General features: G+C 37.5%; 2 protein-coding genes and 1 pseudogene across 3 annotated transcripts in view; all 3 read right to left on the reverse strand.

Moving 5' to 3' along the window:
• Window positions 1-3,371: 3,371 nt before the first annotated feature.
• Window positions 3,372-5,239, reverse strand: LOC143882085 (putative glutathione S-transferase; annotated as a pseudogene). Its single transcript, XR_013252097.1, has 2 exons — window positions 4,695-5,239; window positions 3,372-3,841 (listed from the first exon to the last, which is right to left on the reverse strand). The product of XR_013252097.1 is annotated as a putative glutathione S-transferase (transcript).
• A 4,031-nt stretch (window positions 5,240-9,270) lies between these two features.
• LOC143882086 (protein ALWAYS EARLY 3-like) lies at window positions 9,271-58,678 on the reverse strand. Its single transcript, XM_077385488.1, has 21 exons — window positions 58,523-58,678; window positions 57,530-57,608; window positions 51,195-51,321; window positions 48,627-48,725; window positions 48,322-48,384; window positions 42,329-42,406; window positions 34,105-34,297; window positions 26,965-27,230; window positions 26,548-26,872; window positions 22,780-22,863; window positions 18,929-19,215; window positions 18,718-18,774; window positions 14,957-15,283; window positions 14,302-14,480; window positions 13,906-14,188; window positions 11,701-11,943; window positions 11,443-11,601; window positions 10,824-10,955; window positions 10,502-10,699; window positions 9,918-10,217; window positions 9,271-9,640 (listed from the first exon to the last, which is right to left on the reverse strand). The coding sequence occupies exons 3-21, from the start codon at window positions 51,297-51,299 to the stop codon at window positions 9,434-9,436; spliced, it is 3,585 nt and encodes a 1,194-aa protein (XP_077241603.1). The 5' UTR covers window positions 51,300-51,321; window positions 57,530-57,608; window positions 58,523-58,678; the 3' UTR covers window positions 9,271-9,433.
• A 7,947-nt stretch (window positions 58,679-66,625) lies between these two features.
• LOC143882087 (uncharacterized) overlaps window positions 66,626-72,089 on the reverse strand; it is a 7,707-nt gene continuing 2,243 nt past the window's right edge. The window contains exons 2-4 of the mRNA XM_077385489.1: window positions 67,671-68,250; window positions 66,988-67,264; window positions 66,626-66,908 (exon numbers count right to left, since the gene is read on the reverse strand). Coding sequence (XP_077241604.1) covers window positions 66,858-66,908; window positions 66,988-67,264; window positions 67,671-68,250 — 908 coding nt within the window. The 3' untranslated portion in view covers window positions 66,626-66,857. The remainder of the gene's footprint in view (window positions 66,909-66,987; window positions 67,265-67,670; window positions 68,251-72,089) is intronic.

Consider the following 72,089-nt stretch of genomic DNA (forward strand, 5'->3'; position numbering starts at 1 on the left):
TGGATAAATTACTCCATTTGTAGTGTTCCTATAGTTAAGGGTGATATATTCAGTCAGTTCCAAGATCCCAAGATCGATTCATTATAGGAGCAGATAAAGAGGTTCCCTAATAGTTCCGCAATTGCGGTCTATTGAATGTTTAAATCTGCACCTATCTGTGTATAACCTATATGGTGGGCAAATTTAGAAAGTACCAATGTTATTTATGTATGGATCATTGAAAATTTGCCAAAAGGTTATATATTATCTGTAAGGGACTAAAGGTTTAATGCTCACAAAAAGTAAATGAGATAACTCTAATGTGATTGGTTAATCTAATTCTGACTGTTGTCGGAACACCTAGAGTTCTGCTCTAGTATATTTTGCAGAAAGTCCTAAATCGTGGAAGAATGTCAAATTGACACTCAGTTGCTTCCACCTTGGGTACAGAGTTTATTGTGTATTTCAAGGCCTTATACTATGCCTTGAAGTCGCGGAATTTTGTCTCAAGGTTTTATCTTGTTGATAGTCGACAAGTTACTGAGAATGTATTGTGATAATTCCACTGCGGTTTTACAATTTCAAGAACGACAAATCAAGTAATGGGGTCAATGTATTGACATATTGTCGTGAGGAAGTTCAGAATCAGTGTGTATCTGAAGATTACATAAGCACCGCACTTATGTTGGCGGATCCTTTGACTGAGGGCTTGTCACCAAAGCTCTTCAGAGAGCATGTAGCGCGCATAAGGTTGGTTGACACTTTTGATAGCCTATGACAGTGAGAGTCTGCATTAGGTATTGAGATACACTGTTGTGATCACATTTTATTTTATGATTCTGATATATATTATTTTCTACCGCTCCATTTTGTGCACATTACGTAAATGGATTGTGAGTAAGAGGTAGAATGTCTGTAGACTGTTTTGGACCATATTTAGATCTTATGCATGTATGCGTTTACATTCATGTTAGTAAGTATTACTAATGATATAATCGTGGGGTAGGCTATTGGGTAGAGTTGGTGACCCAATGGTTACATGGTTTATTGTTAGTAGTTTTTGCTGAACAGAATGTTGTGTTTATTATCTAACTAACTTAAAGATATGATCCTTATGTTTGGCTCAAAGATCTTGCTGGCCAAGTGGGAGAATGTTAGGAAATTATCCTAACGGTGGATGTGGCATGTGCAAGATCAACGGCCTAGATCATTTTGTTAGTTAGTTTTGTGAAAAGGCATTAAGTGAAAAGCCATAAAAGAAGGGGTGTAAATGTAAGAGACTTTTGGGGAGGGAACCAGCGTGATGAGGAGTTGTGTTTCTTCCCATAAATGTCTATTTATTCTCTCATCCGGTCCCTACTCGCACACAACAATTTCTACATCATTCTCTTTGTAATCCACGCCAAAAAGAGAGAAGAAGTCGGTCCCTATCACAGTCTGTTGTGGAGTGAGGAGAAATACCGGAATGGAATCCTTCCAATGATAGCAAAACGATATTCGGTTTTCGGTATGTTCCCTTTACTGTTTCAATTTCAATCCATATGGTTAATTGTGATTTTCTCAAAGTTGGACCGCCATAGATCTGTTGCCCCTGTTCCTTTTATGATGAACACTTACAAGACCTTCAGCCAAGAGTGGGAGTGGAAAGCTAAATTAACGAGGTAAACAACAATTTGGAAGGCATCAAACCTAGAAGGTTTTGGAGACATTAGTATAGCGAAGCATAGCTAACGTTTTCTCATTTGTCTATGTTTATGTTCATCAATGTTGTCAAGGAATTACAAGGAGTCACTACTGCATTTACCACCCTCATTAGTTTGTAAGGATGCAAAGTAGTGATTTTAGCTATACGCTTAAAATGAATAAAACATGCGAGAGGATGATAGAACCAAGAAAAACAAGATTAGTCATTAACCAAAAAGAAATAAAAATGGTGACCAATTTGGGAGGGGATTGGAGAGGGTCCCCATAGATCAGAGTGTACTGATTCCACAGGTGCCGAAGTACATCATTCAAACAAAGTAAAAGGAAGGCGAGACATTTTTCCTTCCATACAATGAGAGCAGATAGATATATTTAAAATATAGCTACTAAGAACACTTCTATTACAAGGTATGAAGAGTCCTCTAATGTTGATGGTCGAGATGGTAGTGCTAAAAATCTCCTTTAGCAGGAATACCAACAAAGACTTCAGGAGACTAACTAGGTTGAACCCTCCTTCACTCAGTCTGGTGTGAAGAACTTTTCTCGATTTGAGATCCTTAATGACAAAATCACGATTCACGAGAGGAAAACATCAATAAGCAGTCCAAATCTCTAGTTAACTAAGCTGCAAAGATTAGATTCCTTTTTTATAGCCAGTACTCGTAAAACATTATAGAGGAAGAGAAGCATGAGAAGTGGGAATTGTAGTAGTACCAATGTGAGTGACGAGTAGTGGAGATCCATTAGCAACTAAGAAGTGATGATTAACCAAATAATCATAACGAGAGGTGAGAGACTAAATATAGACAGTCGTGCGTTTGGTGACCTCAGTATTTGGGAACCACTGTTGGTTAATATTATCAAGAGACACGGAAGCAAAGGTCTGACGATGATCCATGGATGAGATGTTTAATTGATTTTAGTGTTGATAGCACTGAAAAGGTTCATGGCCTCAGCGATTCAGATCTGAATTGGGATTATTAGGGGCTGCACCAAGAATCCCATTTGCTGGTCAAGGGTACTACAACCACAACCAGATTGTTGACGCGACTAGATTCGAATATTCGATTCCCTTATAAGATTCAAATATGATCATTAGAGTCATTCAGAAGGTTCAAATTCAAATAGCAGATTCACCAAAAGGCCTCAAATCTGGTTCGCTCATCGATATTCAGAAAGAGTGATCCAGATTGGCTCATCGACGGTTAGTGATCAATAAAGTTTTGACTCGGGAACACCTTATCCACATATGTTCACGTTGGAAGGTTATGGAAATTGGTTAATGATATGTGTGGACCCGTAGTAAGAACAATAAGGTAAGTGGGCTTATTTGAGGAACAGATGTCTAAAATGGATGGACCCCAGCATTTCCTTTTTTATTATAAATGTAGGATTGGTCCCTTCTCTTACACATAGGATTGTTATTTCTCCTCATTGCAATACACATATGGAAGCATGTAGAGAGTAGAAAACTGCTCCAGATATTAGGAGATGCAGTAAAGGATAATCAGTTCCCGGGATAATCACACCACACTCGGAATCATCTCAGGATCGAAAAATATCTTTGCCAAAAGATCCAAAAACCATGGAACAGGGTATTTATGCCCGATCTCTACTCGCATTTATTTTGGTCAATCGCATGCTTATGATTCCATCACGCAGCACAATCTTAGTTTTACAATATAAAGAGAAGAAATTTAAACACTCATTTATTTGATTTGGACATACTTCTAGTGGCCATAAATAAAAAACAATCATATACTATAATGATAATGTAGGAACAACAATGAACTGGTCATTTGTTCTCTGCTACGGCAAGCTGGCTTTTGCGGTATGCACTGTATCTAAAAACTAGTTGTTCTCGAGGTGGTAACTTCTCTTTAATGGCATCCACCTTAATAAAATCCTCACTCCATGCATAGAGATATGGAAACCTCTCTGCACTGAGTAAGTTCACACCCGAACATTCGCCAAAGACAGGGAGCCAATGAGAAATCCAACTAGCAACCAAATCCAAATATCCGATGCTCTCTCCTCCAAAGAATTTCTTCCCTTTGATCTCTTCATCCAGAATTTTCAGTGTCTCCAATGCCGATTCCACAGCCTTTTCTTGTTCTTCTCCTTGTGAAATGAAAATGGACCGTAGATCAGAGAAACACTACATCAAGAGAGATAATTCAAAGAAAAATGATTAAATATTTTAACTTGGGATCAATGGCTTTATCAATAGTTAGAAAATCTTGGCTCCAGAATAATTGTTCTTCAAGGCAAATTGTAAAAGATTCGAGAAAAGTTCCGAAAAAAATGGCCTAAATTCAGAAAAAACCAAGTGCAGGTGTTTTTCTCTTTAGGCTGTTTGGATTTCAGGATTATTTGGACAAGTTTGGAAAAGAAAATTTGTATCATAATTGCTTGCTTTTCCAATAAATAGCTATATATGTTTTTGGAAATTTTCTTACAACCCACTCGGATATGGGTTCCAATTTGTCTGTTGGCACACAAAAAATTGCACAAAAAGTTTCACTCCAGGCCAATTTTTGGCAACCATGAATTGTTTTTCCAATGGTATATTAGTTTATCTAGGAGAGGGCAAAGGAGGGTAGGAGATGAAGAGACTTGATATCTCATTATTAATGAGGAGAGGGTAAGAAGTGGCTAAAAAGCAGAGAGCTGGGGTTGAGCCTCTAGCTCAATGGTAAGGCTTTACTCTTTGACCTTGAGGTCGGTGGTTCAATCCCAACTTACCAACCAAATAAAAAAGAGCAGAGAGCTGCCAAAGGCCCAAAAGGTTATACAGTTCCCAAAAAGCTCTCACAAGCCAATTAAAAAAGAAAAGACAAGCTTGGTCTGTGCAATTATTAAAACAGGATTGTGCTGATATCATTTCCCACCCTCCCTAGCCTTCTCTAAAGTCTAACCACTTGATAAACTAATATTCCATGGGAAAATAAATTAATGGAGCCAAACATGGCCTAAAAACCCAGAAAACAGAAAAGGTAGAAAACAATTACCTTCTCATCGATAAATTTCGCCCAGAAGCGCGCCTTAGCCTTCTCATAAGGATCTTCAGGAAGTAAAGGATTTACTTTCCATGTTTCCTCAATGTATTCGAGTATGACTAGTGACTCAGCAATTGGTTTTCCATTGTGCAAAAGCACCGGGATCTTTTTGTGCACAGGATTGTACTTCAAAAGCAATGGACTCTTATTAGTGAGATCTTCTTCAATGTATTCGTATTCAATCCCCTTAAACTTCAAAGCCCATTCAACTCAAATGGAGAAAAAGCTTATAGAATGTCCAAATAACTTCAATTCCCCCATTGTAATGAAATTTTTAGGATGCTATGAGCCCCTGCCCTGCTCTATAATTTATAGTGAGGAGCAGTGCATGGTTTCTCTATCTGAGAAATGAACTTTCAAATAAGAGGAGAATCTGAAAGTGGGTCCCCTATAGGATGTGGTGTAATTGGGACCGTTGATCTGGTGGATCTTCGCGGGGTTTTGACCCACATTGTCCTTTGCTAAAGATTATTGATCAAGTTAGCCTACTTTGACACCACTGCATCCGCCAATGGCCAACCACACAATAAGGCCTCCTTTATTAAGCTTTGTTTGTATCTTGTTTGAATTCAAAGATTTTTCTGGAAAAAAAAAATGATAGGAAAAATATTTCTAAAATTTTCTACTTTATTTAGGCACGAAAAAAGATAACTTGAACCAATCCTATTCATTTTTTACTTTCAAGGACATGGAATTTATGATCATATACTGCTAAATTAACCATAATCACCGGTAATGTTTTCTTGCAATTTCATCATGGAAAGGCTTTCTTTTCTTTTCCTTTTCTTTTCAGGATAAACTTCTTTGTTGTTTCGTATAACAAACATGGATGAGAAAGCTTTCTCCTATAAAGATATTCCTCTCATTTGGATGCATGCTGTAGAAGGAAAATAAATAGGAACACATCGGAACCCGTACGGGTGTGGCTCTTTGGCTTAAAGTCATGAGTATGTTTCCCAATGACGTGAGTTCGAATCCCCGGGGCTTACCCGATGTGCTTGGTTTACTAGTGATTGCACGCATCGATAGGGAATAGTCCTGCCATAAAAATTGGGATGGGATACCCTATGTCATGAAAAAATAAAAAGCACATCAGTTAAGTGATGGTTAACAATGGCCAATGAGGTTCACTAATAAGTTATGATTAGTGGTTTCGACAGAGAGAGCTTGATGATAATAAAATTTAAAGACTTTATCTGTGATTGATTTCTTTTCCTTCTACTATCAAGCAAGAGAAAGAGGTGAAAACTTGGAAAATAGTTTCATTTCCATCTCTTTCCACCCTTTTCTTGCAAACCAAATAGGCATTTGAGGTTTTACCAAGAGAAGTTGAAGCATTAAATTTTGCATGCCTTAAACCTTGTTCATTTTGGATTTTGAGTACCATCGGCGCCCTGATTTTGTGTTAATTCACAAAATTCAAAACAAACAAGGCTAAAAATCTCACATATGAGATTTTTTTTCCATCGTGTAAGACAATGTAACCTCATGGTAGACCACTAAATTGAGGCAGTTCAATGGGGAGATAGAAGTCCTTGTGGTTTTTGGGGAAGTAAGTTGTTTTTTGGGGATTGGTTGTCCTGTTTGGAGATGTTCATCAATTTTGTTCTGATAGTCTTTTATAAACAATGGAAACAACCTCTGACTGTCTTTTTCTGCCATATGGTGTCAAAGAGCTCCTTGAGAGTTCTCCTTCTATTGCCATGTACGCCATGAGAGTAGGGGTGTCAATGGATCCCCATGTCTTAGTCATGATATGACATTCAAATCCCTTGTTGGTCGGATCAAATTCAGTTGTACACAATTGAATTTTAAAAATAAGTTAGGATGTGAATAGGAAAGAGTAAAAAATCTTAATTTACTATTTAGGCAAAAGGTCGACCTGGACAAGATTCTGACCAAGGTAAAATGGAATTAACTAGTACAAGTCGCCAATGAATGACAGTATTGAAATAGTTTGAAACATGAACATGGCTTATTTTTACTAAAATACCCCTAAATAATACTAGAAGTTATAAACAATTAGAAGTTATTTTTTGTAAAGGGCGATGATAAATCCGCACCCTGTAGGATAATTCGCACCCTTGTAAAGGAGAGTAAGTGGTAGACTATAAAGCTTTTTTTTAACTTTAAGGGTTGCGAATGATCCTTAGGGTGGTGCGAATTTATCTTTGCCCTAAAAAATTTCTCTCTCTCTCTCTCACTCTCACTCTCACTCTCACTCATAAGTAATGAGTCTAATGACACTACTTTCTCCTGTGTTGTCATTTTCAGGTAAAGGGGTGGAAATATCATTTTAAGGTTACAAATAATTGCTTGACCAAATCTGCAATGTTGCGTATGCAGTGATGTCATAACCAAGCTGCTGTTAAACGTGGAGAAATATTCCATGAAAAAGGAGAAACTTGAGAGGATGGGAGTGAGGGGAGCTCTTAAAAGGTGGAAAAATAAAAAACCAATTTTAAACAGGTATAATTTTTTCACTAGTTTTCCTCTCCACTCCCACCAACTCAAGTCTCTTCCTCCCCATCTGCAGCTCTACTCCTCTCAAACAATGCGGAACACGAATATTCCTTGGAATAATTTTTCATGGTTGCTAAACGCCTAAACATGTACTTATTTTTTACTCAACTGGAAATTTACGATTATTTGCATCCAATTCTGAGTGCCAACAGAGTCCTTTCCAACACTCTTACACCACCCGCTCCGCCACATAAAACTTTATTTGTATGTTGAGGAAAATGATTGTGCGCTCAAGCACATATAGCTTATATGCGCTTGAGGGCACAAAAATCATGTGGGCCCACATTGTTACGATTATCCAAAGCGTTTGAAAGGCCCTAACATAGATAAGGTGCGTACAAAAAATCAGCTCCATAGGATCATCCTATGGAGCTGATTTTTTGTACACACTTGCAAATGAATGGTTTGGATCACCACAAAAAATGTGGACCCATGTGTTTGTGCCCTCAAGCGCATATAAGCTTATATGCCCTCGAGCGCACAATCATTTTCCTCTTTTATGTTTTTTGTAAAGTTTGTGATTTAAAATAATTTTAAATCTGAAACTTTATTTTTATATTGTGATATATATCAGCAACACTCTGATTGATAGTCAGCAGAATACATTTTTAGGACTTGGGCTCTGTTTGGTTGCTGGTAGTTACTGACTATCAATCAGCAGTAGTGGTGCAAGTAGTCAACAGGGAGGCAACAAGTCTTGTAGTTACCTGGAACTTACCTCGTAGAATAGTGGTAAAGTAGTATTTGGTTGTCAGCCTCCTCGTAGAGTAGTGGTAGGGGGTGTCAATATCAATATAAAGAGAATGGAAAGGAAGAGAGAGAGAGAAAAAAAAAACATTGTTTCCAAGAAATCTTGTGGCTTTTTGCATGGATTTTCGTAAGAGGAGGCAAGCACTCAACATCACCAACAAAGCCAGACAAGCAGGAGACATCCAAGGAGTGTTCCAAGATTTCTAAACTAAATAGGCAAAGGAAGCTAATTTTGAGAAACATTTATGAACCTTTTCTAAGACAGACAAGAACAAAGGGTCTGTTCAGTTGCGCGCAGGAAACGGAAAGGAAAATGAAATGACGTGGCAGAAGGAAATGGAAAGGAAAAGAAACTGCTAAGAAAGCAGTAGGAGTGCGCATTCAGTTGCCAGGAAACGGAAAAGAAACAGTAAAGAAACAACATTGTGAAAGGGGGTTTCACACAAGATCTGAAACGGGTTTCAAAAAATAAGCTCAAAAATCAAAACATATGAAAGAGGGTTTCACTTAAACCCTAATCCGAACCATCATATAAACCCCTAATCATATTTAAGAACTTTGCAAAAATCAGAAAGCCAAAGGGAAATCTAATCAAATCAAAAGCAGATTAGGGGTTTTTGCAATGGCGGATAAAGAAATAAAAAAAGATTGAAATGTGCATTTTCTGTAAAAGAGTTTCAGGTAGTGCCAAGATATGAAACTGAAAACCCCTAAAAAATGGTGATAAATCCCCATTAAAATGTGCATGAAACCCATTCTTCTTTCCCATCTGAAACTGATGAGAAAACTCCTAAAGAATGGCGATAAAACACCAATAAAACAGAAAAAATAAAAAATAAAATAAGGAAAGAGGAGAGAGGGACGAGGTAAGAAGCTTGCCTCTCGAGGAAAGTGGAGTGGAGATCGCAAAACCACCGCATTGGAGAAGATGGCAGCAGTTTTGCTCTCCACATACCAAAGATGATGACGAAGATATGTGGGTTCAAGGCTTCGTATTCTCAAAACCAAAAAAAGAGGACGCGACTAGATTTTTTCCGCTTTCCCTAGCGAGAATCCGTGACAAATCCGACTATTTTTTACGGATTGTAAATGGCGGAAAGTGAGTTGCCATGTGGGATTCGGCAGATTCCACTTCAGATTGGCGCTTTCCTTATCCCGTCAACTAAATGACCATTTTAGCGCTTTCCGAGGAAAAAAGAGCCTGTTTTCTGTTTCCTTTCCTCAAAATAAGTGCAACTGAACATACCCAAAGAGATGTCTAACATCAGAATTTGCATGGCAAAGACTGGAAACCCATGTCTTCCATTGTTAATTATTTATAGCATAGAAACATCTACTTCCCCAAATGACAAGGGGAAAAAAGAAAGGGAAAAAAACACAAATAGTAGCTCAAAGGGGTTAAAAATGGGCCTCACTTATCATTTTACAGTGTGGAGAGCTCCGTTGGTAAGAATGTTACTCTGAGTTGGTATGCGTGCTAAGATCTGGTTCTTGACGATTCCCATGCATAGTTGTATCTCTCTGTAAATCTGAAGGTTCTGAGAACAACACGGCTGTAACTTTGTAACAGCAGAATCCAGTATCTGGACCACTTCATCTGGTGGATATTGTCTCTCCGTGCACGTCTGCATGTTGAAGACATATTAAACATCATAATCAAATCTAATCTAAAATCAAAATGCAAAAAAAGAACCCAAAAAAGGTCCTGATTCAGTCATATATAATCAAAATTGACCAAGCAATTGTACAGAGTTTGAATCTTTGAAATGCATGGATTTTGCTGAACTAAGAAATTAAAGCCAACTTAGCCATTTGTTGAGAAAGAATGATGTGCTTTCAATGAAATCCAAATATTCCATTAGAAAGGAAGGGTATTTTGGTGACATAAGCATCCGAAATTACCTGAATCATGAGCAGAGTAGCGACACAGGATGAAATAAGCTCTGAAGGGAGTTGTTCTTCAGTCCCATCAGAAGAATTGCTCATCTTTGGACTGGATGAATGAACTGCTATTGTTGGCTCTGTCGTGCATGATGTCGTTTGATCCTGATAAGCTGAAATGCCATGGCCTGGTTTTGGAGAGGTGTGAGATCTCATTACTGGTACAGCACTGTCAGCTCCAAAATACTGAGTGTTTTTTGAATCTAAAGCCTCTCCAATCCTCACGAAAGCATCTTCACCTTCCTTCAATAAGGACATCGCCTGAAATTTTTGTCATATGAAGTACTATCAGACCACAAGAATAAGCAATATGATTTATGACACAGCGTAAACATATATAATAAAAGGTTTAATTTCACAAAAACTAATCTTCTTCACATATTAACAATTACTGGTCATCTGAAAATAGGAATAGATAAGGAGACAATAATGGTTCACCAGGTTATAAACTCTGTCAAGCAATACCTTGCTATCCTATTTTCAGTGGAAAAGTATTTGCCGGTCAAGATTGAAAGCAAATGCCATTACAAAAGCCCCTGAATTACCTGCATAGCTGCATCTACCATTGTCCTTGCTCTCCGTCTCGATCTGTCAACAATTTCTACTACCTGAGAACCCGAATCAAAAGGGCTCGGTGGCCCAACAGATCCTCCCAAACTCCCCAAGGGTCTGCTGACTGATGGAGGCAGAGAGTTTCCCTGGTAAGTGTTACGTTGTCTCAAACCAAGAAGTGCAGAACCCACCTGCAAGCAATGAGAAATTGACAATCAAACACAGCGTAATGCAATATTTGCCTAATAAAGAAATTTAAATACAAATAAGAAAAGGAAAAAGAAATTCCAAATATGAGCTGCGAAAGCTACTTGCCAGTTCACTAGCTTCCTTCAGCTGTACGACTACTGTTGCACAGTACTTCCTGAAATGCTCAAGATCTCCATCTTTCAGATTTCCCAATACTTCCTCATCATTCAAGTTCTTCATCTCTATCAGAAGTGCTTCCTACAAATGATAATAAAGAACACATCAACTTAATTCGAAACACTTTATGTCAATCACGAGGACAAAGAAGCCTTGAAAGTGCTTCTATATGAGCTTCTGATGTTACTTCACAACCATAAGAAGATTACTTCACATATTGGATAATTATGTATGACTGTGCATGTACATGAATTATGTACAATGTAAACTGAAGACAACAACATAAATACCGTTATATTTAAATAAGCACTAAGTAAAAGGAGCTGATACTATCATTTGTAGGAAGCACTGCTGATAGAGATTAGGAAACACTGCTGATATTTAAATATGTATCAAGTGAACGAAGAACTGAGCATAAGAGTACAGAAAAACAAAAGGAGCTTTAGATATAATCCCTAACAATATGCCAAAACAAAACTTTAATAATTGGGCTATGTTCTTCTAGCATGAGAAAATAATCCAGCAAAACCAACAAGAATTAATGCATGGAGAAGTATTAAATGGTGACCTTTCTATCAAGAGCACGAGTCACCTCAGAAAGAGCTCTTATATCAGCTTCCTTCGCTTGGATTTGTGCTAACGTACAAGGATGACCATTTGCTGCTTGTGAAGAAATAATTTCATTTAGAGCAGCTTTAGCCTGCACAACAGAATCAACTGTGTCTCCCTGCACATTAACAATTCTGTTCAGAAAACTTCACAACTATGAAAGTACCAATTTACAAACCAGTTAATGGTAAATATTGTTTCCAAATGCAGTACAAACCTTTGCCTGCTTCATCGCGGTAATCATGGGATAATTTGATAAAGCAAGATGTGAGGGCCCATCCCCATTTTCCAAATTTTCACTTGAAAAGAACTTCATAGACCCATCAATTTTCCTATCTTTGGGTAGACTATGCAGTTTTGGATCATTCAAGTTCTCATGGAATTTATCCACTGAAACATTCTTCCTTCTAAGAGCTTCTGACATATTTTCCAGTGGATTTACAGGCATACATTCAGTATCCTGCGAAGAAAGAGGGTTTATTCCACAGATTTTATGAAGAAACAGTGTAAAAACAATGAAATAACCAATTATACTACACATAAAAAGCAGTAAAAGTAATTTTGAAGATGTATAACAATTCAGAAACAAATTCAAGAAACGCATAGTAACAGTACTGGCTCAACAACTAAATGATAAGAGCCGCAACTTTGTTATCATGGAAGTTAATGAAGAACATCCAAGCAATTAAGACTAGAAAGCCAAATATGTCCGTTGCATTAGATGGTTAAAACAAAATCAATGGTCTCAGCAATGTATAAAAAATAAGATATAATGCGCTTATCATCAGATATTAACTGCAGTGTCAAGAAAAGAAAAAAGTTACCAGAATTCAATAAGTACTCATAAAGTCATAAAACTACACATTTAATAAAAGTAAAAAAACCAAAAACAATTAAAAATGTCAAAGAAGCAAAATGAATTTTACTAAAATGAGAGAAATTGCATAAATAGATAACAAATCTCATCAAATCATGTCAAAAGCATGCATTCGAAAAAACCATGTATGTTATTAATGTATATTACAGGTTTACAACTAGTTTATCACAAAAAATTGAAAAGAATTGGGTATTTTATGTCTAATTAAAAATGCTTAAATTTTTGGGAAGCTGAAACTTCAATCCATCAATTCGCACTTCAAATTGAGTTTTTGATGCTGAATTCAGGTATCAGCACTTAAAATTTAGCTTTTGGTATGTCATACGACTATAAATCTTCGGGGTCTTGCCTAACCCCAGCTTACTGATCAAAAAATATATATATATGACTATAAATCCTTCAAAAATCGAGTCAAATGGGAAAAAATAGAAAGAAAGAGGCTGAGGCTGGTTATTTTTAATTTACACAAACACTGCATTTCGCACTATTCACGTGTTACTCAAGCCTATATTGGAGCCAGATCGACCGAGTCACACTGGGCAATAGCTACCAAATCTCATCAAATCATGTCAAAAGCATGCACTCGTAAATCATGTATGTTTTTAATGTATTACAACTAATTTATCACAAAATAATTAAAAAGAATTGGGAATTTTAAGTCTAATAAAAAATCCTCAATTTTGTGAAGTGAAATTTCAAATCATCAATTCGCACTTCAAATTGAGTTTTTGATGCTAAGTTCAGGTATCAGCACTTAATATTGAGCTTTTGGTATGTCATACGACTATAAATCCTTCAAAGATGAAATCAGACGGGTAAAAATAAAAAGAAAGAGGCTAAGGCTGGTTTGTTATACAAACACAGCATTTCTCACTATTCACGTATTCTCAAGCTATTGGAGCCATAGCGACCGAGTCACATTGGGTATTATCTGATACGTCTGTATTATCTGATACGTCCACGCTATTCATTTCACATATCTTGAGCCAATGTAAGGGCCATCCGAGTGATGTCGTGTATTGCCATATGCAGCCGATACACCTGCAATTCCGTAGGCCTATTGATATGGGGGTCCGAATAGTATCAGAGACCTGACAACTCCCTGAATCCAATACGAATAGGCAGATACAAATACCTATCGACCTACACATCCTTGTCAAACCATACACTAAGTTTTGGGGGGTTTAGGGGATCCAGGCACCTAATCCTCAACAATATCGAATGCATGTTCCCATAAATGAAAAGTGGTACTTCTCTGAGAATTTGGCACTTTTGGTCTTTTATTTACTACAATACTCCCTTTACTAAACTTGTGTAACTGATATTAAAAAAATTCCCCATCCCACCGCTTTTTCTTCATTTCATTTAGGAGATTCAGCTCATCGTACTAGCAGTAAACATCATACAAAGAAAAAAGACAATCAATATTGCCATGTGTTTTTCCTTCGGATTAAAATGACAATAAATTATGCAGGAAGATTAGAAACGGTTCTTAGATGACAATAATGTAAACTCAAAGCAATTAGCATGTTAAAAAAATAATACCATGACAATTTCCGACTGTAATTCAGTCCGATCAAACTGAACCCTGCAATTGTTACGATCAACGGTTAGCACACTACCATCATGAAGGTCTCTTGTAGAAGGATGAATAGCAATAACACGCTGTCCAACAGATAATGGTCGAGGTAGATCTGTTGCAAGCCCTTCCCTAGCACCAGTACGAAGTTCAGCATAATGTGCTCTAACATTTTCACGATATTTTTCAAGTTTTTCCCTTTCTTCCCGCAAGAACTGTTTGGACAACCGTCGAGGTTTTCCAAGAGAACTGCAATGACACAAATACATTAGAAATCACAAGTGATGCCAACAAAAATATCATAAATGGAAAGAACAGAAATCAATTCAAAATCATAAAAGAAGCATATAAAAGCAAATTACCCTCGTATGACACCCCATTCAACACGAGTTAACCTTGGAACATGACCCAATCCAGCATGCTCCAAGTACTCCACAAACTCTCTCTTAGCAAACCATGGGTGGTCAATTGCACTGTAAAACCACTCAAAAGCACACCATCTACGTAGCATTTGTGATGAAAGACAATGAGAAAGCTTGCTCTGCAATAAATTAAACACGACATGGTTAAAAGGTTGAAGAAATTAGAGTTTCTGCCTATGATTTGTGGACACGGACACGAGTGTCGCGTGTCGACACGGACACGGAGTGTCGGACACGGCAAACCCCCAAAATTTAGAGGGGACACAGCTAAAATAGAAAGTATATGTAATTATGATTTGTGGATATAGATTCGTGTGTTCAGTTTCGATATGGATACGAGTTGTCTAAATGAGGTAAACACAATATTCAATAAAAAACAGAATGTCACACTTGACATGGTACAAAAACAAGTCCTCACACACCACATTAAGTTTAACACTTCCAGCAATACAAGTAAAAGTGTCCAAAGGAGTGTCGACACGTGTGAACACGGGTGTCGTGTCGGACATAGTAGGACACGTGAGTCGGCAATAAATTCGAAGTGTCGGCCAAATCATAGGTTTCTGCAAATTTAAAGGATCGAGCGTATTCCAACCTTAAGATCAACTTCTCTGTCATGGATTGAATGTGAATATCTATTAGGTCGTTCATTGCCAAGATTTTCAGAAGGTCTCAGCTCCTTCCAGTCCAATGCTTTCTGTAGATCCATCTTACGCCTACTCCTGAGTTTTGTTGGTAAATTAATTTGGTTTATAGTGGAAGCTTCTACAGTTGATTCAGCTAAGTCATTCCCTCTTCTTCCCAGATCAGCACTGAAAGAACGCTCTGGTGGTCTGACCGGTTTCCCTTGTTCTGACAATTGAAGAATTTGATTAAAACATTTTTCTTTACTCATTGATCCCCTGTCTTCTTCAGCTGACACCTATAAATATGTGAAGACATATTAGAACCGCAGATGCCCATTACACGAGCACACAAGATACAACATCGAACAGTACAAAAGATATCGATGATTCCTTCCCATGGAAAGCACAGTTACATGATAATATAGCAATCAGACAATTACAAAGAACTTAACATCAAAATGTATAGGCAATAAAGGAAAAAACATTGATATGTGAAATCAAACATGTAGAACATAGGAAAAAGAGAAGGAATGCTAAGACCAAGTACAAAACGTTAGACATAAAACAAAAAAAATCCATATAATACCTAGATCAAGAGCAGAATTTAAATTTTCATAAAACAACATTTCTCTGGATCAGAAAAATGAGTGTTCTGCAACAAACTCATAACAAATGTTTTTATAATAACCAGAATAAGAGAAACAGAGAGAATGATTAGATAATAAAACCAGAATCAAAGAGAAAATCAGCATAAGGCTTCCAGAAATATGAACATTTTGGCCTTGAAGCATATGAACAATACCATTAAGCAAACATGCACTGAAAGACTTGGATAAACCCAGTACAAAGAGCCTACTTTGAGTTTTCAATCAGAACTTCTTTATTTCCCATTGTTTTCTCTCTCTTTTTTTGTGATTTACTGCTTTGTTTTTTTCCCATGCAGCATTAATTATCTGCATAAACATTTGTGTGCATGGGTCATAGGATGACTATTGAACTTATCACCATGTAAATACAGACACAATAAATACAGAGATGACTATTGAACTAGAATAGCTTTTTTCTGCTTCAACCATTGTAAATATTGAATGTCAAAATCAGAAGCATCTTATGAACTTAATAAATCAGTACTCCATGTAGAATAAAAGATGACTTCATCCCAAGTGATGTAAATGGAAATCTCCAACCCCCCATTGGAACACAGGCTGAAGTCCAGAGGCAGTCATAGATAAGAATGTCTTTTAGCAATTCACTCTTAGTGAACTATCTTGCTGAGGCATTATTATAGTTTTTATGGCCAAAGTGTTTTCCAAAAAAATTACCAAAATATGCTTAACACTATTGCTTGGACGAAAAATGATTAGTGAAACACGATACAGCATAATGCTGAAAGCCACGCACAAGGTGTAAAATAGGATAAACAAAGGGGAAATTTATAGACCAACATGGAGCTATTATTTGGTGTCTATGATTTGTGGACACGTACATGAGTGTCGGACACGGCAAACCTCCAAAATTTAGAAACAGGGACACGGCTAAAATAGAAAATATATATAATCATAATTTGTCGATATGGATGCGTGTGTCAAGTTTCAACATGGATATGAGTTGTCTGACATGGCAACATCTAAAAATCTAGAAATGATGACATGTACATCCACATAAAACTATTGATTATTACACAAATACATGTCCAACACGCCGACATTGACTCAAACACTCCTAGTCATGGTTTTAAATTCGACTGAAATCCGAAATTTCGGACTGAGACCAAAACCGAAATCAATCATACCCGAAATGGCACTTTATTTCGACCGGTCGAAATTTTGTTTTTCCCAAAATTTCGTTTTAGGAAATTTGACCAAAAATCTCGTTTTTTAAATTATTATTATTTTCCCAAAATTTCGGTAATTTTGGCCAAAATTTTGTAATAAATAAAATATTATTTTTAATATGCCGTCGGATTTCGGCTGAAATTTCAAATTTTCGGCCAAAATTTCAGTTTCAGTAAGTTCCGAAACGGAAATTTAAAACCATGCTCCTAGCAATACATTTAAAAGTGTCCAAAGGGGTGTGGACACGCGTGTCGTGTCGAACACGACAGGACACGTGTGTCGACAATTTCAGTGTCGGCTAAATCATAGGTGTCCACAAGTAACTGCATGTAGCCACAGTGCCACCCTTGATATTTCATTAAAAAACAGCCGACTTTATAAGAAGATGTCGTTGAATCAAACATCAAGGGTGGCAACTATGTCGTGTACGTGCAGCTACGCCTACACCATATAATTTCACTACCGGCGTATCTATAACCAGTGCAATAAAAATAGAGGTGTTTCCTAATTTAAATTTTAGTACAACCCTTCTCAAGTGTATTTTCCATCTACAAACCATTCAAAAAGATTGATATAAGCTCAAGCATGAGTTATTAAGTAGAGGTGTCCACAAGTAACTGCAAGTAACCACAGTGCCACCCTTGATATTTCATTAAATAACAGCCGACTTTATAAGAAGATGTCGTTGAATCAAACATCAAGGGTGGCAACTATGTCATACACCCATTACGTGCAGCTACTCACTACACCATATAATTTCACTACCGGAGTATCTATAACCAGTGCAATAAAAATAGAGGTGTTTCCTAATTTAAATTTTAGTACAGCCCTTCTCTAAGGTATTTTCCATCCAAAAACCATTCAAAAAGATTGATATAAGCTCAAGCATGAGTTGTTAAGTAGACCAAAACAACAGCTCATTCTCATATCATGAAAACACATAGTTTTAAAACTCACCCCCCCCCCCCCCCCAACCCACACCCCCCCCCCCACGCCCCGCATCATCGTGGACTCCCCCGAGTCGACTCCCTTTTACCTTGGCTGTGTTCCACATTTTGCCCCTGCGTTCTACGTTATGCCCTAGAGAGTCAATAAAGGAAGGCGTGTAGATAACAGTTCCCATAAAATATTTGCACTTTGAAGCACCAATTAGAAACTAAAGATGCCAAACTGCATGCCTAGGGGTAGTTTATGCAGAAAATTAATGCTGTAGTGTATGAATATTCAATTTCTTCCAGATGACTAGCTTTTTATCCTTTGTTTTATTGTGTCTGTATTTACTTTCACTTTTCAGGCCCCTCTTTTTAATCTATTCTCACTTGTTCGGGGAAAAAAATAAAACTTTTCGGACTATAGCAGTCTAACAAAAACAAAATTTGGTCTGTAGTGCTGCAAAGCCACAAAAACAAGATACAACTATATCAGTGACAGCCATGTAGGCTTGGCACAAACATCCAGCAAATAAGTGGTAACCGACAAAATGGAATTGGCCAATAAGACCATAATTGCAGATATCCGCTGAGCAATCTGAAAGCTTTCCCACAATATCTATCATTGCTTCCTGGAGTTTCTTCACACAAATATGTGAAAAAAGTGTTTACAGCCCCCTGCTTTAGAGCACATTCACTTGTTTATTTTTCCTTGTTTTTTTCATTTTCTCACATATGGCAACCCCATGTGCCAGATCAAGTGTGTTAATTAACACTTCATTACTATAAAATAACGCAATTATTGCATGAAATTTGAATCTCAAAAGTACTTGCAGTTCATGCCATGAAGATTGAAAGAAAGAGAAATTAGTAAGCGGGGATATAAGATGTTTTTCATTCATTTTGTGTCCATAAAAACATGAATCAAACAATAGCCAAGAATTAAGGCAGAAAAGATTTGCCTACCTCATTCTTCTGAGATTCTCTCAGATGAGAATCACCATGAAAGTCAGCCTTTGGAATCTGCAGCAGGTAAATAAAGTGGATATGGTTAGGGCAAGCTCATGGCCAACACAAGATGAGACACCTACGAACATCATTATTTCCTCATAATGAAATGAAATTCAACATACGAGCAGACCTAAGTTGATGAACATTTTCTTCATTCAAATCTTACTTTTGTGGCTAACGACTTTCGTTTTCTTTTCTGCATTTTACTAGTAGACTGGAAAGATCGCTGCTTTGCTTCAGAAATGTCAGGAACATTGAGTGATAAATCTTTTCCCAGTTCTGTACTTTTAAGGGAAAGAATGCCAACTCCATCCATTGACGGGCGCACTTTATCTTTATGTGCTGGGATTTTAGGTTTGTCTCTTTGAGAACTTGCAGACATAAAATCAGGACCATTAGGCTTCTCTGCAATATCAAAAATTTTCTTTTCTTCATTCTCCTGGGCAGACGACTCTAGGATGGCACAAAAAATAAAGATGAAGTCATAATCAGAAAAAAAAAAAAAAATGACCATAGTAGCTAATGAGGTATAATGCAAAACTTGAAATTACCACAATAAGTTCTTCTAGAAGACAGAAAATATAAGTTTCTCCCTAAAATGCATCCAACTTTAATTTACTAGATTTAAATCGGAGGTGGAGCCCTTTATTTGTGAGGAGGTTTTATATGGCACAAACAATTTTCCAGTCTTTCAAAACTCGGATTCGGACGACAGCTCGTCCATAGTAACAAGAAGTTGACTTGAGTGGGTCAATGAATGATGGAGTTAATTTTCAATAACTAATGAGTCAAAGGAGTTTTGATTGACTTAGCAAGGCAAAACTCAATCAAAACTCCAACTCAAATGAGAACTTGTACAAGAGACAAGGAGAGGAAGATGCTCTCAAAAAATTACAATTGAGGTCCACTCATTGGATAAGGAAAAAGATATGCCGTGATGTAGAAATGCTCTAAATTTGTCAGACAAATAGGTACAAAAATGCCTATCGCCAACCATTCATATGAAAGCATGGTGTGAGCTACCTTGAGGCATTTCCTGCAATTATGAAGAAAAATACAGTTCGAGATGCATTGTCAATAACTGTCAACCACTGTTACTCGGTCCACTCAACGCATATCGATATTGCAAGTCAGTACAACAAAAACTAGTTAGCACTACTGTTTGCAATAATTAGAAGGAAAGACCAAACTGCAAACTTTGATGGGCTCCACAACTCCCACAGGTGTTTAAATTATGATTTCGGTTTCAGTCGTCACGGAAACAGAAATTTCGATGGAAATCCTGTAAAATTATGGAAACTTATGGAAACATATGCAAGAAATGCTAGAATAAGCACAAATACACACTTAGAACTTAGAAAACATCACAGTTATGTTGTGACAACAAGGCAGCCATCTATATTGCGACAAATCCAGTCTTCCATGAGCGAACAAAGCATATCGAAGTCGACTGTCATTTCATTCGTCAGAGAATCCAGAAAGAGGAGATATGTGCTATATTTCCTTGTTCTGCAGAACAATTGGCTGATATGTTCACAAAACCATTGAATAAAGCAAAGTTGAGTGACATCTGTAGCAAGCTAGGAATGTATAATTTATACATTCCAGCTTGAGAGGGAGTGTTAGAATAAGCCTATGGGCATTCTAGTAATTGTACCGTTCTTTCAATATATAAATAAATCAGTGATGGGGAGACAGCCCTAACTCACTTTTCTCTTTTCTCAATCTCTTGTTACAACTTCAAACTCGAAGCTGAGTTTTTCTCAAGCACAGGAAAATGACAGGAGCATAATTGAGTCACATATGGCTGATTTTAACTTGGTATTGAGTCTTTAATATTTAGTACTCGAGATTTAATAATTTCCTAGTAAGTTGTAGGTTGTTTACCTTGAAATTATGCTTTGACTATCTAGTAAATTGTAAGTGTCATGAAAATGTATCAATTGTCAAGTATTTATTGAGTCTTGGACTACAAGTCTTATTATGTAATCTCTATAAATTAAATATGAATGAGAATAGGAGAGAGACTTTCTGAAATATTTCTCTGCAAGTTTACTTGCTTTGGAGTTGAGTGATTCCTCCTACAAATCAAGCTTGTGGCTTGGTCGCGTCGAATGATTCCATGGTTAGTGACATTGGGTAGCATCTGTTGCCTCCGGATGAGGATTTCCAGAACTATCCCTTTCTTTTTGGTTGAGAACATTTTGGACTTGGGCACCCTTGCGGGCTCCGGACTGCGTCAAAGGGCCTCCCTCAAACTCCCTGGCAAGAAGCATCAACACAAGGGAGTCATAATCGACCTTCTCTTGCCTAGAGGCAGACTCTATTGGCAAAGGTACTTGGTCGCAAACTTCATCCCAAAACTCCTAGGATGCCGGAGTGACACCATTTTCCGCATCAGTGAGAACCTCAACTTCTCTAGCAGGGGAGGAAACTGTCGTCAGCTCATTAATCTCTACTTGAGGTTCCGGCCACTCCCTTACGGAACTCTTGTTCTCCATCATATCAGTGTCTAGGTAAAAAAAAATGTCCAGATTCAATCCTCGTAATTCCCTTAGGTCTGTATGAATGGGCCTCTTAGGGTAGTCCAAAGCTAGGCATGGTATTTCTTGATGCCGCAGAAAAAACCTCTGGGCTCAAGTTATGGCGCATGCCCAATTTCTATTTTTATATTGGGATCCTTAAGCCCAAAATGTGGCAGGTGCCCATTTTCCTTTCCTGGATTTGGGCCCAGGTCCACCCTAATAGAGGCTGCCAGGTAGTTGGCAACACAGTTATCACTGTACTGCCTTTGAGGCTCTCAACGCAAAGTGATTTGATTTATCGAAAATTTTAAGTCAAATCGGATTAGAAGCCTAAGAGGAATCCCACCTTAGGGAAGACGCCTCTTGCACTCTAATTGCATTCGAGCTGGGAAGCCCCTATTAGTATGGCAAGCAAGTGTCGCCTGCGGAACGTCGACTTGAGAGCCTTCGGAACTGGACTCAACAGCTCCGCCTTCGTTTGTGTGTGTGTGTGTGTGTGTGTGTGTGTGTGTGTATAACATCGAGCACTTTCTCGAGGAGGGTGAGTTCCCAAGTTTCACCACGGCCAAAGCGAAGCGTTTTTTCAGAAAAACCCGGTACATATACATATATATAGTGAGTTCCCAAGTTTCGCCACGGCCAAAGCGAAGCGTTTTGTCAGAAAAACCCGGTACATATACATATACATATATATGTATATGTATATGTACCGGGTTTTTCTGACAAAACGCTTCGCTTTGGCCGTGGCGAAACCTGGGAACTCACCCTTCTCGAGAAAGTGCTCGATGTTATAGAAGTAGGAACCTCCACGTGTCCTTCAGATATAGGAACCAAAATCGGCACTATCAACATATTTTGAAATTCAAAACTCGAATTTGAATTTCTGCGAACATATGCCTGATCCACCCCCAATGTTGGATTACCATGCGACACCATCCCCATCATTCGACAGGGGTCGTCTTCAACCTCCCCTCTGGTTTTCCCAGCAACCTGAAGGCCCCATTCCACTAATTTTCATGATGAATGGCATCCATCAAGGCCCACTATTGGTGTCAATATGATATCATCAGCTCACTCCCCTTGCAGATCAATCTTGGGACTAGATTGACCAAATTCTCTAAATCCATTGCTCGATTATGGGCATCATCATGCACTTTCCAATATGAGATATTGTGTCGGTCTTCATCTCTAAACAGCACCATGAAGAAATGTTAAAAATAGATGATAAGATAAAAAATACTCTTCAAACCAACCTTCATATTAAGTTTACACAAACTAAAATTTTCTATAAATTAGGACGCACAGTATTAGAAAACAAACATGAAACATGTACTTATTAACAATTGAAAATAAAAATAAAAAATCACGGACAAAAAGTTCAGTAGAGACAAAGCATCCACCATGTGACATTGATTCGTACAACCATTATTTTCCTTATCCCATCTTAGGCTAACATTAACCAGACCAACATATAAAAGCATAAAACGCTTACCTGAATCGACGACAGAATTTGGCCCCAGAATATTTAAAGATAAGTCCGCCAACGTTTGTAAGGCATCTAAGGCGGAGCTCTCGTCTACATACAGAAATAAAAGTAATATGAATGGGAAAACAACATTACCAACTCCAAGCTTCAGAGGAAAAGTAAACAAAAGCAAGATTACTGAACACATATATCAAAAAGGTTCATAACAAAAATATATAAAGAAAATTAAAATGCGCTGAAGTGCAAGTGTCTTAAAGCTAAGCAAAAGAAACGAATTACAAAGAACCAAACACAAGTTACATAATAGCATTAGATTTGTACAAGAAAGAAAAAAGTTATAGTCAGTGAGAGAGAGAGAGAGAGAGAGAGAGAGAGAGAGATGGGACAATGAAACAAATAGACCATATTACCAAGAATATTAAATATAGCTTCCAAAGTATAAGTAACATAATTGTGTTTTTTTTTTTAAATGAACATAATTGTTAAATATTTAAGTTAGCACTACTAGATCAGTACTTCTTAAGTTTATTGCCATTAGTAGAATGGGATGTAACATTGGATGGCCATAGTGGCAGTTTATGTAATTATGAACCTTCAATCTTATATAAACATATGGGGCGCGGGGATAGAGTTACAACCTCCATTAATTCAATTCCTTTCTTCTTTTTCATTCTTCTCTTCTTTCTCTCTTTCCCTTTTCTCCATCAGAAAGTATTGAAGTGCAACAAGTCAATTCGTAATATACCAAGGAAGACAAGCATACCTTGAAGAGAAGGAATGTTGAAAATGATAGCAACAACAAAGATGACTGTCTAGACTCTAGACTCTAGACTCTAGAGAAAAGAGAGGAGTATTACGTTGCCTTCGACTTGTTAAGAATTCATTTAGTACCTATGATGGTTGTCTGACTACGATGGCTGAGGTGAAAGTTAACAGTTTACGACCATTTGTGGTTCGCTTAGGACTTATGATGGATGTTTATACGATACTGTAGAATTTGTCAGTCTTTGTCTAATTGCACGTTTAGTTAACCAGTCCATACTACTGTAGTCATATTGTATTTTTGTATTTTATTTAAATTTTAGTCTCTTATAACAATAGAATCTTAATGTCCAGATCCATTATGCACACAATAACAAGCCCACAAAAATATTTCAGACATGTTTCACACCAGTACATTTCCATATCAAAGAAAAACAAGACAAGGAAATAAAGGAATAAGGATATTTGCAATTTATATTACTTCTCTCACTTTGTTCTACCCCACTTCGTCGCCTTCCAACTGCTAAGTTGCTGTCACGATCATCCATTACCGACCAATTCGCTATCATCATCCATAGTCGGCATTATCAGTATTGCCGTTGTCATAGTCTCACCCGCATTTCTATCATACTTAAAACCATCTTCACAATCATTGTTCTATGGAAAGAGGGTGTTTTATTGAACCAAATCCCTATGCTAGGGGGTTTGCAAGAACACGGCAGAGAATTTTTAATGAATCAGTGAGGTTTTATCATGATAGTTTCAAAACTTCGGTGGTTTCCCCTGTCCTTCTGCATTTCCTGAGATTAGGGTGTAGGAACAGAACTAAGATCAAGAAAGGAAGGTGCATCATTACTAGTGAAGAGGAATAATAGAGATTGAGAATATGATGATTGTGAGGGAGAACGACAAGGAAGAAGAAGAAAGGGTATACATGACCAGAATCCACAGTATTTCATCTGCATCACAAAACAGTGAATTAGGGTTTCCCTATACTTCATTGCTTTAATTCTGCTTCAATTGTTTAGTTTTTCATCTAAATTTATGCCCCATATGTCCTCTAGGCTATCACATAGGTGTCAACTGGGGGGCTGTCACCATTGTTTCCGAACACTGAGAGACAGTTGCCTTGCCCATTTACGCAAATTGACATCCTTGATTCCATCCATTCCAACTACAACATATTACATCAATATAACTAATCTCCATATGTTGAAAACCCCAATAGTTTAAACCAAAAAGTGAACATGTAAAAGTCAAGGATCAACATAAAGATATCCTTGAAAAGCTTTCCATGATACATTGACATCTCGGTTTTCACAGGGATATCACTCATACAATTATGTTACGTGTGTTTGTTCCATTATCTTATAGGGTTTGTATTGTCTTCCCATCTATTTTACGTTAATAATAATACTTTTGTCAACCCATGGGACTTTTTTTGTATGTGACATTTCCTGAACAATGAAAGACAGAATAACCAATTTTAACACATGCCACATGTAAAGGACAAGGACTCCAAAAAACCAACCGCACCATTATTGAATCCCACCTGAAACCTCATACTCTATGGCATTGACTTTGACAATTACAATAGCCCTTGGAGTGGCTTCATAGTAAAAGAACACCATACATGACAGCACTCCAAACACATTGTGAAACTACCAATTACTCCAAAAGCTTAAGTTGTTTGAGATGGTGTTATTTAATCTTTTACTCTTTAACACACATCATAATAGCATTGTCCCCAGAACCCTTCACACTGGTCCCATAACAAGAAATATGACACCCATGGGACTTTGAGATAGGAACCAGCGAGTCTATTTGGCTACCACAAGCTCATGAGGATGCACAATCATTGATATGAAAATTATGATATATTCTGTCAAGATAATTAGAGGGCGAGCCTCGGCACAACGGTAAGGTTGCTCTATTGTGACCTGGTGGTCACGGGTTCGAGTCATGGAAACAGCCTCTCTGCAAAGCAGGGGTAAGGCTGCGTACATCTAGCCCTCCACAGACCTCGCAATGGTGGGAGCCTCGTGCACTGGGCCGCCCTTTTTTTTATTCTGTCAAGATCATTGAGTATTTCTGTTTCTTTTCTATTCATCAGTATGTATATTAAGCGACTGATTTTTGTTCATTTTAGAGCCTTGCTTTCTCTGTAGTCGTTAATCATCTCTCTAATAAAAACCAAAAAAGAGAAAAAGAAGGTGGGCTCCCAGTGAAGAATATGATGTCTCTAATCTTAAAAATTATCACCTGTTTTATTCATTATTTAACATAAATATATTGATTTCGTTTCAAATATATATATATATATATATATATATATATATATATATATATATATAGGGTGATCCAAACCATTCATTTGATAGGCTCATAGGCCCTCACATTGATAGGGTGTGCCCAAAAAATCAGCTCCATAGGATCATCCCCACCCTTCAAACTGTGGAGGCAAAAATGGACAGATTTGTGAAGGTTTTTACGCGTCCATTTTTGCCTCCACAAATCGTAGGGTTGGGATGATCCTATAGAGCTGATTTTTTGGGCACACCCTATCTATATGAGGGCCCATCAAATGAATGGTTTGCATCACCCAAACAATGTGGGGCCCACTGTATTTTAAGCCGTTGGTGTAGCAAAGTTAGCTACACGTATGTGTAGCTACACTTTTCTCATATATATATATATATATAAATTGATTTGTGAGGGCAGAAAAGAAAAAAAAAATATGGCAAACGATGGAGGCTTTTTAAGTTGGAGAAATATAACTCTTCATTTGTTCTACTAGAGAGAACCAAAAAATGCAAGTTTGCTTCCATTTAAAATTTTGAGATAACAAGCAGACGAATAATGCCTGATAATATGCAAGGAAGAACAGGGAAGAGAAATGATTTTGATTTGAGAAAAGAAAATCAAATACAACAACAATACAGAGAAACTGGAACATCTAAAATTAGAACAGAAAGAATTAAACACAAAAGTTGAATGAATTAATCAATGCACCTCCAAAGAACAGCTGCCTGCTTCTCTTTCTTGGGCCGTGAGGAGAGGAGTGCTCCATTTTTCCATCTCTACCCTCCATTTTGACTTCATCTTGGACATCATCAAAATGATTATTTTCAATTTCCTGAACTTTTGACTTCTTTGCCTGGAATTTCTTCACCTTCCGCCGAATTTCAACCGTACCAGCACCTTCTGCATCCAGTGGATAACTAGTATCTCTGGAAAAATCTCCATTTTCAGCCTCCCTGCTTCCTAAACTGCCTTCACATCGGTCCTCTATTGTATTACATATGACCTTCATACCGGCCAACTCTGATCCAGCATGCTAAATTTAACGGATAGAAAATAGATCAATCAATTTATTTTTAAATGACAGGGAATAGAAACATATAGTAGTTAGAGGAGAAAGATAACTACCTTCATTTGACCACTCTGAACAGGAGAGGGTCTTGTGTTCTTCGTTTTCTTACTTTGTGTATGAGAAACTTGTGGTGATCCTCCTCTTTGTAAACCCTCAGCCAATGCCAATGCTACCACATGGGCAACTTCGTCATCATCGGCATCTACCTCAGATTTTTTACCCTTCTTATTTAGTGAGACAATCTTATCCCTGTCAGCTTTATCATATGGATAGGAAACAGGGAAGCGTGGAGTCCTTTTTCCTACAGCACGAGGCCGGCTACCTAATATCAAACATAACGTAATTGCGTATGAACCCAACAGATGCATAATCAATTATAAGAATATTATATCATTTATATCATAAGAATCATATGATAAAAACATACTAAAAAATCAACTTTGATGGGAAACAGAAGACCACTGAACAGTGCCAATTGAATAACAGCAGCTACAAATCCAGAATAGTTAACAAGGAACTCCTAGACAAATATTAGGAAGTGGGCTGAAGTCAATTTTACAAGGCTATATAACATTAGTGACTCAAATACAGAGAAAAGAAAACAGTTACCTACAATAAAAAGAAAAGAAAAAAAGAAACAGTTACCTAATAGCGAGCACATAGGGATCAAATCACTTATCCCAACTATAGTTAACTTGACAGTGACAGTGGCCTCAGAAGAACCATTTTATAGACTCGTCTCTTTATATATAACTAAACTCCAACATACTGTCCTGATTGGTGGAGACAGTGGGACATTGCCCCTGTTCCCTTACCAGAAATGTCTCAAATGCAAGCTGTCCCAACTACCTTGCGAATGTTATAAATGTCCACTCTTGTATAGATTTCACGATTTCATTGTACCCTCGAATATTTTGAGTTTTGTAAGGAGTAAATACAGATCAAGACATTTTTATAGTTCTCAACTTATGATTCAAGTCAATATCCAAAAGAAGTAAAAAATTATAAATAAAAATGCCTGCCTCATAAATCCCAAAATAAAAGACAAAGAAATATGCAACTACCTGATAAAATGATCAAATTGCCAGATCTAGCACAAGAAACCATATAGTTTAACCTTAAACACAACTAACTGTGAACATCTTCTATCATTAAAAGATACTGAAGGAAAAAATGAAATGAAGAAAGGAAACAGAAACAGTAGATACAATGCATCCGTGCATGTGTCTAGCCTAATAACACATTAGAATATTATACGCAGCTCAAAATATCGATTGTCAAACATAGAAGGAATGGTGTACGCTCGACAATCATGAACAAGAAAAGTTAATACACATGAAAAATGATAGAAAAAATTTGATCACATCCCTGATTAGATGTAGAAAAGGAAAACTTGAATCTATATTCATAATATCCAGAGAGTAAACGATCTAAAGCTAGATTCAGGCACTACTTTAATAGTTGATATTGGGCTTGGAAGTACCCCAAAATTATATAAGAAACAAGAGAGACAGTAAGAGAATTTAGAGGAGCCGAATTAGTTTCTTTTTACATCAAATAACAAGTATTCTCTGAAGTTTGTTCTTAAAGAAGGAAGATGAAACGTACAGATAGAGTCGAAAGGTTTATCAAACAAGGTCTTGAAGTGTTGCCTCATAAAAGCACAAGTTTTTGCAATGGGGTTACTTGAGTCCTTCAATACCATCTAGCCAGGCAAGGAAACCCTACAATAGGTGAACATCAGACAGCTTTGACTGGCCCACAGTTGAGCCAATACAAAAGAGGATAGATGAGGCTTATATGAAGTGGACTAGTTTTACAATGGCTCCCGGAGTGAATTGTTTATAACTACATGAGCAATATCAATAGAGTTGACGAGCCAACCAAGAATTATGGAATTATCGGCATCCCACTTTTCAGCACCGACAATACCTGCCTTGAGTCGTGTAGTCCTGGTAAGAAATCCCATCTTTATTCGACCACATCCATAAAGGGTGAAAGCATGGGACCATTGCAAGCACTTAGAGGATGTGAGCTTAATGGTGATGTTTGTGGTAGGGTTATTTTCAGTGCCCTTTGATTTATAGCTATCAACGGTGTTAATCACCATGATTGGAAGAGGAAAACCAAAAAGAAGACACTAGTAGCCCTAATAAGTAAAGATGGAAAATGTTACGAACTACATTGAATAAATAAAAGAGGGAGAGATGAAGAAGAGAATAGATGGGAGAATGTCAGTATGTATTAGAGAGGTTTTTCACTCTCTCACGCACACAGAATATATATGTGTGTACGTGCGCGCGTGCAATACATAGTGAAAGGCATAAATACCCCCATAGTGGGGTATTTATGCCTTGTTACATAAATCGCTTAATCTAGCCTTGTTCAATGGTTTCGTAAACATGTCTGCTATTTGATCATTTGATCTTGTAAACATAGTGCAAATCTCCCCTTCTTAAATCCGATGACGAACAAAGGACGATCCACCTCTATAAGTTTTGTCCTCTCGTGAAAGACTGGATTCATAGGTATATGAATGGAGGACTTATTGTCACAGTGGATCGACCCAGGTGACGAGTAGGGTAACCAAATCTCTGACATGAATGATCCCAACCGGATCCGCGACGACCGCGGCCGCAGCCACAACCACCACAGGTACCACAACCATAACCAGACTGAACAGCTAAAGTAGATCGCTCACCAATAAGGTCATTGGAAACATCAACACGACGAGCTCGCTGAACACGAGAGAAAACCACATCCAGAGATGGTAAATTGCCTTCACCCACTATCAATTGTCGAATAGGAAGAGACTCTCTTCCTAGACCATCCAAAAACTGAACAACATGGAGCTCCTCTTTTTGTTTGGCTAGCACAGCAAGATACCAGGATCTGTAGAGGGCGGCAAGTAAGAGTCTAGCAGCTCACACAAGCCCAAAAACTCAGAGTAATACTCAGAAACAGATCACTCGCCCCGCTTCGATCTGAGGAGGTCCGAATAAACATCACAAATCTTCGTAAGATTGTTGGTTCCTGAGTAAAGTGTCTCTGCACGTAAACAGAGAGCTCTTGATGACTCCAGGAACAACATATAACTAGAAATCTTGGGCTCCATACTCTGACATAACAGGGACTGATGACTAGCATCCTCCTGACTCCACTTGTCATAGGTGGAGTCCTTAGGTGATAGTGGGTCCGAGGTGATATAACTCAGTTTGCTCTGGCCACGGAGATAGAGCTTAACAGCTTGACTCCATGCAGGGTAGTTGGATCCGTCAAGTTTGATCAAAGTCATGGAAATCACAGGAAAAGGGCCGGAAGCCGTAGAGGACGTAGCCATGGTGAATAGCTATAAGAAATCACAACAACATAAACGCATGGTAACACCACAAAATCACAACTCCAATCACAAATCAATGCCAACAACAAGTTCGCTCGGACATTTCATCGAACGGTTGGCGTGCACTTATATCACCAACAATCACCACCACTCACAGAACCACATATAAAACCACCAACCAACAACAAGCACCAACAACAATTAATCACCACCAAATCACGGACAGGCCACCAACAAAAAAATCTGCAGATGCTATCTCACACTTTAACACAAGGTTCCGGGATCGAAAGCGGCAATAACCCCATGAACATACACCACCAACGTGATAAAATCACCAAACAATTGCCTAAAACCAACCACAAGATGACAAAGATCAAAGAATACCAGTTTAAACCATGATTACGAAGTGTTATGATAATGAGTTTAGGGACTGAATTTAGGAAAAGGTTGGAAAAGGATTCAATAGAGGATTTATGGGTAGATCTGATGGGGTGAAAAATACCCTAGATGGGTTGGGCGGTTGGGTAGAGGGGAGGAAATAGTTGAAGAAAAATGTGGGAAAGAGAGGAATAGGTTCTAGGGTTAGGTATTAAAATACCCAAAGTCGGGTTTCGTAAGATGGTTCGAATGAAAACTAGGGTTAGGATTTTGGTGGCTGCGGTACAGACTTGGAAGAGAGAGGGGGTGCGATTGTTAGGGTTAGGGTTCTAGGTAGGTGCGGCACTAGTTAGGGTTAGGGAAGAGGTAGCGGAAATGATTCTTAGAGTTAGTTATAGGTTTAGGGTTTCAAGGATGGAGTATCGATCTTCGGTCTTCGGTCTTCAATCTTGAAGCTCTGATACCATGTTACGAACTACATTGGATATATATATATATATATATATATATATATAGAGAGAGAGAGAGAGAGGAAAAGGATTGTACGCTCGACCGTACCTAGAGTTAGGTACGGTAGAGTGCCAAATCACATGGGTCCCCCATTTTTGGTAGGCATCTAAACCATTCATTTGCAAGGCCCCATCATAGATAGGGTGCATACCAAAAATCAGCACCATTGAATCATCCTAACCCCTCCAAAACTGGAGGGCAAAATGGGCAGATTTGTGGACAAACACTGTCTGTCCATTTTGGCCTCCACAAATTGATGGGTTAGGATGATCCTATGGAGCTGATTTTTGGTATGCACCCTATCTATGATGGGGCCTTGCAAATGAATGGTTTAGATGCCCACCAAAAATGGGGGACCCATGTGATTTGGCACTCTACCGTACCTAACTTTAGGTACGGTCGAGCGTACAATCATATATATATATATATATGAGGAAACTGTTGGTGAGCTAGCTTGCCCAATCACATGGGGGCCCACTTTGTTAGGATGATCCAAACCATTCATTTGAAAGTCCCTTACATAGATGGGGGATGTACCAAAAATCAGCTCCATAGGATCATCCTAACCCCTCCATGTGTGGAGGACAAAAATGGACAGACACAAATTTGCCCCATTTTTTTCCTCCACAAATGGAGGGGTTAGGATGATCCTATGGAGCTGATTTTTGGTACACCCCCAAAATGTGGCACCCATGTGATTGGGCAAGCTAGCTCACCATTCATTCGAGTGTACCTAACCTTAGGTACGCTCGAGTGCCAAATCACAGGGGTCCCACATTTTTTTTGGTCATCTAAACCATTCATTTGCAAGGCCCCATCATAGATAGGGTGCACACCAAAAATCAGCTCCATAGGATCATCCTAACCCATCCATTTGTGGAGGTCAAAATGGACAGACACTGTTTGTCCACAAATCTGCTCATTTTGCCCTCCAGTTTTGGAGGGGTTAGGATGATTCAATGGTGCTGATTTTTGGTACACACCCTATCTATGATGGGGCCTTGCAAATGAATGGTTTAGATGACCAAAAAAAATGTGGGACCCATGTGATTTGGCACTCGAGCGTACCTAAGGTTAGGTACACTCGAGCGTACAATCCTTTTCCTCATATATATATATATATATATATATAGACAGAGAGAGAAGAGAATAGATGGGAGAATGTCTGTGTGTATTAGAGAGATTTTTCACTCTCACACACACAGAATATATATGTGTGTGTATGTATATGCGTGCCATACATAGTGAAAGACATAAATACCTCCAAAGAGGGGTGCACGACCATACTTAAACAGAAAAAACAAAGATCCCTAACAACAAAGGATAATATAATATAAAATGACTGATAACAACCAAGAATAGCAAAAATGGAAGGGAATTTGGCTAATGGAGAGTCACAGCAAACAACAAAAGAAGCAATACTAATAAGCAAGGTTAGGCTTACTAAAAGAAAATGATAATGGTGTTAAAAGTCCACGAAAATGCCCAAATCAGGGGAAAACAGACTATTTTTTTATGCAAAATTTTTCAAATACCTCAGATATAATTTTGTAGCTCAAATAAAGTGTACAAGCAGGCATTGTGGATCAAAAATAACGCAAATGGGGGAAGAAACCCACAAAACCTTTTGAAGCAAGACCAGAGATCAGATCTTTAGAAAACGAGCTATGCGAGTGGGAAAACCGCAAAAATCTTACCACATTTCATAGAGGCATCGAAATGAAGAAAAAAAATGTACCAGTGGCATTGTGGATCAAAAATGACTAATGGATGCAAACCACTTCCATTTTCACTTTAAAAAATCATGGGCTGACTTCAGTTCTTCTCTTGGCTAATGCCTACAATGAAGACGAACAAAAATGGAGGAAGAGAGAGATAGGTCTAGGAGAAGCACTGATACCATGATGCTCAATGGAACCAGTTAGGGTTGATGGAAATATAGATGAAGAAGATGTGAAAAGGAGAAGAGATGTACAATAAGACTGGAAGAGCATAAGCAAAACATGTGCCCCTTTGCCGTATATTAACAAACAGAAGATACATATCGTACATTGTTACAATGACTAAAATACCCTTAATAAGGGGGGACCGGAAAATAAAGCATACATAACATGTTACATATGTACATCCAACAACACCCACCAATTAGTTAAGTCATGAATAGAAGGTGATAAAGAAGAATTGAAGAGGCCCTCCTCTTCCTGTGGATGTTGCCATGGCATGTCATCACTACGATGCCATGCTGATGTCAACAGTTGGGCCTGACCTAATATTTTGGGTGATCATCTAGATTTTTTACCGTACATAGTACAGTATATATGCAACTAAATATATCTACTATGTTAGGACATTTAAGCTATGAACTATGATAGTATATGTAATGCTATCATATAAGATAGTGATAAATCTTCCTAGATAATTTACAGATGACAACCCACTCATAGCAATGTGACATTGCCCATGTTTGTACATGATTAATAAGGCATGCTATACGTGGAAAAGTCCAATATCATTTTTACGTCAAAGAGAATCAAGATGAAATGTAAGTTTCAAGGCAACTCTTTTTTATTGTAAGTACCGTAAATTAAAGCAAAAAAATAAAAATTTCTTTTATTCTAATAGGGACTGGAAAGTTGAAACAAACAATAGAAAAAGATATTAAAGAGTACAGATTTGTTCTATTTTCATACGGAATGGAGAACCTGAAACCAACAGGAGAAAGAGATGTTCTTAATCATACATACAAGTTGCTATATACGATTTTATGTGGTAGAAAAGCCCTATCTTTGAAACCCAACCATCTTATGTTTACGAATTTTAGCTAAGAACACAACATAAAGCAACATTTCCCAAAATGGACAAGTCCACGGCACTTTATGAACCTCCAAAGCCAATGCTAATGTAGAATAATCGAGAGTCAGTAATAGAAAACCAAGTGAATGCTATATTTTAAAGAATGAGAGTCCACCTCCAGAACGCCTCCTCTTCAGTAAAGGCAGGCATCCATCACTTGATGGAGCTGACTGGAATCGCAACAAGTCTGGAAAATAGCCATCCAATCCTTTTGAGTTGTTGAGCTGAGATTTTCCCTGACCACGCCTTTGAGGCTTACGAGATACTCCTAACCCATCATTGCTTTCTGGTTCACTATCACTCCCTTCCTGCCAGTTCACAGCCAACCAACTTCATATTCAAGCCAAGCCATTCCCACCAGCCAATTACAGTATGAGGAGTAAAGTAGACATGTTAAAATTGCACCAATAATGAAATATAGGATAAGCATTGAACTCCTTGATGAACTTAAAATGCTTATCAATGTCATAAAATTTGGACCAGTAGACAACTAGACATAGATTGCTGTGAACATGGTTTTAAATTTCGTGCAAAATCAGGATTTCGGTTGGGACCGAAACCGAAATTTTCCGAATCCCAAATTTCGGCAATTTCAGAAATTTCGGCCTAAATTTCAAAAAATTGATTTTTTTTAAAATATTATTCCGAAATTTCGGCCAAAATATCAGTGATTTCGGCCGAAATTTCGGTTTCGGTCAAGGGCGAAACCGAAACCGAAATTTAAATCCATGATTGTGAAACAAGGAATATATCAATGGAATTAGTAATAATCTGTGAAATAATAATCCTAGCAGCCTAGCATAAGCATTATGCGAGTATATGAAATAAATGCATCAATGTACAAATACAATTTGGCTACCAATTTTCAAAAAAAAAAAATGTACAAATACAATGCCAACAAGTTACTTCCATCCATTCGGAATGAGGGACTGAAAATCAAGCAACAAGAGTTACTACTTTTAAATCAAGAAAATTGTGTTTTTTTTAAATCAAGAACATTGTTATCGACTCAAAACCAGCAATATCCAAAAAAAAAATGGATATCAGCATTGGGAAAACCTATTTTTCGTTGTTCTAGATTGTGAAACAACCAATTACTCCGGAAGCTTAAGCCGTTAGAGTTGGTGTTATTTAATCATTTATACTTTACACTCCCCCTCACGTGTGGCTCCCCTTTTCTGGGATGGCCATACACGCGACACATGTGACCCCCTTATGGGTTGGCTTTACAAGTGGACTTTTAATATCGGGGACTTGTGAGTTTTGAACCCAGAACCTGTAGCTCTGATACCATGTGAAACAACCAATTACTCCAAAAACTTAAGCCGCTAGAGAAGATGTTATTTAATCGTTTATACTTTGACATAGATGTTGCCATGTTGGTTGATTGCTCAGGCACCCACCCACCCCCGGTGATCGATCACCTGGTCAATTCTAGGCATTTTCCAAAACTAAAAGGATTCACTCATTGATATTTGAGCTTAATAATCGAAAACTAAAAATGAAATAAACCCTATAAACTAGAGAGAGCCCTTAACAGTAGCCACACGAAGAATGTAAAGCAAATTTCATTTGTTCAGGGAAATAGTCACCTAAAACAGAAATATCGAGTAAAAATCCACAAAAAAAAAAAAAAAACTTGTATAACAAAAATATATCAAGACGACTTGCCTTAAGTATCCAAACTATAAGAAGGCTTATTTAAAAATAAAAATATATCAAGACAACTTGCCTTAAGTATCCAAACTATAAGAGGCTCACAAGGCTCATTTAAAAATATATCTTTCCATTTAAGATATATACTTTTTAATTTCTAAAAATGATAAGGAATCTTTCAAATAAGTCGTATCATTTTATCATCAACAACACAACAATTTGTATTATTCCACCAAGACACATCACCCATACACGTCTGGGAATGTTGTGTTAAGAAGCATTTCCATGTATTGATCAACAATTTAAATGTCAGTTTCAGTATGCATGTTGCTTGCCACATAAAAGGAAACATGTCAATTTTGGTCATATATTTCATGGAAATCCTAAAAAATCAAGGAAGTTACGGAAATGCATTCAAATGATGGAATTTTTTTTAATGAATAGAGTTTTATTAGAGAAGAGAGGGAAAGCCCAATGACCAAGATAGTGAATGCAACAAAATGCAAATGATAGGAATTTGAGATGAAACTATAGGAAAATCTAAGATAATTAAAAATACACACTTGAAAACATCACAAAAACAAGCAAACCATCCCTAATGATTTAACAAGATCAAATACCAAATAACATGTACAACGACAACCATCAATAATGGTTTAACAACATCAAATACCTGATGACATGTGTTGTCCCGCATGTCAAGAATAGCAAGGTCCATTCGAAATTGAAAATGTATACAACAACATATTCACTTTATTCATTAATGTTATTAAGAAACTACAATACAATGAAGGCGTACAATATAGTGATGGAAATTTAAAAGAATTTCTAGCAAAAATAAATAAAATAATTAATTTTTGGATAAAAAAAAATAGAAGCTAAAGAGCATTTATGAAAATTTTAAAAAAAATCAAGTTTTCCTAAATTTTAATAAAATTAATAATTAATAATTTTCGGTATTAAAAAATCTGATTCCGTTAATTGATAGATTAGGCAAGAAGAATTCATGTATAATAAAATTAGAAGTTATATATAATATTAAAGAAAGCAGTTATACATATTTTCATGAGAATGTAACTCAGATTTCTTCTTCATTAATACATCGAATAGATCACGCATCCATCAAACGTTAGCGAGAATTGTGAGTCGTTTAGTTCCTAGATGACTTACGGCCCAAATTCCTCTCGATTCGCCAGCAAATTGTTGGTTTAGGGTCTCTGTCGTCCCTCGATGTTGCGTTCTCTCGTGTGCAGCGCTCTATGCGAGTTGAGGGATCGGGTGAGTCTGCTCTTGAGCGTTATGCTCTCGCTGCTCAATTCAGAGGGGATCGTAGTGGTCGGGATGGTTGATCTGGCTGTGGGAGAGGTCATCATGGCCGTGGAAGAGGCCGTGGATCCCATTTTTGCACTCACTGTTGTATGGAGGGTCACTCCATAGACTTTTGTTACGATCTGCATCCGGAGATGAGGCCATCCAAATATGCCAACCATGCTTCTACTACTGTGTATGATAACTTCACACTTTCTTCTTCTATTCAGATCAAGCAGAGTGATTCTTTAGTTGTCTCTCATGCCGATCATGACGAATTTTTGTGATCCAAGGACAAATGTAAGCACCCTACTGCCACTCTCGCTCAACAAGGTTGGATCCCCTCTTGTTGCCTTCCTAGTTCTAAGTCTTGGCTCATTGATTCTACAGCCTCCAACCACATGACTGGTAAATCTGATTTGCTCTCTTCCTTTCAGTCATACTCTTCATCAGGTCCTAGTGTCGCCTTGGCTGATAGGACTACCCCTCTGGTTTTCCGAATTGGTGTAGCTTCCCCCCATTCAAGTCTTTCCTTGTCTTATGTTCTCCGTTTCCCTTAGTTTCCATTTAATTTGATTTATGTCAGCCAGCTTACTAAACATCATCATTGTTCTGTGACCTTTTTCCTTCCTATTACGATTTTCAGGATCTACAGACTGGGAGGAGGATTGATTCGGGTCATGAGGTGAATGGACTTTATTATCTCAATCGTGGAAGCACTGGTAAGCATTACGGAGCTCAGTCGACTCTTTTCAGTGGAATTGTCATCTGGGCCACCCCTCAATAGAGAAGTTTCAAAATTCTATCACAGTCTCTAGTCCCGTTAGTCCATTTCCAATGTGAGTCTTTCCAATTAGGTAAACATTATAGGGTGTCATTTCCTTCTAGAGTTGTTAATCGTGTCTCTCATCCATTTGAGTTAGTTCATTCTGATGTCCAAGGCCCTCGTCGAACTACGTCCTTGTTTGATTTTAAGTATTTCATTATATATTTTTTTGATGACATATGGTATCCCCACGCCAAATTTTAGCGCGGGACTTTTCCCTGCGGAGGCGCGCAATCACCTGTAAACTAGGCGCATCGGGTAGCCGAGGGGGATTCGAACTCGCATCAATGGTGAGCATACCCATGACTTTAAGCCAGAGCCACACCCATACGGGTTATATTTCATTATATTTGTTGATTATTATTCAAGGATGATATGGTTATTTTTAATTAAAGACCGTTTGGAAGATTTTTCTACGTTTCGTACTTTTTTATTCTGAGATTTGTAATTAATATCAATATTCCATTGGATATACTGATAATGCACGTGAATATTTTTCTCCATGTAATGGGTTTCAGACGTTTTTAGAGAGTCGTGGTATTCATCATCAGTCCTCTTGTGCCTACATCTCCTAGCAAAATGGTGTAGTCGAGAAGAAACTTAGATACCTTCTGAATATGGCTCGCACTCTCATGTTCCAGATGAGGGTACCTAAGCCTTATTGGGGTGATGCACTCCTCACTGCCTACTTTTGGCTAATCGTCTCCCCTCTTCTGTCTTAAATAATCGAACCCCTTTCTCTGTCTTATACCCTACTGGGAATCCCTTTCCACTACTCCCACATATCTTTGGTTGTGTCTACTTTGTTCATAATTTGTCTCCTGACTTGGACAAATTAGACCCTCGTAATGTTACCTACATACCTAGAAAGGGTATAGTGCCACACAGTGGCGGAGCCAGGATTTATGCATAAGGGGGACAAGCTTATAAGGCTTATACATAAGGGGGGAAGGCCTTCAAATTTTAAAGGGGGCTTGGCCAAATTGAGTTGGGGCTATTAAGGATTTGGCCCAACTCAACAGGGGCAACTGCCCCCCTTATACTACATGTAGCTCCGCCCCTGGTGCCACAGTCGTCGTCTGCGGAAGGTCTATGTTTCTGAGGATGTCACTTTCTTTGAGACTACCCCTTCTCCGACTCTACAGCTGATCCTCTACAAGAACCGGACTGCCTCTTCCTCTCTCATCTACTTCTATGGATGGATCCTTCACCTTCTCCACTGCAAGTTTACACTCGTGACCCTCGGCGGATCATGCAGACTCCTCATGATATGAGCCCTCCACCCAACCATCTAAATTTCTAGTCTGACAGATCCACATCGAGCCCTCTGGTAACTGATGTTCCTTCCATTCCTGTTGATTCTCCAGTTGCCTCTCACGCTCGTTCACGTTCTATCGCCCATCCAATCGCTGGTTTTATTTCTTATGATCAGGTTTCTCCTGTTTATCATAAATTCCTATCTGCATTTTCTTCTATTGTTGTTCCGAGATCTGTTGCAGATGCCATAGCTCACCCGGGTTGGCGTGCTGCCATGGATGCTGAGATGGATGCACTCTATTCCAATGATACTTGGCAATTGGTCTTGCTTCCTCCTGGTGCTCAGACTAGTGGATGTTGTTGGGTGTTCTAGGTTAAATACTTGTCAGATGGGACGGTTGAACGTTTAAAAGCATGGTTAGTTGCCAAGGGTACACTCAGACTTTTGATGTCGATTACACTGAAACATTTTCTCTGATTGCGAAATCCCATCCGTCTGTTTGTTAATATCTTTGGCTGTGAACATGGGTTGGCCACTATATGAGTTAAAAGTGAAAAATGTGTTTCTGCATGGCGACCTCAATGAGGAAGTCCATATGCAGCAACCTCTAGGGTATGTTGCTCAGGGGAGATGAAACTGTTCGCCTCCATCTTCGTAAAGTGTTATATGGGCTTACGCAATCTCATGGGGCTTGGTTTGGGAGATTCAAACGACATGGTTATGCGCTTCGGCATAAAGCAGTGCATTCGACCACTCAGTTTTTAGCTCGTAATCTAATAGTGGGTACATTTTCTTAATACAGAAACTAAAGCTCTTCCTTCATAAAGAATTCTACACCGAAGACCAAGTTCGCCTCAGATACTTCCTTGGAGTTGATGTAGCCTATTCACATTTTGGACTGTCATTGTCCTAGAGGAAATATGTATATTGGACATATTAGAAGAGACTGGATCCTTAGGGGTGAAACCGACTGAGGTTCCCATGGACCCTAATGTCAATCTTTATTCTTTTCAAGGGAATTTGTTAGCAGGTACAGAAGATTGGTTGGCAAGTTGATTTACTTGATGGTGACCTGTCCGGATATTTCCTTATCAGTGGGTGTGATGAGTCAATTCATGAGCTCTCCATGTACCTTTCATTGGGCAGCAACTACGCAAATAATTAGGTACTTGAAGAGGGCCCCCTTATAAAGGCTTATTCTTCAAAAAACACAATCACATGAACTTTGAAGGGTTCACTTATGCAGATTAGGCCAGATCCCCTGCAGATAGAAAGTCGAGTACATGATATTGCACCTTTGTTGGAGGAAATTTAGTGTCATGGAGAAGCAAGAAGCATGATGTGGTGGCTAGATTAGTGTGAAAGTAGAGTATCGAGCTATGGCTCATACATGTGGGGAGTTGACCTGGTTGAGATCTTTTCTATCTGAGATTGGCTTCTCTTTCTCGTTTCCAGCATCATTGTATCGCAATAATAAAGCTGATGTTTATATTGCTTCAAACCCATTCTTCGATGAGAGATCGAAGCACATTGAGTTGGATTGCCATTTTATTTGTCAGAAGATTCAAAAGGGGCAAATATGTATTGTTTTTTACTAGATCAGGAGACTAGGTAGCTGATACATTTACCAAACCACTAGGGAGAGCAAAGTTGAATGATATGTGTAACAAACTGGGGTTGTATGACATATACACTACAGCTTGAGGGGAGTGTTAACGAAGCGGTGTAATTTACATACCCGACTAGGGATCTTGTGGACCTTTAATGTATAACCCTAGTGACACACACATATAATATATTCTATGAGAGGGAGAAGATACTTTTCTCACGCTCTCTCCCTCTCACTTCTGTTATCTTTATCTTTCTCCCATGAAACCTCGAACAATAAATATGGAGGAGATTGGTTTTGTGGTTGAAAAGCCAATACGATATTAAGTGATAACTAGGTAGCTACCTACAGTGCTAGCAATTCAGGATTCCATGAGAAAACCCCGCATATTTAAATAGATTGTCATTCTATTCCTGAAAAAAGTTAATTCCAATCTGATATCTACACCAATTCAATATTCCATGAGAGAACCAAGCATATTGAAGTAGATTGCCATTCTATTCGTGAAAAAGTTACCAAACTGATACTACTGCATGTGCCAGGTCTAAAGATTAGCTGACTGATATACTTATGAAGGCACTTGGTCGTAGTCAGTTTGGTATTGTTTTTTCTAAGATGGGAATGGATGATTTGTATGCTCTAGATTGAGAGGAAGTGCTTAGAAATAGGATAGTTTTGCATAGCTCATTTAGATTATTCATATGTAACAGTGTAAGTTTGAACAGGAACAGTCATAAGTAATGGCTTAGTTGTAATTTCTCCTTCAATTATTATATTAAAAGAGGTTTACGGGACGTCATGTGGTTAGACATTACACCCCAAAAATTCTCGCTTTTCTTGCTTTTTCTTTCTTCTATATCCTTCCATAATGTGAAACAACCAATTACTCCAAAAGCTTAAGCTGTTGGAAATGGCATTATTTAATCTTTATACTTTTAACAACCCACCCCCCCCCCTCTTCTCTCCTCATGTGTGGCCCCTCTGTCTAGGGTTGGCCTACACGTGGCACATGTGGCCCCTCTTTTGGGTTTGGCCATTGCATGTGGATTCTTGCTATCAAGGAGGTTTGAACTCAGGACCTTTGGCACTGATACCAAGTGAAACAACCAGTTACTCCAAAGGCTTAAGCTGATGGAGAAGGCGTTGTTTATTCTTTTATACTTTAATAAATAGTATCAGTATTAGTACTAATATTAGTAGTTATTGCTATTATACTCACTCATGTCGACTATAAAATATTTTCCACTGCCCAAAGAACTTAGGAAGAACTCAAAACCTAGTGCCAAGTTTTAAATACTGATATTCAGGACAGAGCCATTCCAAGTATGGATCAAAGAACATCCTACTTATAAACATGGATTTAAATTTCGGTTTCGATCCCAATTTCGTCCTTGGCCGAAACCAAAATTTCGGACGAAATCCAGTTCAAAATTGAATAAATAATCATTTCGGCTGAAATTTCGTAACAATATTAAATTTTAAATAAAAATTTGAATTTCCCGAAATTTCGAATTTCGGATGAAATTTAAAGCTATGCTTATAAATCACGAATATAGAAAATGTCAGCAAGAATAAACGTCTAGATGCATCATCAAAAATAAAGAGTTCTGCTCAAAAGAATCACAATAACACCTTTCAAACTCGGCCGAAATAAAAGTTCAAAACTAAACTTCCAATCTTACAAGTATATTGTAGTGATCGGTCATCATTGCTATCAGTCCAGCCACAGATGCCGTTCCCTCTGGAAGGGACAAATAAGCCTGAAAGTACATTACACATTTGAGATTATGAAAAGACATGAACCAACTATCTGCTAAATAGGGAACTCTGTTTACCCATAATGTACTACCAATACTAAATCAGAAAAGTATAGAATTAAAGCCAGATAAACGTCCATCATGGAGTTCAAAATATGGTAGTAGAAAAACAAAGCTGTTTTAGAAAATAGTTTAGATCAATTCTGCCAAAAAATAGAATGCTAATAGGACGAAAAGTCACCTATCATTCAACAAATAGAGTTTGTCCCTACTTAATGCAAATAACTACCCACAGTAATGTTGAGGAAGGAATATAGAAAACTTGCATACATATATTGATTGTTCTACAATGCATGACCAAGTCAACGAAAGAAGAAACTTAAGAGTAAGAGTGATGGGCAAGATATGATAAGGCCAACACAACACGTGAAAGGAACAAGTTTTGGGTTTAACATTAATCCTAAGTGATTTAGAGAATAAGAATATTTAAGTGATTAAGTGAGATTAGTGTTTATTATTTGATTTATTTAAGCTAAAGGGGTATTTTGGTAACTTCACTAGGGGCACAAGTGTAATTAACAAAAGGCTAAGTCTAATAGTCAAGGGTATTTTGGGTATTAGACATTAGCATGGCTGGGAGAGAGAGGAGAGTGACACTTGGAAATTCAAGTGCCATCTCTCTCATGCAAGGTTATAAATCCATTTTAATTCATTTTAATTATGATAAAATGAAGAGAAAATGGGGAAAATTCAAGAGAAATTCGTGAAAAAATTCGAGAAAATATATGATATTTGATTTATGGTCTGAAAGTATTTGAAACCAAAGTTTGATTGCAAACAAGTGGAAAAAGAGAAGAAATTTCTTAAAATTTATAAGTTTAATCTTGTCTTTCTTGATTCTTTTGATTCCTGTGTGATTTACACTCATTTTTAGCACTTTTGATTAACTACAAAGTTAAAGATATTAAATGGTGATTTTCATATTTTCGGGTCAACTCTGGCGAGATTTGGCAGGATGGATGAACATAAAAGTTCCTGGAAATAATATATGTAGAATAACTTTTAAGTTTATGACTTATCCCAATTTGAGTTTAAATTTAGAATTACATATATGTATATATGGGTGTAAATATATGTATAATTACATGTCATAATGTGAGAGACACACGGAAAGTACATATATGTATATTTATGGGCATATACATATATGGATAGAGATTGAAACAATGCTAAGTAAAATGACTTTATGAGCCTAGTTTTGAGCAATAATGACCACTAATAGTTACGGGCATGAGTGCCAAGTTGATAGTTTTGTGAGATCTTCATGATCTCATGATTGGTTGATAGCTCTGTGTAGCTCTGTGATATATTGATGATATGATATTAGTTGATGAATCTGTGTAGCTTTGCGAGATCTAGATGATCTCATGATTTGTTGATAGCTCTATATAGCTCTGTGATTTATTGATAATCTGATATTAGTTGATGAATCTGTGTAGCTCTGTGAGATCTTGATGATCTCATGATAGTTGATAGCTCTATGAGATCTTCATGATCTCATGTTGGTTGATAGCTCTGTGTAGCTCTGTGATTTCTTGATGATCGGATATTAGTTGATGGATCTATGTAGCTCTGTGAGATCTTGATGATCTCATGATAGTTGATAGCTCTATGAGATCTTGGTGATATCATGTTGGTTGATAGCTTTGAGTAGTTTCGTAATATTTTGATGACCCGCTATTAGTTGATAGCTCTGTGTAGCTTTGTGATATCTTGAAGATGTGATATTAGTTGATAGCTCTGTGTAGCTTCGTAATATCTTAATGATCTGATATTAGTTCATTACTCTGTGTAGCAATGTGATATCTTAATGATCTGATATTGGTTGATATATATGTGTTGTTCTGTATTAATATGTGAGCAAACTATTCTCGAATGAGACAGCATAGTTAGCTTATTATTAATATCAATTAATATATGTTGGTATATATATCTTATGCATCGTACCATTCAGCATCTGCATGCATAACCCTGCCAAGTGGGGTACATTAGTATCATGGGCATGATTCATATAACTTACATATCCATCGTACCATTCAGCATCTGCATGCATAACCCTGCCGAGTGGGGTACATTAGTATCATGGGCATGATTCCTCCCTCAAGAGTAGCTATGGGTAAGTCCTGTGCATTCTCACATACTTAGCCACACCAGTTAAGTTCTGTAAAATATACTGAAAAGATAAGAATTCTGAAAGCCTACGGGCGCCAATTCTGTAAATGCCTACGGGCCCTATAAAACAAATGTACTCTCCTGGCACTCTTGGGTTGTGAGATGATTTTGATTTTGATCCTGAGTCTGAGCATACATACATACATCTACATATGCATCTGTTTGTGATTCTAATTATGGTTGTGATGGTTGTGATTCTGACTCTGATTCTAATTCTGATAGTGCCATATTACTGGCCCAGTTCTGATATGATATATATACCCTTTTATTTACAGGGAAGTAGTAAGATTATCATACACTGCTAAATTATTGTATTGCTTACAAGCTTTATGCTTATGTGCTCGATAATTCTTGATATATAACTATATGTGCCTATTGGCTTTGAATATAAATAACATCTCTATTTGTGCCTACTGGCTTTAAACATTGAAGGTATATCTGAAAATGATGGTGTGTATATGATACTATAACAAGTAACAGCTTATGATAAACTGCTAGATTATTGTTTTGCTTACTAGCTATTTGCTAATGTGCTCGATGTTGCACATTTCAGATTCTGAGTAGTTGCCCGTTCGCGAGCCTTGCTGAGGCGAGAGTGTGACCATACTAGAGTGAGTATCGGATTGTACATTGTATTTATTTTCTGTTTATATATAGATTCTGAGAGGTTGTGTAAATGAAAGAGAGTTTCTTTTATTTCATGTCTCTTAGTTATTTGTGGATATTATGTTTCAACCATGCTTATCTAAATGATCATCTGTTCAGAGGCCTTGCACGCTTGCCGGGTTCGCCTAGCGAGCATGCGGCGCCTGCCATGTGCCCCAAGGGTCCGGGTCGAGGGCATGACAGCACATGCCTAGATTGTTATGCAAGGAAGAATAGACAAAAGTCTAGCAAAAAGGCCGAAGAGACACCTTCCAATGGGTACCATGATGATGTCATTGAATGGTCCCCACTTGTCCGTAAGAGTATAGATATGCAAACCATGTTGTTTTATATTTCTGGTAATTGTAGGTATTAACAGAAAGTTAAAAGCTAACTTGGAAAGGACCCATTTTTTGTCAAGACCATGCAGCCTAAACAGGGAAGCATCTTGGTTGTTTTGTATTTAAGTACCCTTTGGGGCATTGTTTAGGTTGAAAATTCTAGAGGGTTGTCTTCCTTTATGAAGAATTATGGTGATTTCAAATTGAATTTTAGGATATGTTATAAGTTAGTTTTGGAAGTAGATCATGTTGTGCAAGCTCACCACGGACAGTTTTTTTTATCATACTAATTCCAAATTTTACCAATCTGATTTTTCTAGGAATTTTTCAGGAATAAGATTTGATCATATCTGAACAAAAATATCTCCAAATCACTGAAAACGACACCCGTAAATCTCTTAAATCGTCTTTTTCCATATTGTATACATCCCTTAAGGATTGAAGGATCTGACCATACAATTGTTTACATCAGTCGTACAGTCGGAAAAAAGAACTTTGCAAGGGAACCTTGGCCGTTGGACTGCTGCGCTGATACTAATTTGAACTAATGGTGGAGAAATGAATAGAGAAGGACGAAAGATAGATATAGAAGGCAAGAAGAGGAGAAGAGGCGTGAGAGTTTTGGGGAGAAAGAGAGATGCATGGGAGTTACTCCTTGCGATCCCTAATAGGGGTATTATAAAATTAAATATAAAATACTAAATGCCCTTATAAAAATGGGCTTATTACAACATGATATCTCAACACTTTAGACTAAGGCTAATACTAGCCCTTCATCTAACATCAATACTAATTCCAATTATACTTTAAATGAATTCTGCTTTCTTAGCGAAAAAGGGTAAGAAATAGATTTCCTTTCAAATGCGTAGGACATAAACAGGAGCGAGAAAATATATTGGAAAAGAACATTAATTTATATTTTTCCTTTGCAATCAGATTGAATGACCAATCGGGTGACTGAAAGTATAGTTTGGTGTCCAACTGTAGCAGGAATTTTCAAAATCTTGTGGTTGCAGGGCAGTAAGTTCTGGTGCGCAGACAAAAAGTTAGTATTATCTGACTTTACTGGAAAATGAAAAGGGATGCAGGGTAGGTGGATAGACAAAAAAGAGCAACGCGTGGGCACGTTTGATGAAATGTAGATCACGCCACATTCAAGGACTTTGTATACCTTAAGTAGAGGAGATTGTTTCACGTCTGTCAGGGACTAAGTGCATCGCCCAGAAATCAGCCTTTCACTTTTATGTGAAGCGCTGAGTAAAAAACAAGGTATTTTAGAATTTAGATAGATTGATCTTGGCCATTCACATAAAAGTGTGTTAACTAACCAACTTCTCCAAAAGCTTAAGAAAGGCGTTATTTTATCTTTTATACTTTAACACTCCCCCGCACATGTGGCCCACTTGGCAAACACGTGGCACATGTGGTCCCACTTTGGGTTGACCATCGCATGTGGATTTTTGCTATCCGGGAGATTTGAACTCCAGACCTTTGGCTCTGATACCATGTTAACTTACCAACTTCTCCAAAAGCTTGAGCTTTTGGAGAAAGGCGTTATTTATCTTTTATACTTTAACACTCCCCCGCACGTGTGGCCCACTTGGCAAACACGTGGCACATGTGGTCCCACTTCGGGCCGACCATCGCATGTGGATTTTTGCTATCCGGGAGGTTTGAACACGAGACGTTTGGCTCTGATACCATGTTAACTAACCAACTTCTCCAAAAGCTTAAGCTTTTGGAGAAGTTGGTAAGTTAAGTGAAAGGCTGATTTTCGGGTGACGCACGTGAAACAGCCTCAAAGTAGAGTTCCACAATTATATGGTGGCCGACCGTGTGGTAAAAAGGGCAGAGAGAGATAAAACCTACCACCCTTGATTTCTGATCCAAGGAAAAGTCAAAAAAGGGGGCTTTTCTTGGATCAAAAATCAAGGGAGGGAGGGTTTTCTCTCTCTCTGACCTTTACATCACACGGTCGGCCACCATATAAAATCTCAATAACACATATGATACAAACTGTATAGCATGACATTGTGTGTTTAAAAGAAACGAAAAGAAGAAAAAAGGGGACAAGACGATGAAATCATAGATTTCATAGATTTCAAGAGTTAGAATGTTTGAGTGTGAGTTAGAAAGAGAATCAAATTTGTGACAGATCCATGCATCATATGCATGAAGAGTACATGTAGTAACTTGTGACCGGGAAAATATTTTGTTCCCCAAAAGCATAAGAATGTGAAATTTGAATTCGAAGTACAAAAAAAAAAACATACTGCAATATTGAGAATTTGTCCAGACCCAAATGAAAATGACAATCAAATTAAACTACCCAAAAACAATAGATGGTCTTTATACATTCACGTTCATGCTACTAACCAAATATTCTTCTTTAAAATCAGTTAACCCGAATTCATTTAATTGATAGCAAAGGCTGAAAAAGGAAAATACAAGAATGTAAATACACAGGTCGAAAAGCATATAAGGAAAAGTGTCTACTTGAGATTTGAGAAACGAGGACAACAAATTTCTTGATCCTTTTTCAATATTCAGTGCTTTAAAGTTGAGAAGTTACTAAATATGAGTACTGTGAATTTAACTTATTGCATGCAGAAATTCCAAAGAACCATTCTATCATAGGAATCATCAAATATTGTGAATTCTAGCTTATCATTCAATATAGAAATAAGGTATCATGCTCACCGTATTCATATTGTAAAGGGCCTCCACCATATCAATAGATCTATTACGTATCACATTAGACACCTGGAAATACATATAAATCATAATCATTAACGGATACCAATAGCAATGAAAAGCTGAATTCCTTTGCAATTACCACAAAACGAAAAGCCAAGTTTACAAGTACGGATAAATTTATAATAATATCTAAAACAAAGAAGTCATCTAAAAATGTAAAGACCTTGCAAGATTTTCTAAAAGTAAAATTAGGGTCAAAAGCATTTTCAATGAGGGAATGGAATCAAGATAGTATAGAAAAGGCAAACCTTTTTCCAATCTTTCCCATGCTTGCGGTAGGCTTCATAAAACCGCTCAAGCTCTTCCTTACTCCACTGAGATCCTAACATGTCAGACAGCTTCCTTTTCTGCACAAACGGTATGATAGTCAATACTTTGCAACTGCTCATAAAGTCAAATTTTGTAAACATCAATTGCATCGCTATCAGCCAGTCCACTGTGGATAACATTCTGATCAAGGTTTAAAAATTCGGTCTCGGTTTTGGTTTCGGACATAGCCGATACCAAAATTTCAGCCGAAATTTTGTAAAAAAAACAAAGTTCATTATCGTGCCAAAATTTCGGATTTATGTGGTTTCAATGTCAGTCCCAACCGAAATTCGAAATTTCGGTATTTCGGACAAAATTTAAAACCATGATTCTGATTCATGTGACTAAAGGCTTCAATGATGTTCTCTTTGAAGTAGAGAAACAGAGGGAAGCTGCATAACTTATACATGACAGTATCTGCTGCTGTCAGATAGAGAAACTAGGCGTTCAACATGGTAAACCACAGAATTAAGAGATATGTCATATGCAACAAGCTTTCATAAGTACAAAAAATACAGAAATGTATTGAAATCATATGACCATAAAAATAATAAGGGTTTTTGCAAAAGATGTATCCTACTTTGCCTTATTTGCAAAAGCAGTTTTCTAGTTTGAAAATTTACAAAGGGAGTCACCGCATTTGGCAGCATTTTGCAGATCAAGTCATGTCATCAGTTTGTGATGGAAATACCCACGACCTATTTTTCTGACTTGTAAAAAGACTAAAATGCACTTACATGTAAAAGACTATGGCAGCGGGACGTAAAACAGGGTGTGCTGCCCAAAAACAAGGCTTGGTGGATCTTCATTGCACTCTTTTGACCCTCATTGAAAAACAAAAACAAAAAAAAGAGCTCCCTAATTTTACCATGGATGCCTCTTTTTAGTCGTAGTTGAATATTTTGGCAACAAGCTATCTCCAACAACGGGGACATGGGATTTTTATCAGTCCTCATCCGTCCACCAAGTACTCATTGGGGGTTTCGAACCGCAAATGGGCAGAGGAAGAGGGCAAGTAGTTTTCCTACGAAAATAGGTAAAAAAAAAAAATTAAAAGTAGAATAAATACTAGTACTTAATTAGAATAAATAAATGATATATTAAATTTAATGCAGATTAAATTTAAAATTGAGGTGATTTTAGCCTTTTACATATATAAGGCACGTTTGGCCACCATGAATTTTTTTTTCATGATAAATCAGTGTCTCCAAGTGGAGAAGAGGGTGAAGTGGCTAAAAATCAGGAAACAAAAAACAGTAAACACGTGTATCCAAGTGATGAGAAGTGGAAAAAAATCAGGAAATAAAAAACTCTACTCAAAATCAGATCAACTTCTCAGGCTCATCTCAATCGCGTACTGTCAATTCTCTCTCCTTCTCCCACTCGCTGCCCTACCCCCCTCTCACCACTGTGAGACACCGATTTATCATGGCAAAAAATCCTGGCAGCCAGACATGGCCATAAGGGCATTTTAGTATTTTTAAAAGAAAATTATGGTGTGGGTAATTCCGTCACAAACTGAAGACATGACTGGATTTGCAAAAGGCAGACAAATGTAGACTGGATTTGTAAATTATCAAACTAGCAGACTGCTTTTGCAAATAAGGCGAAGTACAAGAATTCTTTTGCAAAACCCCCAAATAATAATAATAATAATAAAGGCTTTTTACAAAACACCACATGTAGAATTCCTTATTATTTAAGCACCTTTACTTTTGATGCCACGAAGTATAAAATGAAGAAAACTACAGAAAAGGTAGAAATCAAACTCTTTGTTCTTTAGAGAAACTACAAAAGAATAGAGTTATTATACGGCAGACGTGCATGTAGCTACACATGCGGCCACAAAGTATAGCTGGCCTACATTATTGGATGATCTAAACCGTTCATTTGTTGGGCCTTGATGTGGTAGGTCATGCCCCAAGAATCTTCTCCATAGAATGATCCTCATAGCCCTCCAATTTGTCGGGGTTTCTTTGCCATGCCATCTATTTTAAACCACCACAAATTAGAGGGTTAGGGACACCCTAAAAACAATACTTAAGGGGCACAGCCTATCAATGTCGGGGCCCAACAAACAAATGGTTTAGATCATCCAATTATGTGGGCCCCACCATAATTTTGGTTTGGCTACAAATAGCTACACGCACAGCCACCATATAAAAACTCGAAAGAATAAGAGACAGAAATATAAAGCTAATAATTATATTACCCTCAATAGCATAAAATTCTAGAACAAAAGAAATATAAATCTAATAAATAAATAAATAACCCTTAAATAACATTTCAGCCTACAATAATTTGTTCTCTTTATCGGAAACAATTCAACAGTGCTACAGTGATAAAATCAAATAATGATAACGAGAAAATGAAAGCTAATAATCTCAGAATAGTAACTGCATAGAGAGACGCTTGGCATCAGAGTAGAAGAAAAGGCCATTTAATTATCACAGTAGGCAGTCTCACCATACAAAGCACAAAATTCGAGAAGGAAAGAACAAACTCACCCGTTGCCTACTTTTGCTTGCATTGCCTCCGTATTTATCAAGAGAGTCCTCTTTAACTTTAGAAAACCGCTTATTACCAATCCTAGATTTTCTGGTTGAAGACATGAGGAACTCCTTTTCCAGCTATCTGAAACATATCAACAAACAGAACACAGAGTCCATTTATCACAATGCACAAACACTAGGCAACCAAAAAGGAATGATGACAAAGAGAAAAATAAAATAAAAGGCATCAAATACAACAATAAACATAGTGATAAGCTCGGAAAGTGGTCCAGAGATACCAACACTAGACATCACACTCTCCATCACTGCATACCAAAAGGAAAACAAACAGCTCCCAATGAGAAAACATCTAGAAGATTGAAAAGATCAACAGTTGAGAACTTTATAATGGTGTATGTGAAACAACCAATTACTCCAAAAGCTTAATCTGTTGGAGATGGCGTTATTTAATCTTTTATACTTTAAGAGTGTATATTCGATTTGAAACAAGAATGAATTTGCACTTCTTCAAATCAAAACAGTAAAAAGTGTGCATGCTATTAATGAAGCAAAGCTGTAAACACAAAGTTAAAAAAAGCCATGTAGGAACTCTTAACAAAAATCATATATGGGGAGTTTAATGATGTGTAATCCGCAATTGGTGAAGCTACATTCATGGGGTGTTCTGCGAGAAAGGTAGGATCAATTCTCCCAGTGAAATTGTAGGAAACTAGAAAAGGAATCCAAATTGGTCTCTGTTATGAACTTTGGCTGGTCATGCAAGAAAAGGAATCTAGATTGATCCCTGTTATGAACTTTGGCGGGTCGTATATTGAGGTAGAGTCCAGGCTAGCAAAATAATCCAACCCCAAGGAGAATTTCAGGACGAGAAGGGAATATCAGACAGAAGTACCAAGTATATTCACTAGCTTCTATTCAAGTTCATGGATTGATTTGCTAAAGCATTCACCAAGATCCAACCAAAATGAGAACACCCACTTCAAGATGGAATTTGATATTATAAACAAAGCTAAGGACAGGAAGTCCTTAAAGGCATGTTTGGATATATGGATTCTATTTTCTCTGAAAAAACTTCCTGGAAAATTAGTTTTCCACTGTTTGATTAGCTCATTTACTAGAGATTTTATATTCATACGTTAAAATTTTCTCCAGAAATAGCGAAAAAAAAAAAAAAAAAAACTAGTCAAAAAAGAAAATACCCCTATCTCATAGGATACCCCTATTTGTGAATCCACGGTATGTTTGAGAAGAAATGCAAAAAACGAGAAAATCTATGATTTGGCCGACACATTGAATTTATTGCCGACACCCGTGTTGTGTCGTGTCTGACACGACACCCGTGTTGTGTCGTGTCTGACACGACACCCGTGTCCACATGTGTCGACACTCCTTCAGACACTTTTAAATGTACTGCTAGAAATGTCAATTACTTTGTATGTATTTATGTGTATGAGTGTCACTATTTCTAGATTTTTAGGGGCTGCCATATCAGATGCCTTGTCCACAGATCATGATTATATGTACTTTCTATTTCAACCGTGTCTCCGTTTCTAAATTTTGAGAGTTTGCCGTGTCCAATACTCCGTGTCCGTGTCCACAAATCATAGGAGAAAATTAAAAACTGAGAAATGGCGGGAAATTTTAAAAAAATCTAGACCAAAATATGAAATGACTAAAATACCCATCTCATAGGAAATGACCAAAATACCTCTCTATCTCATAGAAAATCAATAATGCATCCCTATTTTATAAAATGGCCAAAATACCCCTATCTCTTTGAAATAATTAAAATGCCCCTATCTTGTAAAAAATGAAAAAAAAATACCTGTATATCACACAAAATTTGTCTATCCACAGTCAATTTGAGAAACAAATAAGAAAATACTTAAACATTAAAAATCCTAAAACAATGAAAAAAATCTAGAACACCCTATTTTATAGAAAATGTCCAAAATAACCCTATCTCACAAAATGACCAAAATACCCCTATCTCATCAAAAATGACCAAAACACCTCCTTTTATTAAAAAAGAAGAACCAAAATACCATTGCGAGCCTTGGCGCAACAGTAAGGTTGCTCCATTGTGACCTGGTGGTCACGGGTTCGAGTCACGGTAAGGCTGCGTACATCTAGCCGTCCCCAGACTCCACAATGGCGGGAGCCTCGTGCACTGGGCCGCCTTTTTGTCTCAAAAATGACCAAAATTTCCTTATCTCATGGAAAATTAATTAAAATACACTTGCCTCGTGAGAAAAGACCAAAATAGCCCTATCTCATGGAAAATGACCAAAATATCCTCATCTTTTATTTATCACTACCTCATGGGGATTAGGGGATGTTTTGGACATTTTCTATGAGATAGGGGTATTTTGGTCATTTTCATAGGATACTTTGGTGACTGTTATGAGATAAGGGTATTTTGACCATTTTCTATGAGATATGGGTATTTTAATCCGTTTGTGAGATAGAGTGCCCCAGTTGCAATAAGGGACGTGGATCTAATGGGGCAACCTTGCCATTGGGCTCTTGCTGGAGCACCCTTCACTTTATCACTCCTCTAAATAATTTTTCATGAAAATGCAGGTAAACATCAACCAAATAGTAGAATTTAAAATTGCATAAAATTGAAGTGTGTAAACCAAATAGTAGAAAAAATTCAGAAAAAGGCATTAAAGAATATTCAAGGAAAGCTTTAATTTCCAGAAAAAAACTTTCTGCACATCCAAACATGCTCTAAGATCTCAACTCTATGCATCTCAGAAAAGTGATGTTGCTTCCACTTCATAACAGTCAAGTTTCCAGCAGAGGGATTTCTAAGTTTTTTATGCATGCATGAGAAATGTCCCATTAAAGAATGGCATGCATGGAGGTCATGGCCCACTAAAGGGCTCATGTAACCCATGAGAACTTTGGAGAACTTTTATTGAAGTTGGTAGTTTGCCTTTTCTTTTATTTAAAAAGTTATTAACTTGGAAAAAAAGGACAGCAGTTCTATCTTTAAATAGGGTTTAAGTGAGGGGTATTTAGACCTTTTTTGTTAGAAGTAATCATTTTATTGATTTGGAAAAAAGGGACAATAGTTTTATCTTTAAATAATGTTCAAGTGAGGGGTATTTAGACCTTTTTGTTAGGAGTCATTTTAGTGATAGAGGTATTTAGTTGTTCGGACCTAAAACCACATATATAGATATAGTCATACACATGTGACTTATATTCATTCTCGATGATGAATCAATTGAGATTACCACTAAGTAAGTTTTTCTATCTTCTTTATCTCTTTCTATTCTCTCTTTTTTTAATGGCGGATATTTAAGCAAAAGCCACGGCCGAGATGATCAGGCCAGCAAGATACAAAGCAAAAGAAACAAGACAGCAACAATATAAAGAAATCAATGAGAAAGGTAATTTAAAATCTCTAATAATTGCTTGAACACTCCTCCATGAGCGAGCCGATCCGCCTCTCCATTAGCCGATCCACGCACATGCTGGAAACGAACCTAACGACCTTCTCTTTTGATTCATTATATTGCCATAGTTTCAAGTGTTTGTTTCGATGTGCATTTCGATCGTAACGGAAATCGAAACATGTAGGGCTAGGATGGAAATTTTGGTGGAAGTCCTGGAAAATCACGAAAACGTATGGAAACATATGCAAACGATAAACATTTACGATCACACTTCAAAAGGTGGTAGAATAAGCAAAAATACACATTCAAAAACCATCACATACTCCAAAAAAACACCCATGACAGTTTAACAACATCGAAAAACCAGTGTCGTGTGCTATCATGCATGTCTGATAATTCAATGCATACCACATTTCACATGTAATTCGTGTAATTATCTATGCATAATACATACTCCACATTTCACATACAATTCATATAAATATAATTACGTAACACATACATATCACTACTGCACTAACAGATTTGGTTTTGTAATGCGTTGTCGTGGGGATGGAAACAGAAATATTTTGGTCGTTTCGTCTCAGTTCCATTCAAATTTAAAACCATGTATGTTACTCAATATTTTGCATGGTATCAGAGCAAGAAAATCAAGATCCAACAGCACTTCTTCCTTCGACTTGTTGAACAAGGTATTGCTTCAACCTATTTCTTTCTCCAACCACATTTGTGACCGATTCCTTCTTCTTCTTCTTCTTCTTCTTCTTCATTGCAAGAGAATGGTTCCCTTTTCCATCTTCATTTTTTCTATTTTTATCTATCATTTCCTTTTACTAAACTCTTCGGAAATCAACTCTTTTAGGGTTTCACCATCCCCACGAAACCTCCAAACCTCCCCTCTTCTTATGATATTTTCTTCTTTTTCTTTTACTAAAGTAAGCCTAACTTAATGAGAGGATGCCACTCGATTCTGGACTAACCTCTGGTTGGGGGATTCTCCTCCTAGCCTTGCCTTCTCCGACCTCTATCAGTTAACGTCCGACAAAGAAGCACGCATCTGCAAGTGCATGGACCGGAGAAGGAATGGGAGAGGGATTGATTGGATTATTAGACACAGGAAGGATCATAAGGACCGGGAGATCACTAGGCTCGCTCATCTTATATCACTCCTGGAGTCTCAATATTCCTCTCTGGAGTGGTAAGATCGGAGGATTTGGGCCCCAGATACCTTGGGGAGTTTCTCAGTTCGATCCTTTTTTCTCAAGTTGGTTTGTTGCGACGGGCAGGAATCCAAATTTTCCATTATTTGGCGATCATCGGTCCCATGCAAAGTGGAGGCTTTCTCTTGGACAGTTGCTCAGAGGCGGATAAACAAATGTGACCATCTCAAGAGGCGTAATGTGTATTTATCAAGCAGGTGCATCATTTGTAAGGCGACAAAAGAATCTTTGAACCATGTCCTCCTGCATTGCCCCCTTTCATCCACTCTGTGGAGAGCAATTATCAGAAGTTTCAGTTTTGCCTGGGTCTTCCATAGATCTATTTCAAGAACCTTGCTATCTTGGCCCTCTAGTCCGTTCGGTGAGTCAGGCTGATCCTTGTGGAGAATGGCACCATGTGCTATTATATGGCATATTTGGCTAGAGAGAAACAGGAGAATCAGTGACGACAAACAGAAAAGCATCACAAGATCATATCAGATATTAAGATAGATCTTATAGATTGGGCAAAATCAATCGACCTTTTTCCATGATATTCAACGGCCAATATTTTGAGAAACTGGCAGGCAATAATCAAGGAGAACAACTCAATTCAACTAACTCAACTAAGCCTTCATCCCAAACTAGTTGGGGTCAGCTAATGAATCCTTCAGAAAATTTTCATGAAGAAGGATCTACCCGGCTCAAATTGACTAAGTCTAATCCTGACACTAGTTGGGTTCATCTACATGGATCATTTTCTTCCATTCTCTCCTATCCAAGGTCATGTTCTATGTTATGTTCCTAACCATGAAGTCTTTCCTCACTGGGCTGCCTTTGGCGGGTGGCTAAAACTCAATTTTGATGGAAGTGCCAAAGGTAAACCCGGTCCGGTAGGAATTGGTGGACTCATCTGTGACGCAAAAGGAAATACCATATTCTCCTACTCCGGGACTGTTGTATGGTCAGTTGCCCAAGTTTTTCGCATATCTTTACGTCTGCAAACGGTAAGGCCGATGAGCTAGCGAAGGCGGGAATGGGAAGTAGCCGTGTGGTAGAGAGTTGTTCCACTGTAACTCAAGCTAGCTAGGCTTTGATATTGTGGGCTGTTTTGTATCTTATAATATCTTTATGTACCTCATCTAAGGATTTTATTTTTTTTCTTTTGTGGGGGGGGGCGCATCTTGTCCCCTCCATCCTTCTGTATGGCTGTTCTAAGTGAATAAAGTCACCTTTTTCAACAAAAATAAATGAATAATGTCAAAAACAAGGAAGATATGAATTAAGATCTTTTAAGTAACAGTTTCGATTTGCGCTTGATACACCACCAACTAAGGAAATTTAGCTGTTAAAAAAGGAGCCTAACTTCCAACGTTAACATGCAACATATTTATGGCATTAGCACCTGTCCAGGCTAAACGGAGACATTTCAAGTCTCTATAAGCCATTACAAGTTATTTCAAGTCAGTCTGGGTCAGTGATCCATTGACTGGAGTGTCCAGAATCCAGATCAATAGGCACGTGCAACAAGTAGAGATGCTTTATATGCAGAGTTTCATTATCACTTCAACAAGATGAAATTTTCTACTTGTACTAAGGACATGTGATGTACTAATAAGGGAGATAAGGGTCATTAACCTATATATTTAGGTTGTCGCCTCACATTTCTATGGAGCTTGGTAACTAGCAGTGATAGTTTAAAAAAGCACGAATATTTACGAACCTTCTTTCTTCCGGTTAAAAATGACCGCAAGCAAAAGCAGTTTACTTCCAAACCCAACTTTTCACCTGCTACCTGCTACCTGCATCTCAGATTCCGTCATGTTCAGGGAACAGTGAAACATAAAGCAAATTCTAAAGCAATCCAATGCTTCACAGAAATATTCGGAGACTTCGGAAAGGAAAATATTTCTAAAATTTCTTACTTGTTTCACATGAAAAGAGATAACTAGAACCACTCCTATTCAATTTTTACTTAGAGGGACCTTCAATTTATGATAAAATATGTTTAAATTAACCATAATCATACCATTTCCCTCTAAATCATGAAAAGAAAAGAAAATCCAAGAAAAAAAATTCCGTGAAAACTTCCAAAAAACTGACTACACCCCAAATCAGAACCTAACCCAGCAACAAACAGCTGTTCTATCAAAACAAAGGCACATTTTCGAACCAAATTCGATTTCAAATCGAAAAACAAAATCAGCATTGCATAAAAACATTAATCTATCAGTCAATCAAGCAAATAAAAGAATTTCAATTTATAATATCAGAAGAAACCAAAGAGAAACGTTTAAATGTAACAACATAACAAACCTCACATTAAAACACTAAACAGGAAAATTCAAAAATCTCACTGCATAAATCCCTAGAAAATAAACAGATCAAAATAAAGAATAAAATAACCACCCATCAGCTGCCCCTCTATTTCAAATTTCAAATCTACAATTTGAGTGGAAATATCATAAAAGTAACAGTATATCAAGTAGATCGAGAAACTGAAGAAAAAAAAAAGGTTAAATTCATAAAAAGAAAAAGAAAATTAAAAAATACAATGATGATCAAACCCTGGTTTTCAGACTAAAAGGAAAAATTTGTAACATTGATGCAGATTTGTAGCTATTTGAATTTATTTATTTTTAAAGATGAACAGAAACATGAGGAATCAAATTATGTGAATTGAATGAGATTTTCGAGTTCTCGTAAGATGAATTACCAGAAAAATCAAAGTTGTGAGGAGAATCTCAATCGCAGGAAAGGAAACAGTGTTGTATCTGAAATTAGGGCAAAAAAGTCTCTATAGAACGAAATAAGGGCTTTGGCGGGGAAGATTCGATGATAAAGATGAAAAAAAAAGGAGAGAGAGAGAGAGAGGTGTTTGTTTCAACTTCAAATATCGCACGTATAGCACGAAAGTTTCGGGAGCGGAAACCCAAGGGTAATTTGGTCATTTCACGAAAGATAAGAGTTGCCTTTGTTTTGCAGTTTCCAAGTTTGATAAATTCGCACCCGTGTAGGATGATTCGCTCCACTTGTACACATTAGTCTGCCATAATTCACCTTAAAAGGGGTTCGAATATATCATTCTATTTATCACCTGATTGGCCACTACGGTGTTTTTATATGGTGTAAGCCCGTATGGGCCAGTTTTATTTCAAAATCATGAAAAGAAATAGTTTCTGAAGAAAATATTTTCAGTAAGCAATGTTTTGTTGCTATCCAAACAGGGCCTAATATTAATAGCCTGTCTATGCTAGGTATTGATATATGAACCCCCTCCTCCTTTTCCAATAATACCCTCATTTTACTTAGAAAATCACTTTTATTTGAATTAATTAAGGCCCTATTTGCTTGAGATTTTGATTGTTGGATGAAAATTGTGTTCAATATTGCACTTCCCTGTGTTAAACTTCCTATTTCAATCTAACTTCCTACTTCAGTTCCTCTCGAGATGACTCGTACGAATGTTTGGATTGCAAGAAAAATATTTTTGATGAAAAGAAATTTCTTGGGAATTTTTTTCTTTTGATGATTTAGAGAGAAAAGATGTCATTGGGATTAATCTATAGTGATATAAAAATTGAACAGGGTGGTTCCAATTATCTTCTTCAGTGTGTAAAAGAGTAGGACATTTTAGAAATGTTTTTCCTTTCTAAAATTTTCCACAAAATTCTTGCAATCCAAATAGGGCATCATAAATAAATAAAATTCGGGCGTAAATTTTGATCTATCTATCATCATAACTGTCTAGCTTTATTATTGAAAATGTTGTCAATGGAGACCATGGTTTTAAATTTCGGCCTTTACCAAATTTCGGCCGAAATTTCGAGAAAATGTAATTTTATTTTTATTTTTTTAAAAAGAAGAAATGTTACGGAATTTCGGTTTGAAATTTCGGAATGAATTAAATAGGCTTTTTAATTATTACCAAATTTCGACAGAAATTCATTTCGGTCGAAATTTCAGGGGTCCGAAACCAGTACCGAAACCGAAATTTTAAACCATGATGGAGACGCCCCTCTCTGTACCTCATCTACAATTGATGAAATAGAAATCTAATGTTAATTCTAAATAATTTACTATGAACCTAGTGTTTAGATAGAACACTCAAAAGATAAATATGGAAATGATTTAAGATAAGAAAGGAAGTCGATAATCTCAATTTAATCTAGTACCAAATCAAGCCCACCAACCTCAAGTTACCACAAAATCAAATCAAGTATCCTAATTTATTTAGGTTGCCTTATCTAACCTACCTTCCTAATTACAACCAAGATGACCCTGAACTCATCCTCCAACGTGTTTCCATTATGTATGTGAATTGAAAATCCACATGCTTTTGATTACAATAGAAAATCTCCAATTAAAATTCTCCAATTTGATAACAGAATTTTTCACTTGATTTCCCCGTAAGAAAATAGAATCTTTTAATTTGAAGTATGCCAAAGTTTGCTGATGAATATCCTCTAATGTTGTTGCCGAATGTCAGGTGACGGTGGTTGATATTGATTGCCGAAGAAGACGTTCTTGTTGATGTGCAGCAAAAAGGGCTTATAAAAGCCAATTGATCCTAACAGAATCAGACGATACTAAAGCCTCGATGGGGGAGATTTTATAGACACATTTTGGAGAACACTCCTTTTGAAAATGGGTCATTATGGACTAATACCACAATGAGCAAGAACGGGCATCGATGAACAAAACAACATGGGTCGAGAGCTAGGCGGACGGCTAGATTAGTTGTCCGCTGGAGAACGGTGTGCCTAAGCGTCGTGCTCAGCGACCCGCTCTGATTCCATGATAAAATGGAAATCCTCTATTAAGTCTGGATAATTTACATTGAACCCAATGAATGTTTAAATAAAACACTCAAAAGATAAATATGGAAATTATTTAAGATAAGAAATGAAAGAATCATTTCAAAAAAAATGAAAAGAAATGAAAGAGATAATATCAAATGAAAGAATCATTTCAAAAAAAATGAAAAGAAATGAAAGAGATAATATCAATTTAATCTAGTTACCTAATCAAGCCTTCCTACCCCAATTTACTACCAAATTAAATCAAGTATCCTAATTAATTTAGTTTTCCTCATCTAACCTACTTTCCTAATCACCAAGATGATCTGGTGGTGAGATCTCTCATCCTCTAATAAAAAGTTAAAAACCCTTTTCTTAATAAAAAAAAAAGGGCACTGAATTTTCCGTCAGAAATATGTAATCATCTGCATTGAACGATCCTAACTCTTCGATCTATAGAGATATTTCTATATGTTACAGTTTATCTACAAATTGAAGGGTCAGGATCATCCAACGGAGATGATTTTTTGGGAACAGTCTAAAAACATTAGGGCCAAACAACTGAATGACTTGGATGTTAGAACAAAGGGGGCTTCATTGTATTTTGTAAAAATATAGGCTCACCTACAAACAGACATAATACACACTGGGGCCCACCTATTTTATCGCACTACATACATCATATAATGCATGTTCATTAGAAAATTCACTGGTGCCACTTGGTTTGAAGATCCAAATCATTCATTCGTTGAGCCTTGGCGTAAATAGGTTGTGCCCCAAAATCATCTCCATCAGATGATTCTAATCCTTCAATCTAATACAACGACACATCATATAAAATCTCTACCGTTTGAAGTGTTATGATCATCTTACGGAGTTGAATTTTAGGGAAAGTCCTATATACATTGGATCGCAACAAATGAACAATTTGGATCTTCAAACAATGTGGGCTCAAGTTTTTTTTTAAATATATATATTTATGAGGAATGATAGATACAAGGGAGCCCTTGTATAAAGAGCCAAAAAAGGGCTCTTGATTGGATCCACGCCATCAAATGTAAATGATTTTACTTCTTCAACCAATTTAAAAATGTAACTGAAAATGATGTGGATCCAATGAAGAGCCCTTTTGCGGCTCTTTATGCAAGGGCTCTCTCTCTCTCTCTCTCTCTCTCTCTCTCTCTCTCTATATATATATATATATATATATATATATATATATATATATATAGAGAGAGAGAGAGAGAGAGAGAGACTAGTAAAAAAACCGTGTGATGCAAGGGCTGACAAAGAATTGTACGGACCACATCATAGGTCGATCCAAACCGTCCATGTGATGGAATACAACATCAATAGGTTGTGCCAGTAAAATCATTTCCATAGGCTGATCCTAGCCCTTCAATCTATAGAGGTTTCCATAATTAAAAAAGCATAAAGGAGGGGTTAGGATTGAAATTATGTGGCTTTAAAGGGTGCCTTTGTTAAAAAGCATAAAAGAAGAGGTAGGATTGAAAATATGTGGGTTGAATGGGTGCCTTTGTTAAAAAAGTCAAAAAAATATAGGTTGATCCAAACCGTCCATGTGATGGAACACAACATCAATCGGTTGTGCCTGTAAAATCATTTCCATAGGTTGATCGTAGCCTTCCAATCGATATAGGCTGATCCTAGCCCTCCAATCAATAGAGGTTTCCATAATTGTTGTTCCTCTTCAAGTGCCCGGAATCCGTCAATATTTTGCAAGTGTCCTGCATGAGTAATGGGAAGTAATTCTTCCATCATTGTCATGTCTTTACCTCCTCTTGGTAGTTTTTCCCGGTAATTGTCATAGACACCTACCCTGTGTCGGTACTTTTCGTATGTAGATTACGATTTTACCCTCAAATAATTTCTCATAGAGTTAGATGTTAGATATCAGCAAAGGGGTTAATGGTAAAAGAGTAATGCTTACGTGCTATATTTCGGGTGAAATATAAAATGTCTATTTTACCCTCATAGATAGTATGTACAGATATGTGGGGAGGGCAAAAAAGGGTAAAAATCATCCACACTGACGTGTATATATATATATATATATATATATATATATATATATATATATATATATATATATATGAGGAAAATGATTGTGAGCTTGAAGCTCATATAGCTTATATGAGCTTGAGGGCCCAAACACATGTGGGCCCACATTGTTAGGATGATCCAAAGCATTCATTTGAAAGGCCCTTACATCGATAGGATGTGTACAAAAAATCAGCTCCATAGGATCATCCTAACTCATCCAAAAGTGGAGGGCAAAATGGACAGACACTGTTTGCCACAAATCTGCCCATTTTGCCCTTCGCTTTTGGAGGGGTTAGGATGATCCAATGGAGCTGATTTTTTGTACACACCCTATCTATGATGGGGCCTTGCAAAATGATTGTGAGCTTGAAGCTCATATAGCTTATATGAGCTTGAGGGCCCAAACACATGGGTCCCACAATGTTTGGGTGATCCAAGCCATCCATTTTAAAGGCCCTCACATAGATAGGGTGTCTACAAAAAATCAGATCCATAGGATCATCCCAACCCTACGATTTGTGGAGGTAAAATGGATGTCTTTAAACCTTCACAAATTAGTCTATTTTTTGCCTCCACAGTTCGAATGGTTAGGATGATCTTATGGATCTGATTTTTTGTGGACACCTTATTTATGTGAGGGCCTTAAAAATGAATGGTTTAGATCACCCAAATAATGTGGCCCCCACTGCATTTTAAGCTAGTGTGTAGATAACTTATCTACATATATGTGTAGAAACCTTTTCTCATATATATATATATAGAAAAGGGTTCATGAGGTTAACCTCATATAGCTTATATGAGGTGGCACTCACAAAACATAAGGGGCCCACATTGTTAGGATGATCCAAAACATTCATTTGAAAGGCCCCATCATAGATAGGGTGTGTACAAAAAATCAGCTCCATTGGATCATCCTAACCCATCCAAAAGTGGAGGGCAAAATAGATAGACACTTTTTGCCCACAAATCTGCCCATTTTTGCCTCTACTTTTGGAGGGGTTAGGATGATCCAATGGAGCTGATTTTTGGTACACACCCTATCTATGATGGGACCTTGCAAATGAATGATTTGGATCATCCAAACAAAGTGTGCGCCTTATGTTTTATGAACGCCACCTCATATAAGCTTATATGAGGTTAACCTCTCTCTCTCTCTCAATGTGATGATTTTTATTGTTTTTTGCCCTCCCCACATATCTTTACATGCTATATCTATGTGAGGGTAAAAAAGGTATGAATGTTCGAAATTATTTGCAAAATATGCGGCATTAACACCTCATAATTTCGAATCTTGATTTGCTAGCCACCTTCTCCAAAAGCTATGTCACGCCCATCCTTTGCAATTGTATGTATTCAGAGATTTGTCTTATTAGATGTGATGGAAAACTGCACATAAATACTATTTCTTGAAAGGTTGCTAGCAATATATATAAAGAAAGAAGCTAGCAATAATAATAATAATAATCATTACGTATTAAAGTTTGAAAGGGAAATTATGGACAGCGGGTACCTAGATATGACAATTACGGAAAAAACTGCAAAGAAGAGGTATCAAAATATGACAATTACGAAAAAACTACTTTTCTTTATTATTTTTTTGAGGATATTACGAATTCCGCACTCCAGTAAAAATATTTACAAATTCCAGGCACCTTCAGACGAACAACAGATTATGAAAACCTCTATAGATTAGAGGGCTAGGATCAGCCTATAGAAATGATTTTACGGGCACAACCTATTGATGTTGTGTTCCATCACATTGACGGTTTGGATCAACCTATGATGTGGTCTGTACAGTTCTTTGTCGGCCTGTGCATCGCACGGGGATTTTTAGTAGTGTGTATATATATATATATATATATGAGGAAACTGTTGGTGAGCTTAAGCTCACCAAACTTATGGTGAGCTAGTTTGCCCAATCACATGGGGGCCCACTTTGTTAGGATGATCCAAACCATTCATTTGAAAGTTCCTTACATAGATCTGCCCCATTTTTGTCCTCCACAAATGAAGGGGTTAGGATGATCCTATGGAGCTGATTTTTGGTACACCCCCTATCTATGATAAGGCATTGCAAATGAATGGTTTGGATCACTCCCCAAAATGTGGGACCCATGTGATTGGGCAAGCTAGCTCACCATAAGTTTGGTGAGCTTAAAGTTTCCTCTATATATATATATATACATACGAGGAAAATGATTGTGAGCTTGAAGCTTATATAGCTTCTATGAGCTTGAGGGCCCAAACACATGTGGGCCCACATTGTTAGGATGATCTAAAGCATTCATTTGAAAGGCCCTTACATAGATAGGGTGTGTACAAAAAATCAGCTTCATAGGATCATCCTAACCCATCAAAAAGTTGAGGGCAAAATGGATAGATACCGTTTGCCACAAATCTACCCATTTTTGCCCTCCGCTTTTGGAGGGGTTAGGATGATCCAATGGAGCTGATTTTTGGTACACACTCTATCTATGATGGGGCCTTGTAAATGAATGGTTTGGATCACCACAAAAAATGTGGGCCCCATGTGTTTGGGCCCTCAAGCTCATATAAGCTATATGAGCTTCAAGCTCACAATCATTTTCCTCTAGATAGGGCTGTCCAGGGAAGATGAGGGGTATGAAATTAATATAATTCGAGCTCGATAAGGCTCGCGAGCCTGACCGAGCCGAGCTAAGGCGAGCCCAAGCCGAGCTCGGCTCGGCTCGTTTACACCCCTATTTGTAGGTGAGCCTATATTTGGAATGTAAGTAAACTCTCTCACTCATCTTAAACCATCTCTAAAGAAAAAAATCTCATTCATAGAGGCTTTGGCTGCCAATAAATACCTAGTAATAAAGTATAGAAAAATGATCCGTTGCTATTTGAGGATTTGAGGAGTCAGGGCAAATTGCCAATGACATATTCGACTGCCAAGAAATCTACTACATCTACTACAATAAGCTGGGATGAAAAGAAGAGAGTTTTTTCCATTTTTTTGAAAATTACATGAGAATTACATGTCACATTTTTTGACTTTTTTGAACAAATGCACCCATTCAACTTATATAATTTCAATCCTACCCCCCTTTATGCTTTTAACAAAGGCACCCATTAAATCATATAATTTCAATCCTACCCCCTCCTTTATGCTTTTAACAAAGACACCCATTAAAGCCGTATAATTGCGATCTTACCCCCTCCTTTATGGACGGTTTGGATCGACCATGGACGGTTTGCCCCCTCCTTTATGCTTTTAACAAAGGAACCCATTAAATCATATAATTTCAATCCTACCCCCTCCTTTATGCTTTTAACAAAGGCACCCATTAAAGCCGTATAATTGCGATCTTACCCCCCTGCTTAATGGACAGTTTGGATCAATCATGGACAGATTGCCCCCTCCAAGGCACCCATTAAATCATATAATTTCAATCCTACCCCCTCCTTTATGCTTTTAACAAAGGCACCCATTAAAGGTGTTTAATTTCAATCTTACCCCCCTCCTTTATGGACGGTTTGGATCAACCTATGACATGGTCCGTACAGGGTTTTTTACTAGTAGCTAAGAATAGGGTAAGGGAGATGAATGTGGGGCTCTCAATTTGAAGTGAGAGGGATTGCTTCTAGCCGAGAGAGAGAGAGAGAGAGAGAGAGAGAGAGAGTAGCACCATGTTTATGATTGAGAGAGAGAACAAAAAAGACCCGCCTACAGTTTCGTAGAGAAAGAGAGACCGGTTTGGGTAGTGTTGTACCTGCTGTAGAGTAGAGGGGCGCACCCCCAAATTATAAAACAGTTGAGAGGCCTAAAAGAAACTGGTAGTCAGGGATCTCCCTGTCAAATACTTTTTGGGCCCCACTTCTACCATGCATCAACCAGAGCATAGTAGCCTTGTCTTTCATTACCAAAAGCACTGGCATGCTTTACACTAGAAAAACTAAGTAGAAGAATATATAGATTTAACAGACAAAAATTAGGTCAAAAGAATTAGAACTCTACCAGCAAAATCCAAGCACAAAAAATAATAAAACAGTCTGCACGTACATCTAAAGATTGGAAACCTGGTCCTTTCGCTATCTCCCTACCCAAAAAAAAAAAAAAAACAGAACCTAGAACTGCAACAAAATATTCAGCAATGTCAAGTAATTACCGCCTCCAGGAAATCTAAAAGAACATAATTGTTACATGACTATTTCCCTGCTTTCCTAGTAGTTCTGTGAATAATCAAAGCTCAAGGGTTGCTGATTAAATGGAGCCTGCAAAAACAGAATCAGAATCAGATGATGGAATAATACGAAGTTCCCCATTCTCATGAAACAGAAGAGAGCCTCTCACCTGGAAAATGGCGTGTCTAAAATGCTGATATGAGTTTGCATACATAATAGCAGGGCTGGGCCAATGCAGATGATAGACAGCATCCCTATAATTCTGATTTGATCCAACAGCAATAGGGCACAATAGCCCATTCGAAGCCCCGTAGTTCATGGGATTTTGGGTCCTTGGCAACTGACCCAACTGGGGAAAACTGGTTTCATACTGAACAAATGGAGGCTGGAGCATGGAAAATGGCCCCAGGCTGATATTCTGAGTAGGAGTAAGGCTCCTAACGTACCTGCAATGATTTAGAAGCTCAGTGGTAGTTTCTGTAATCAGTCAACAAAATGTGATTGGGACAACAGACCTGACTCGACAAATATTATTGAGGTTAAGCATAGTTTAAAATTTCGGTCGAAACATGCCATTTTGGCCGAAGTATTACAGTTTCGACCAGGGCCAAAACAAAATACACTGTGAACCGGTATTTTACAGTTTTGGCCAGAATTTCAACTGAAATTTCGTTTTTACACATACAAAATTTTCATCGAAATTTTAAAGATATCCACCAAAATTTTAAAAATTTCTACCAAAATTTAAAGATTTCCAACAAAATTTCCACTGAAACCAAAATATTTTAATTTTGGTGGTGGCCAAAACTGACACTGAAACCGAAATTTAAAACCTTGCGGTTGGGTCATTACCTATCATAACTCCGATCGTAGTCTGGGTCAGTACGGTCCTTTTCCCTATCCCTGAAAATGGCGACTCTGGAGGAACCATCTTTATAAACTTCAATTTCGTCTCTGCTCGAACCTGGGCTTCCGCCATCCACTGGATCCTGAGAAGATATGGATTCTAAGTCAGGACTGTTAGAACCACTAAAGATGCGGGCCCGTGCTCTGTCATACTCCTCCTCCCTCTCTTCTACAGTTCTCACAAGACTCCGCCTAGTACTATGTTCGGTTCCATCGCCCGGGGAAGTTTTGTGCTGCCTTGGTCTAATCGCGATCTTAACTTTCTCAGGCTTGTCATTTTCAGGCTGTTTCGCAGGAATATCAGACAAACAAACAGCTGGATATCTGGTTTCAGTGGTCTTCCTCACTATGATTTTGCTTCCGGAACCATCTATAGTGTTGTCCAACACCATAGATTGAAGACCACAGTGTTGAGCAACCCGATGAGCAGCAAGCCGCAGGTATGATGTTGGAAAATGAGGGAACTCAAATTGATGCTGATCAGGGTTCTGCATGAACCTCTGAATATCTAACTCCATCCGCAGAACTAAAATATAAATAAAAATCATGTAAAAATGAAAGCAAAACAACAAAAGAAACATGAAATTGATCAATGCACTAATCAGTATCATAAGCATGGGTGTAATTTAATTGCCGGCATAAATCAATTTTAGCTGAAATATATTTACAGTTAAATAGTTTTAGATTGTTTGGCTAGGATCCTTCATTTCCACAAAATCTAATTACATAGTTTGGATGGCATCCTTTTAGTTTCCATGAAAATTGATAGTATTGTTTGGCTAATCCAATGGAAATTATTAGATTAAATTTTAACTTTTTAAAAATTATGTACAATCTAATGGATCCAAACTTTAAAATATTATAGAGGGCTCTTAGAAAAATGCAATCATGTTTTCATTACCAGACAGTCCATAGAAATTTACTAGGACAAGAGAGGGAAAGGTGATCAAATCGCGAGGAAAAAAATATTTTAATGACATGACGAAAATGTTCTTCAAGTTAATTTCCAACAGTGGAAAAGTCATCTCCAACAGCTGCACAATGACAACACCGTTCTAAGTCATATACCTTCAGAGGAAAATCCGCAGTGACGGGATCACCACACGCCGTCGGAAAATCATCTAAAACCTACGCTACTTCAAATTGAGATTTTATATGGGCCAATGACAATCCCTTGAGGGTTAGACTCTTCTTTGGCGTCGTATTAGCTGACCAGCAAGACCAAGGTTACCTGGAACGCGGTTCATTCCGGTACGCGGTACGGGAACAGGTACAGGATACGATGGTAGTCCGGTACAAGGTATGTCATACATATTCATACGATGTAGTCCGGTACAAGGTATGTCATACAAATTATATATATATATATATATATATATATATAATTTCATATATTTTTACAAGAATGTCATTCCATAGTACACACTACACACATTTAATACACAAAATATAAAAACCTCGTGTATGTCATACATATTTTTTCAAAAAGAAAGTTCTCGTTGGAATATATGAATATCCTTCCATAGTCCATACTACATCCATTTAATAAAAAAATAAAAAAACCTCATGTATGCCCTACATATTTTTTTTCAAAATAAAGCTCTAGTTCCAATTCAACCCAAAATATATAAAATTTGTAGCTCTCTTCATCTCTCTTCTAATCTATATGCATCTCTCTCTTTCTCTTCCGCGGGTCGCCGCGGTTCGTCATTTTTGGCAATCCGGGTTGTTAGTGAACCACGTTTCGGATCATGCGATCCCGGATTGCGGATCGGAGGGCGGATGGTGAATCCGGTAACTATGAGCAACACTCCAAGAGTCATTTGCATTGTCCGGATGCTAGAGAAGGCTACGGATATGGAAATAATGTTTTGAAAATTAATCTATTATAGGGGTACTTTTGTCATTTTCCATGAGACAGGGATATTTTTGGCATTTTTCATGTGTTCTGAAAATTGAATCATGTTTTCAGAGACTTCCAATATTACATAGTTTAGAAAAGGAGTGGGTATTAGGTTTTTGAGAGAGAGGACCCGATAACATTAGAATTAGATTTTGAAAGTAAATTCAGAATGCCACTGTCAGAATACTCTCACCACCACAAAAACTACTGAAATTTCTTACACCCATAAATATATTTCCATGTAAATCGGCAAAAACAAAACATAAGTTTAATTTTTCGAATTTCTATGTCACTGAAAATACTTTTAATGTGCATCCAAATGCTACCGCACAAAGAAGAAAAACAAAAAGATGAAGGCATGAAGAAGAAAGGAAGTGATTTGGAGTAGTAAATTCTAAATCATTCAAAGAAAAAAAAGGAAGTGATGTGCAGTGTCTCAAAACCTGGCCTAACATCATATTGCTATTGTGGACCCCAAGTTGAGCATATGAGTTCGAACTCGGCATGGAGCATCATCATCAAGTCAATTACTCACGATTCACATTTGGTGTGAAATGGCGAAGGTTTGCTGCAGTTTTGTTGCTCTAGAAAGATGTTAAATTGGTGATTCTTCTTTAGGTCACTTATTTGTGTGCGTGTGTGTGGGTGGGTGATCGTGGGGGTTTGGATATTTTCCGGCTCATCCTTACTAGACTGCTTTATTTTCCTTTTTATTTCTTTGTTTTTCTCATTTTATATTTTCTACGTATTTCTTTTTAGGGAAAATTACATTTACACCCCCTCTAGTTTCTGACATATACACTTCAACCCCTATAGTTTAAAACGTGACAACTACACCCCTGAGGTTTCCAAACGTGACAAGTACACCCCCTCCGTCAACGGTCCGTCAATTTAACCTGACGGAAAGACTGAAACTAACCATGGTCAATATTTTGAGGACAGAAATACCCTCATTTACAGAGGGATTAGGTTTACGCCATTTCCCGCCGCCACCTTCGGTCGCCACCACTGCCGTTGCCATCTCCGGCCACCGCCGTCACCTCCACCACAGACAATGATAGCGAATGGCCGAAGAAGATGACTCTCCAAAACCCCCTTTCTCTCTCTGTCTCTCCATCTACTCTCTCTCTCTCTCTCTCTCTCTCTGATTTTTTGAGAAGACCTCTGAAAAATGGCCGAGAGATGATGGGGTTAGAAGGTAGGGGTGATGAAATGAGTATGGCAATGGAGGTGGCTGTTGGTAAAAGGGGTTTGATGGTGGTGGATTCAAGAGGTAGTTGTGGCTGGTTTAAATGGCGGGGAAGAAGAAGGAAGAGAGACTTAGTGGAGGTTGATGGTGGTGGTGGTGATGGCCTCGGGTTTGCCGGATTCCGGCGAGGATGAGAAAATGAGGAGAGAAAAACCCTCCTTCACCCCTAATTGGTTCTCCCTTTTTTGGGGTTTTAGAACCTGTGGATTTCTATTCAAGAAACAGTGGTTCTAAAGGAACTTTTATTTACTCGTTTTCTGAGCTATTCCAGGGTTACATTTGGGTTTGGTGAGGGATTTTTTTTCTTCATTTTTTATTTTTAGGTGGGTTTGATGCGGGAGATTTTTTGAATTTTTAGGAGTATTGGTTGAACTTCCTTTGATTTCATACATTTTAATTCTGTTAGGCAAGGTGTGTATTTGACAGAGTGGAGTTTGAGCTTTCTAGGGTTTTAGAGATTGAGTATTGATTTACAAGAAGTGGGTTTGATGGTGATGAAAATGGGAGGGGTGGAGATGAAATTGATGATGAAGACGATGGAGATTGGTGGTCTCTTGCCGGATTCCGGCTAGGACGGCCGGAGAAGATGACTAAAATGGGTTTGAATAAATAAACAAGGGTTTGAATCAAACCCTAATTTTTTGTTTTCAAGTCTGAAAACCCTAATTTTCAGTTGGGGAAGACGAGGGCAAATTGGTCATTTCCCCGAGCAGTTTGCACCTTCCAGTTTAAAAAACCCAATGAAACTAGAGGGGGTGTAAATGTAATTTTCCCTTCCTTTTATTTTAATTTTCCTTTTTAAATTTAAAAAATAATTTATTAATGGAATCACCGTTCAACCATGTTTCAAACCTTGTTGGACCAATTTGGACGGAATAAAAAACCTGGATATTTTCTGGTTCAATTACCGGTCCAGTTTTTAAGGTGTTGGTAAAAAATGGGAAGATAATAGGTGATGCAGTACAGTAAATTAAACCATTGGTGACAATAATGTTGGCCTAAGAAATATGGCTCGACTTTGAAAATAGATAGCATGAAAGAACAATAATTCATAAAAAAATTGTTTACAAGAAATAAATAATATTCATTGGGGTGGGCATCACATCAAACAATAAAATTTTCCTTAAGAAAGAAAATAATCAAACGAAATCACTGACACTTAAAAGAAGGGAACGGGTCCATAAATAAACATTGAAAATTTCACAAACCACTC

Source organism: Tasmannia lanceolata, unplaced genomic scaffold, assembly GCF_043159265.1.
Source record: "Tasmannia lanceolata isolate RefF3 unplaced genomic scaffold, GAP_Taslan_0.1 ptg000007l, whole genome shotgun sequence".
In the NCBI taxonomy this organism is placed as follows: domain Eukaryota; kingdom Viridiplantae; phylum Streptophyta; class Magnoliopsida; order Canellales; family Winteraceae; genus Tasmannia; species Tasmannia lanceolata.

Excerpts from the sequence above, each read along its gene's own strand:
- LOC143882086 (XM_077385488.1), bottom strand. The coding sequence starts at position 51,299 with ATGTCTTCAACCAGAAAATCTAGGATTGGTAATAAGCGGTTTTCTAAA. Across the intron at positions 22,864-26,547 it reads CAGGCAGCTGTTCTTTGGAG|ACGAGAGCTCCGCCTTAGAT; the intron begins GTGCATTGATTA and ends TTCTGTATGTAG. Across the intron at positions 14,481-14,956 it reads ACAGAGAAGTTGATCTTAAG|AGCAAGCTTTCTCATTGTCT; the intron begins GTTGGAATACGC and ends AATTTATTGCAG.